Source organism: Podarcis liolepis (genome assembly GCF_965112155.1).
Source record: "Podarcis liolepis genome assembly, chromosome: 1".
Classification (NCBI taxonomy): Eukaryota; Metazoa; Chordata; class Lepidosauria; order Squamata; family Lacertidae; genus Podarcis; species Podarcis liolepis.
Window position 1 is genome coordinate 40,634,218 of NC_139554.1, and position 72,013 is coordinate 40,706,230.

Genomic DNA, 72,013 nt, shown 5'->3' on the forward strand with positions numbered 1-72,013 from the left:
CTGTTTTTAATTGAATTTATATACCGCCCTATACTCGCAGGTCTCAGAGAGGTTCGCAGAATAAAACTGAAATATAAAACCACAAAATACATAATCAAAATAAAAACAACCCAATAACACCTCCCCCCCCAAAAAAAAGCCAGCATATTTTAAAGGGCACAGGATGTCAATCAAATCAACCAAAGGCCTGGTTAAAAAGGAACATTTTTATGTCCTTGCTTTGAACTCAATGGGACCGTCTTCAGAGTAGACGTGTGTCGCATCGGGACAACAGGCAAATGAAAGGCATTGGCAGGGCCGGATTTAGGTTTGATGAGGCCCTCAGATACTGGAGGTAATGGGGCCCTTTATAGGTTCAGATGTCCTTTGTCAACAACAAATCGTCACTCTTTTTTGTGTTGAAGATATGCTATATGGTAATTTATGGACCTAATAGGTATCTAAAGTCATTTGCCACTGTTGCTGTATGTAGGTTTTATTTTATTTGTTTTCTATCTTATATTTTGAAAATGTACACCTAGTGGTTTTTTTCCCTTTAATTTTTTTGGGGGCCCCCAAGAGAGTAGGGCCCTAAGCTATAGCTTGTTTAGCTTATACGTAAATCCGGCACTGGTGGGGAAATAAAAGACTGAGGCGAGCAGGCTTTGCAGGAAAGTTTGCACGCTCTAGTTGAGAAGCTGAGCTGACTCCGCCTAATCTAAGGCGGCTCTCTGAACAGATTTCGTCCTGCTGCGGCTGCTGATTATGCGGAATATCGTGCACACCAGAATGTGCACGACTCTTCTTTCCTCCCTTTTCCAAATTCCTAGCAACGGTGCCGATTTATCGGGATTAATCTGTAAGGTCGCTTGAACTGCAAGGTGGAACCAAATGGCTGGGCAGCGGGAGGGTAGCCGGGCCCATCTGAGCGGCGGGCCGGATGGCGGGCGTTCCCGGGGGCGGGGCCGAGGCTGCTGCGGGCAATGAAGGCACCGGCGCAGGATCTGAAAATGGAGTGCGACATCCTGGACGCGCTGGAGGCTCTGGGGTGAGCGGGGCGAAGGCGACGCGGCGGAGCTCGGGGCGAGGAGCTGGGGTACCGCTGCAGAGAGGTGGTTCGGGAAGGCCGGCTGGAGAGGAGGGCCGCTCGGGGATGCGCATACAATCCGGTTCAATTCAATGCAGTAGTAGCACCCCTTTTAAATACTCGCCGCCAGTGCCTTCGCTGCCTCTGAAATCCCGGGGTTCCCCTTGGCCTCCCCTTTGAGCCACGTGTGCGTGGGAGAATTGTTCGTGGAGCCCGGGGTGGACCAAGCGCGGTATTTGCGCGCGCGTGACACGCTTCCAAAAATCTCTGCTGCTCTGATTCTGCTGATCAAAGACTGGGAGAGAAATCAAACTGTTTGTTGTGAATACAGGTTTAAAAAAGAAACAAAGACCTTCGGGTATCGGGCGGTATATAAATAATAATAATAATAATATTCAAGTATTAAGGGATAATAAGAGTAGGTAGACGTTTGTTCCTCAACTTCCTAGCGTCATCTAATAGGCACAGTCTTGATTTCTCACTGAGTACCAACTGCTGAGTCGTCTCGGTTGCAGCAATATTTATCGCTTCCAAATGTGTGCTAATTTGATTAGTTGAGTAGGAGTGCTCCCGCTTTGACCAAAGAACTTTGGTAATACATGCAAAATACATGCATTTTTTTTTAAAAAAAAGAATAGCTGGAAGTTAGGTTGGTAGAACACCATAGTAGTCTTGCAATAATTGAAAGTAAGAATTAGTGGGTACAAATGATTATATACTGATGTCCCACTGGCAGCCCAATCCTCCTAACATGATCACAAGGAAGAAAGGCCTGTGGTTTCAGTGTCACAGCTTCCAAGTAAGGTTTCTTAGTTACTGCAGCCTTAAACTTATTTATCTGCACTGGCTTGCGCTTTCTTGATGGGGAAGAAAATGTACATAATGAGATGGAAGAACCCCCAGGTTTTATAGTTTGCCATGTATGCTACCATATTCCAGGGACTTGTTATCTTCTTCATGGCCCATGTGTGTTGTCCCTGAATGAGAAATTGGCATGTGGCAAAACTAGACTCAAAACGAGATTCCATCCAACAAGCATTGGAGAAGTGTGTAAAAAAAAAAAAAAGGCACAATCCATTGAGGCTAGGATTATAGGCAGGGTGTAGTTCAAATGTTGCAACTGTAAACTCTTATGTGCTTGTATTTCACAGATGGGAGTTTTAAATGAATTTTTGTATTTCATTCTTAGTTACATAAAATGTTGTTTTCTTTTTATTGATTTCACACACAGCAGCAGCACAATACTGCATGCATGACTGTGTGTGTTGGCTTGTACAGCGGTACCTCTGGTTGCGAACTTAATTCGTTCCGGAGGTCCGTTCTTAACCTGAAACTGTTCTTAACCTGAGGTACCACTTTAGCTAATGGGGCCTCTCGCCACCGCCATGCCGCCAGCGCACGATTTCTGTTCTCATCCTGAGGTAAAGTTCTCAACCCAAGGTACTACTTCCGGGTTAGCGGAGTCTGTAACCTGAAGTGTTTGTAACCCAAGGGTGTTTGTAACCCGAGGGACCACTGTACTGTACTCGCTTGCTTCTGTATGGAGTAGCAGGTGAATCAGAAGTTCACATGTATCCAGTAATGTTATAGGTGCTTGTTACAGTTCAAGCTTTTATGAACATCCTGGAAAGTTCATATCAAAAGCCCATCTGGTCCTGCATCCTGTTTTTACAGCGGCCAACCAGATGGAAAGCCCACAGGTTCCCCAATTTTGCTCTCCAGCAACAACTAGTCAAATGCATATTGCCTTTGATATTTGAAGTACTACATAGTCTGTATGATGCATTTAGAATAACCTAGGTGTACGCCTTGGAATGCAACGTGCGAAGTTACGCTTGGCATTCGATACAGTTATTGGCAACATGTTGAAACATTGCTGACCATTCTCTAAAAATGATAGTACAAAAACTGCCATGGGATTTCCATCCATTTACAGTAACAAATTAAAAACTTGTAGTTGGCTTTTAAAAAAAACTGCCCCTGATTAATCAGGCAGAAGATTTTGATTTTTTTAATTATTTGAATACAGTGTGCATATAAATGCATGTTAAAAGAGGCATTCTCATTTCTCACACACAGGAGGAATGGTTCTTCTAAGATGAAAACATTCTTCCGAAATAGTTTTATCCCATATGTGAATTTATTTGATAGATTAAAACTCATATAATCAACATTTGGTTGCACCCATAATAAATAATAAAAATAATGGTTTAATTCATTTCTGTGGAGTCAAGAGATGGAAGGAACAAATGACATAATGGCAAGAAGTAAAGTTGTTCCCTACCCCCCAGCCAAAAAACCCCCAGCCAATTCTTTTGTTACTACAAAAAATAATGTTGAGAGGCGTAATTTTACATTAGGCACTCCTCTGCATATTGTACAGATTTGTTGTCGCTAAAACATATCCATATTGAAGTTCTGTTTGCCTTAAACATTTTAAAAATGGGTAAACAAAAAGAGCTATTTTTGATTCACAACCACTTTAATTGCACACACTGAACTATCCAACAATAATACACTCTTAATTTTCATTAAAGGAATATCTGTGAATGACTGAATAAATTCCACAGTGAAACATTTTTTCTACTTTTAAATTTTAATTCCTGTACTTAGGTCATATGTTTTGTGTTCTGTATTTTGCTCCCCAGGTACAAAGGCCCTCTTTTGGATGAAGAAGCCCTTAATAAAGCAGCTGAGAGTGGTCTGGCTTCACAAGACTTCTGCGATCTTTGTGTTTGGTTAAGTTCCCAAATACAGCCGTTGTGTGACTTGGAAGAAAGCATCTCCTCAACAGCTGGTAATTTGACATGATTTTAATCTGTTGGAATCTTGTTTGTGTGTTTGTCATAGCTTTCCATTTTGTAATTTATCTATAAACATCTCATGAATGTTTCACTTTGGAAATAAATTTGTTGTGGAGATAATTGAAGTGATTTTTGACATTCTGCTGTGATATTAACACGATTAATGAAGAAAAGTAGTGATGTTTCTACAGTCTTTCTAACCTGGGGAACTGGATGTATTATCGAAGGGGGGAAATTGTGTTTGTTTTGTCACCTGATTGAACAGATCATGCACTCAAAAAAATTAAGAGGATTCTTTTATATTGGTGAACATGACCCTAAAACCTTCACTGCTTGAACCGAAACTCAAACACAAGCACTTTAAAACAGGAAAGGTACCTGACTTCTCCCTACAAAGGCAGACAAAAAGAGACCCTAGCCTTTTTCAGGTGTAATGAATGGAATGCAGAAAAGGTATCGCATGTGAGTTGAGGCAGTGGAGAGAAACATATTAGCTACACACACACAGTGTCGATTTCAGTTGCCTTCTAGCTTGTGAAACTCTGCAGAGCTGGGAGCCTCTTGTATGCAGCTAGGAGCAGCGAGGAATGAAGCGCCTTATATTTTTCTTGTTTTCCTTTCCCCCCTCCAATTTTAAAGGTGTGGCTTATTTTCAGGTGCGGTTTATATTCAGGCCAATATGGTAATGGGTTTATACTTGTTATTCTTTGCTGCTGCAAAATACAAAATACCCTGCACAAAAATAAATTCAAGTTGTGTTTCTCTGCCATTCATTCTGTCTTTTTGTTGGACTGACTTAATTCTGGAGGATATGATATTAGTTCAGAGCATCACATTATTCTGATTTTTAAAATTAGTTTTTTTCAGCAAAATGTTACCTAAAAATCTTAAGAGCAATTTGTATGATATTTTTTCCTGAATTAGTTCACCTGGTTCCCAACTATTTTTTTAAGCACCAGAGCTGGAACCTGATACGAGGGTTTTTTAAGTGTATGACACTTTCTTCCCCTATATGTTCTGTTAAAGGTGGTGAAGACGTTGAAAGTTTACAGCTTGAGATGAGTGGCTTTTTAAAAGAGCTGGCTTGTCCATATTCAACACTTGTGTCTGGAGAAATTAAAGAGCGGTTAAAAAAGAAAGAAGATTGTCTTAAAGTCCTATGTAAGTTACCAGAGTCTTTCTGTTTGCAGTTTTACAGGTGACTGTTTTGTTTCACGCAGCGTTCTGGAGACAGAAAAGGCCCACTTTTTCTGGCCTTGTACAGCCTACATCCAGTCTTATGCATCGCAGTAGCCGCATGGCAGCCGAGAATAATATTTGAAACCCGGGTACAATAGTTTACAACTGAACAAAAAAAGGTCCACTTTATGCTGCCATATATCTGCCTGTCAGGAAGTCACAGGGCTGGTTTCCACTGCTGACCTCTACCCCGTTACATTTCTACATTTATAACTGGGCAGAGAATGGTTTGTATGACCTGGGCTCTGTTTGAAATCAGGCAAACATTATTTCTAGACCAGAATCTCCTTTCAAGAGTGCAGCCTGGTTCTTGCTAATCTTTCTCCAAGTAATTGCGACAGGATTGGTCAGTATGAACCAACCAACACATTATTTCCTCTAAGGGGGAAAAGGGGTCTCTCTCTAGATGTGGATTTCCTAACACGTCATTAAATTATTGACTGATAATCTGAACAGGAAGTTTATATCAAAATATATTTCAGATGCATTTTTCATCGTTCATTATTACTTAAAACATTATTATGTGCAACAGTTATAGCAAGGGTGTGGAACCCAGGAACCAAATTCAGTTCTTCAGCCCTCTGCTTGTTCCCTGGGACTCTTCCCAGGCCACTCCCCCTCTCCCCAAGCCCCGCCCCTCACTGTCCCTGCCCTCAAGTGCTTTTGCTGGCCTAAATGTGTCATTGGATTGAAACAATGCCTCTTGCTTGCCTGGATAGAAATGGGAGGAAGCGGAAATCTCTGACTTTTGCATGGCAGTGCAGCAAGCAGCATTCCAAAGGCCAGGCTCCACCCACATTCCAAAGGCAGGCTCCACCCATCTGTGGCTCCACCCACTTTTGCCTCTGGTCCTGCCAACCATTGGCATGTGGCCCCTGCAAGGTTGCTCACTGCCTGGTCTCTGTAGCCCTTGGGCTGAAAATGTTGTAACACTGACATGGCTTTTAAATTCTTTTCCGTTTTTTCTTTGCATCTTGTTTAATTTTCATATTTACATCCCCACCCAGTTCTGACCAGAGAGCATTAATCTTACTGGTTTGCTTGTTGAAACACATTCACGTATCCTTCTCTAGCTTTTACGTATCTCCCCCCCCCCCCACCTCCAGTATTTTTAAGCACAGAACTTCAGGCTTTGCAGATACTGAAATTGAAAGAACGTAAAAGTTCTCATTTGACGAAGAATAATGACATCCACCAAGAAATCCAAATGATCTGCGATGTCCTGGGTCTACCAAAGTCATCACCTTCATCTTCTGATATTCCGGTCTTATTAAGCAATATAGAGTCAAAGGTACAGTGTGTATTTTCTACATTGGAGTGCCATTGGTATTAGTTTTGTACACCTGCACAGCCCCAGTCCCCTGTAAACAACAACAACCAAGAAGTTGAAAGGGCATTCTCAGGGTGACAGACAGATAGGATACCTGTTTAGGAGCTTTTTTTCAGTGGGAACTCACTAGAACTCCGTTCTAACACCTCTTGAGTGAGTTCTGGCACCTCTCAGGTGGTCATTGCCATTCTAAAACATGGAGGCACTCATGATGAGTTCTGACACCCCTTTTTCTAGAAGAATGGCACAGCTAGTAGTTGCTCTGAAATGCCCTATGTTTTTGTTCAACTGGAAGGAATTATGGCATCAGGGGAAGCCTGCATAGTTGTTGCCCATAGAGCCCCACCTTGGGCGAAAGATTCCTGCATTGCAGGGACTACATGATCATCATGGTCCCTTTCAACTCTACAGTTCTGTGATTCTAGGATTCCCCACCCCACCCCCACCCTCAGGTGTGTGTGTGGTAGCAATGGAGCCTGCATTGGTAAGGACAGCCATACAACCCCTTTCCTCATTAGATGTCCCTTCATGTGTGAAGAAATCTGCACAGGAACCCAGAAAGAGGTCTAGGTGACTGTAGCAGCTCTTATGTGTGGTAGCTGTTTTGCCTGCCCTTTGACCCTCTCCACGCTGCTGTCCCCTTGCTTACTCTGGCTGCAGCACCTAGCATCTTCTCACAACAGCAGCTGAAGAAGAAAGGTAGTGTTTCACTCCTAAGTGAACCAGCCAGGGAACACGGCATTCTTCCATACTTGGGCACAGGCAGGAGGAGTCAGTCATGTGGTGAGGGGGAAGAAGCATCTGGCCTGCCTGTGTGAATCATCTCATAAGATGACATTGAGAGAAAGGATCCAATTGTCTTTGTGGAAATTTTATTGTACTTTTAGTGTCACTGTGTAGATACACAGGATTCATGTAATTTGTTTTATATAAATATATGTATCTTTTATTTTTTCAGGTTAAGGACATTTTATCAAAAATTCCAAACACTTATGTGGGCAAATCTCTGCTTAAAACTCCTTTGAATTTAGATCAAATGGTAAAAATTAAGTTTTTTTCACTTTTATATTCAATAGCATACAAAAAGTGATTGCGGCTTTTTGCTTTTCTGTCTTTATTTGGATCAAAAGTGAATGCATTCTTCTATGATTTTTGACATAAAAGAAGACATTTGTAGCATCTGCAGTTGAAAAGTGTTGTGACTATTTAAAGTATTTTCTGTATTTTAGACTGCTATTGAACTGTTTTGTGCTCCAATGCCATAGGGAAGGTTGGAAAAAATAAACGAGATTCTTCTCAGTGAATATGAATGCCGTCGTCGTATGTTAATGAAGCGCTTAGACGTAACTGTACAGTCCTTTGGTTGGTCCGATAGAGCAAAGGTAAACATGTTTTATCCTCAACTTCCTGGTAGCTGTCTCCTGTGGTTCCATAAGCATTTAATTGATGATGCACAATTTGTTAATATAACAGTTTTATATTGTAAATACTAGAGAGAATCCCAGTTACTGGTTTCTCTCTACATTCAGGGGCATAGTGGGGTGTGTTTTTTTAAAGGGATTGTATTATATATTTTCCCATCATAAATACCAGTTCAAAGGTATACATATAGCCAAGAATTATGTGTGCAACTGCAGTTTCTTTGAAATTCCTTCTGCATAAGTGCTGGCAGCTGAAGAGACAAGCTGCTGCTTAAACTGAAAACTGGCTTGCAACTTTGGCAGCGGGAGCTATGAAGCAAAAACACCACCACCTTAAAATAAAGCTCTGAATGCATGCATGATTCATTCTACCTCCTAACTGCAAGCTTCCTCATCTATAGCATTACTCAAATAGCGACAAACGTTGCTAAGGCGTTCGGCCAGCTGTTCCTCTTGTTGCAAGGACCTTATGTGATACTAGACTGCAAAAAGGAACACATGGCATATTGGACATAACTTAAAGTGCTCCCCGCTTTTGTTTTAATATATCTGCAACTCTGCAATATGTCTACATTTATTTTTAAGGTGAAAACAGATGATATTGCAAGGATTTATCAACCCAAACGTTATGGACTCTCTCCTAAATCAACTATTTCATTAGCCCATCTTCTAGCAGCTCGTGAAGACTTGTCGAAGATCATAAGAACAAGCAGCGGATCATCACGAGAAAAGACCATTTGCTCAATCAACAAGGTATGATTTCCCCCTCATGCAAGATGATGATGATGATGATGATGATGATGATGATGATGATAATAATAATAATAATAATAATAATAATAATAATAATAATAATTTATTTGTACCCCGCTCATCTGGCTGGGTTTCCCCAGCCACTCTGGGTGGCTTCCATAGAAACCAAAAATACACTAAAATATCACACATTAAAAACTTCCCTGAACAGGGCTGCTTTAAGATGTCTTCTGAATGTCAGGTAGTTATTTATCGCTTTGACATCTGATGGGAGGGCGTTCCACAGGGCGGGCGCCACTACCGAGAAGGCCCTCTGCCTGGTTCCCTGTAGCTTTGCTTCTCGCAATGAGGGAGCCGCCAGAAGGCCCTCAGTGCTGGACCTCAGCGTCCGGGCAGAATGATGGGGGTGGAGACGCTCCTTCAAGAAAGCTTTAGGAGCTTTCTTGAGCTGACCCAACCATTCATAATATGCCAGTGCTTGTAAACATGTCTAATGTGTGAAGTCCTTAATAATTGAATGTCTTCCTGGTAATCTAATGAGGTTGGTAACTGTGCACTGAGGAATCTGAATTCCTCTGGCTTTATTATTATTATTGGATTATTTATTAAATTTGTATACCCCCCCATACCTGTAGATCTCAGGGCGGTGATAGGAGGGCATCCCCTGGAAGCCCCATGTGCTCAGTGATGGGGAAAATATGGAATAGAAATGTACTAAAATAAAATTTTAAAAGTTTGCTTCCATTGCAGGTCTTGATGGGAAGAGTACCAGATCGTGGAGGCAGACCAACAGAAATTGACCCACCACCACCTGAAATGCCCCCTTGGCAGAAGAGACAAGATGGTGGTGGTAGAGGTGGAAGAGGAGGAGGTCGAGGAGGAGGGGGTGGCTGGGGAGGAGGGGGTGGTGGTAGAGGAGGAGGAGGAGGGGGTGGAGGTTGGAGAGGAGGAGGAGGGGGTTTTCAAGGGAGGGGAGGAGGCTATGGTGGGAGAGGTGGGTATGGCGAGTCATATGGTGGAAGGGGAGGGGGAGGAGGCTACAGGAGATACTGATACCACTAAATGTTAACTGACACAAACTGTTCATTGGGAGTCTGGGATAAATTGTAGCTGACTTTGCAGCATGATGTTTGAATTATGTTGGTCATGCTTTTTTGAAAATTACAATATTTGGTTCCCTATAAATCACTTTGCACATGATAGCTTTCCTCCACATGCGACTTCCTTTTATGAGCTTGCGTGTACGTGTGTGCATTTGTCAGACGTGATGATCTCTATGTGGTCTAAAACCATGGTTAGCAGGGAGTTCCTGTAAGGTGAATATGCAGCGTCTGTGAGAGACTGTGAGCCCAGAGAACATGCAAGGTTTTCTGTATAGAAGTGATATCTATGTAGAAAATGTTCCATGTGCGCAATGGCCTTAAATGTTTCAAGTGTAAAATAGCGGTTAAAGAAGCGGTTGGGGTTTTTGACTCTGAGATCTGAATTTTTATGTGATATGACAAGCTTTGGAAACATGAGCATTAACAAAATAAAACAGAATATAAAATTAAAATTGATTTTCTCAAACGTGGGAAGCATTGTATATTAGATTTGGCCTCCAATTTCTTCAAAACATTATGAAAAATGTAGAAATGTAATGTTATCTGATTCAAAATTAAAACTCCAGGAGGTTTCCATGAAAATGCTGGGGGGATGCGAGTCTGTATATTATTATTTTTTGCAGTGATGATAATTGGAGGTCTGCATTTTTTGGCTGGCCTTGCTAGCCAAGTCCAAAATTGTGATTGCCAGGCTATTTCTGCTTGCCAGCTGGCTGGCTGTCAGCAAGCAAACACCTTCTCCCAACAGCAAAAAAAGATTGCTCCTTTCCTGTAGGAAACACTGGAGGAAAGTATTCCAGCTTCACCTGATGCATGGCCAAGTCTCTCTGCTGAGTAGCTGCTGAAGGTGTCTTCAGCTCCTCACTTCTCTTGCCTGTGAGAAAGAAAGGGGGATAGTGCAAGCTTCTGCTGATGCACAGAGACCCACCACTGAGCAGCGGCTGCAGGTAGCTCTCTCCCCCCCCCGCCTTCTCTTCTGTCCAAGAGGTGGGGCCTCCTGCTCCAAACTTTCCTCCTAACCTTGTAGCCAAGGAGGAGTCGGGGGAGCACAGCAAAACTGCTGGGAGGATACCCACCAACTCTTACTGCTTCCAAGTTGAAAGGAAGGGTTTACTTGATGTGGTGAGCATAATTGTCAATACCATAAACCAATATGGAAAAGACAGGAGTTCCATAAAATTGACCTATACCGTGAACTTACAATAAAGCTAGCTGGTTCCCAGTGTCTTCTACCAGAGTTGGCTGTAGAGAAGGAAGGAAAAAATGTGTGCGCATGCGCCTGGAAATGTTATCCTCCGACCTGATATCATTCTTACACCCTCCTTGCTTCCTGATAAGTAAGCATGGGGGCTGGAAATATTTGACAAAGCTAACCACTAGAGCAAGCAGAAGAATAGGACAGCGGAACCTCGGTTTTCGAGCATCTTGGGAACCAAACGATTCGGAACCCGAACCCCAAAAACCCAGAAGTAATTGCTTCCGTTTTCAAACGCGCCTCAGAAGTCGACCGGCTTCTGAGGCGCGTTTCTCTGTTTTTTCAATGGGTTTTGCCCACCGCCCATTGATCCTTGGTTTTTGGATATTTCAGAAGTCGAACAGTCTTCTGGAATGGGTTACGTTCGAAAACTGAGGTTCCACTGTACCTCAGTTGGGGCCTCTTTCCTGCATTTCTTTCCCTGGGAGAAAAACGAGTTTTTGTCCTTCTTCCTTGTATACAGAGTTATGTACACACTCATTCTAGCTGTTAGATGGTACAGAGTTGGTGTTTTTAGTTAGCTGTATATGGAGACGAAGTTATACAACTATTCCCAGCTAGAAGGGAAAAAAGCGAAGGGTGGAATATTACAAATATTTTCTCTGCCCAAGCATGATCAGCTTGCCAGATGGAGCCAGCCTCTCTCCTCTCCTCCCCTCCATGCTGTTCTGGGGTTCTGTGAGCCAGAGGTTGGGGAAAGCCTGAAAGTCTTTGCACAGGGCTTCCCTTGACAGCGTTCATTAAGCAAATTCCACCCTAAGACATCTACCCTGTTGGTTTTTTTAAATATAAACTATTTTTTAAAAAAACATTCCTTACCCTTTGCAAATCACAATATATTTCAAAACGGTAAAATACTGGCAGTTTTGATCCCTATACAGGTGTGTCTTGTCAACCTAAAAAAAATGCAATAAATTAAACTTGCTTGATTTTTGAACGTTTCTATAAATCAGTTTTTTGTATGTTTTAAACCTGAACTGTATTTTGTGAAACACATTTTCTGTAAATAGTTTTGTGTTAAGAGCAATTCCATTTACGTTTGAACACTTTCCTTTTAAAAATGCTTGTGGACATAGTGAAAACCTTGTGCTTTTTGACAACCAACTGGAGAGTATTTTGTGTTTAAGAAATAGGTTGTTTACACCTGTGAGCACTGAGAAATAAAGTACTGTAAAGCTGTCATCAGTGTAGCTTTTTGTACATTGAATACTACTGGCTAGCTACAGTAGGCAAGAGGGGGCAGGCCTGTGATCAGGAACCAGCAGTATGGGGAGTGGCAGTGGCAATGGTGCTTGAAATTAAGTAACACAAAGTGGTAGATCAGGGCAACTTCTATTTTTCTTCAGTCTTTTTTGGAGCAAGCTTTTCTGGAACACTGCATCATAAGCAGTGTTTTCCCATGTCTCCCTTCACAGGTGGCAGTTGCGCGTGCACACACACACGCACACCCCGATCTCCAGGAAGAGACAGTCATAGCTCAGTGGTAGAACATCAGCTTTGCATGCAGAATGTGCAAATGTAGAGCAGCCATGGTCAATTTTTTCATGCAGCCCTAGAAGATGTGGCCCCTCAGGCTGAAAAAGATGCCTCATCTCTGGTAAGAATCCAAGAGCCCTTCTGGATCATGCCAAAAGCTAGAGGCCTATGAGAATCTCAGAAGCATTTGTGAGTCTCAGCAACTGATATTTGGAGGCAGAACATAGCCACTGACATCCTTATCCCCCATGAATTAGTTTATTCCTCTTTTGTTGTTGTTTAGTCATGTCCGATTCTTAGTGACCCCATGGACCAGAGCACGCCAGGCACTTCTGTCTTCCACTGCCTCCCGCAGTTTGGTCAAACTCATGCTGGTAGCTTCGAGAACATTATCCAACCATCTCGTCCTCTGTCGTCCCCTTCTCCTTGTGCCCTCCATCTTTCCCAACATCAGGGTCTTTTCCAGGGAGTCTTCTCTTCTCATGAGGTGGCCAAAGTATTGGAGCCTCAGCTTCACGATCTGTCCTTCCAGTGAGCACTCAGGGCTGATTTCCTTAAGAATGGATAGGTTTGATCTTCTTGCAGTCCATGGGACTCTCAAGAGTCTCCTCCAGCACCATAATTCAAAGGCATCAATTCTTCGGTGATCAGCCTTCTTTATGGTCCAGTTCTCACTTCCATGCACCACTATTGGGAAAACCATAGCTTTAACTATACGGACCTTTGTCAGCAAGGTGATGTCTCTGCTTTTTAAGATGCTGTCTAGGTTTGTCGTTGCTTTTCTCCCAAGAAGCAAGCGTCTTAATTTTGTGGCTGCTGTCACCATCTGCAGTGATTCCTCTTTTAAAGCTATGCAAATTGGCGGCCATCACTACAACTTGTGGCAGCAAATTCACTCATTTGCCTATGCACTGTGTGAAGGTGCTTTCTTTTGTCTGCTCTGAACCTTCCAACATTCAGCTTCATTGGATGGCTCCAGTTTCCAGCTTTATGAGAAAAGGAGAAAGAATTTTCTTTATCCATTTTGTCCACGTGATGCATAATCAGGAGTTTGAAGTAGATTGCCGGGAGAAAGCGAAAGTTAAAAAGGCAGATCAAGAGATTATCATAATTCACCTGAAGCTTGGTTCTCTTACAAATGTGATCTGCGTACGGACAGCTGTTATTTATTCTCTGGCATCATGTAAGAACTAGCATGTTTCTAATTTGATGGATGCAGTTAATTCTCAAGCCTTCATGTCTGTCTGATGGTAAATACCAGCTGTCACCACGTGGGGTGTACCTGGATTAAGAAACATTCTCTGCATGGAACTGAGAGAGGCAGGATGAAAATCTCAGCACCTTATGCCAAAAATAATTATGGGAATTGCATCTGGCTGATCAGCTAAGAACTGAAAGTCTTTGGAGGCTCTTGCCAGACCCAAGGCTACCACAGATAGTTTAAGAACAGAGCACAAAAAATTACTGTGTAACTTAATTTTAATAAATATCAAACAAAAAAATTGCACTTTAGCCAACCTTTATACATTTTATAGATCAGTTTCTTTGATTGTCATAGTTTCACATATATCACGGTCAATGAAAGCAATTTATTTAAAGAAAAATAGCACACAATTGGTGTTATAACGCATTCCTAATACTTTTTTTTATTTTACTATTTTCATCTTGTTTGGGCAACAGTAAATGAGAGGTGACTGGCATAAATATAAGACAACAGGCCTAACAAGGTGCCAAGTTTGTGTTGCTTTGGCTTGTGTATTTGGCACAAAGAATGCTGATGGAAAGACGGTGAGCTAGGTCAATACCACCCACAGACAGCTGAATGTCCAGATACTGTCTTTCAAAAAGTTCGAAATGGCTGCCATGCATGTGCTAGAGCAGTAATACATGCACTTGCTTGCACTGGAGATGACCCATACCTATGTTTCCTTGACAAAACCGTACTTGTTAACAGAACTGTGCTTGTGGCACCAAAGCCTTGCCACAAACCATGCATGCAGCTGCTTGAGAGGATAAAACTACAGCCTAAGCTTATGGGAGTTCACCCCAAGATAAATCCCAGTGAGTTCCACAAGGCTCATTGTCGTGCAACTGTCCCCAGAATTATGACCTTCATTTATTTTATGTACTCTGGTCTAGCCAAATATCCCGAGTCAATATAAAAATACTGAATGACGAAGCAGTGCAGAATCATAAAAACCAATCGTTCACAGAGGTTAAATTTCAGCCCAACTCAGAAAGGCAACTATATCAAATGCTCTTCAGAATAGTAACAGAGGTGGCTCTCTGGGAAGAGTTGCCACTGAAAAGACTGTCGTCTGAGTCACACCCTGTTTATACCTCAGATAGTTGTGGCATTCTTAGCAGAGAGAGCCTCATTGGATCATACTGGATGTGAAGGGCTTCCTTCAGATAATAATTCATTTAGGCCTTTAAAAGTCAGTACCAGTTCTCTGAAATCTGCCCAAAAATTAATTAGCAAACCAGTCCAAATGAAGCTCTTTTAGGGCCGATGTAATTTGCTGCTTCTTACTATTTCTTATTAATAGCTTGGTCTGCTGCACTCAGGACAAACTGAGCTTTCCACACAGTCCTCAGCGGCATTTCCCCATTATGCTAATCAAATCTAGGTTTTCCAATACATGCATGTTGAGGGCAAGGTCTTTGTTTCCTGGGAAAGGGTACAACTAGTGCCCCACGTGTAACTTGAAAAATGCACTCCTACTCATCACTGCTTAGGTGGGCCCAGGTAGTATTTCCAAGCAGCATCTTACCCAGGGCAGGTGCTCCTATCTACTACCATATTTACTAATAATTAACATGCTTGTCTTAAACAAACTGATTATCAACCTTCCTCAATTTCATAACTCACTCTAAGCACCCATTAAGAATTTTGACTGCCTCACTGGGATTTGAGAAGGTAAGCTATAATCAGGTACCACTTGCCTACTAATGACACTGTCATGCAAAACCTCACACCATTGCCATGCAGATGGTAAAACAATGTGTGAGACAAAATGGAATCCAAGTCCTATGGCTCAGTTAGCCACTCCATAAACATTCAAAGATTCTTACAGAAAGTTTAAGGTGAAATCCTACTGTCACATAGGGTTTAGGGGGTGTCCTCTCCATGTTTTGGGGCAGAAAACAAAGCCTGCCCCAGAGAACACTTCATTGCAACTGTGGAAACCACTGGCATCAGTGCTCAGATGACAAGGAGGAAGGGAAATGTGTGTGTTACGAGTAGACCAACTAGTCTAATACTAGTTTTGACTGGATACTTGTAGGTTTGCCCAGAAAGAAAATGGCTGCCTGTGAGAAGACTGCTGAAGGAGGGCAAATGTTTGCAAAGGAAAAAGCAAACTTGCCAGATGTGTCAGTTTAGCTTTTCATTTCTATGTTCCCTAGATTGTTCTTGTTTAGTGTATAGCTTCTAAGAATCAACACAGTTCACATAGGTTTTAGAAAATCATGCTTGGTCAATTTTAAATATTACATATATATTTACAGTCTGTAAAGTGTAGTTACTTTATCAGCTCAGCTAACAATAAGAACAGGTGCTAGTTCCTTCAACTCACAAATTTACATTACAGAAGCTGCTCACATAAATAATCTTACAAGCCTCTTACTCTAGGCTTCGTAAGTGAAAGTACAAAAAAAGTTATTTAACCATGAAATTACTCCAAAAGGAGTAAGCATACACAGTGGAACACAAAGTACAAACACCACCATTTCTGGGCACATCATAATGTCATTCTTGTAAAAAATAAATTATAGACTCAATTTGAAGCCAGAGATTTAACCAGAAGTTGTGAATAAATATTAACACAAACTACAGAAAGGGTCACAAGTGTCTGATACCATATTTTACAGTGCATCATTTATGTGTCAGTTCTAGAATCATGATAAGATGGAAATCTAAAGTGATTTTCGCAAGACAACACAAAGCAGCTTTTAGCATCTCTAATGCTATTTGTCCACAGGTCTAACGAATACATATTGATTGTGCAGGGCTACAGTTTTGAATTATTGATCTTAATTATGCCAACCCTCCAAGGGCAGCAAGGTTGGCTGTAGAGGTAGGGGGTGTATCCAGCACTGCAGTGTCATCTGCATAACAGGTGCCTGCGCAAACAATAACGCTTCCCTTCTTCCTTTCCTACTGCCTGCAGTCAGCCCCCCCACCCCACCCCCGCGGCCTCATGCCCTCAAAATCTGCTCCAAATGCTTGTGAGATATTCTGGAGCAGATTTGTTTTGGGGGAGGGTGTGCCGGTGGTCCATGAGCAGATTTCGGGACCTTTGTGTGTGTTAACCTTGTTCGCCATGCACACTGAGAGCTACACTGAATTCCACCCCTTGTTATGAAGGCAGCAAGAGTAATTCTTGCCATAATTCCAAATGCCATCATTTCCGCCAAACAAAGGGCAAACTGTTTGAAACCTGTTGACAAGGCATGCATACGCCCACAAGTGCTAATATCAGGCAGGACAGGGAAGACTGAACAGGAATACCTCTGTTTAAAAACCTGCCATTCTGCATACATTTGAATGCATCGCCCTCAAAGGTCCCATTGCCTTTACTGTCCTCCTGGCTACAAGCAGTCTCCGTGTTCCCTGCTGTCCAATATGTGGTTTCTTCGAATGCTGAGGAATTCAATTTTCTTATGTGCCTGTTTAAGCCGTAGCTTTAAAGCTTCATTCTCTGTTGTAAGGATGTTTCTCTCCTAAGCAAAAAACACAGGTTGGTGTCATCCAAGCAGAATATACTTTAAAGAACAGTTTCAGTATCTACAGTCCTCCTTAGCAGAAACACTTGCTTGACTAGCATCTTATTCTCCAGGTTCACTTAACTATTATTCAAATTATAACAGCTTGAACAGTAAATGGAGTGAAAAATAAACAGCTGTCTGCATAAGAGAGGAGCAATTACTGCTACTGCATCTCTCAAGAAAACGAGACATGCTCTCACGTGCAAAAGGCAACATTTAATCAAGACTCTAAGAGAACACATCTGTCTAATATATAGATTTTTTGCCTTATCCATTGTAGGCAATGTGAAGGGAGAAGGAAAATGTCGCTCCATCCCAACCTGGCTACAAGAAAATGGCAGAGGAATGGATTTGGTGGTAGCTCTGCCATTCTCTCCCCATCCCAGTCAATGAGATTACAAGCTGGGATTGCTTTGTTAACAGGCTTCCACCCCAATGACACTCATTAGGCAGCCGACAGCTACTTCCCTTAAAAGTATCACATCCCTTATAACTATTTGACATTTAGCAGTAGATATATCAGGGATGTTACCTGCCAACTGAACAAAATTGAGCCTGGGTCTTCCCAGTCTATTCTGACTTTCTCAAACTGGTTCCCATTTGTCATAGTGGTAATACTGCACACTGTGTTATTTATTACATGTGATTCTTAGAAACTGTTTGCGGTACCTGCTCTAATTCCTGGTATGTGGGTTTTAGAGCACAGGGCTCCTGCTTTGCTTTTTGACCGCAGTCCTTGTTTTCCCATTTCACATACGCCTTTTTACGACTAAGAACCGGGCTGGGACATGGCGACAGCGGAGTAGGCTGCAGAAGAGTGTTTTCAGGTAGCGTTCCTGGCTCTCTCTGTGATGGCCTGGGGAGCCCATCACTATGTGCCACCACTAAGTCAGTTTGCGTACTCTTGTGTACCACAGATGGCTTTAGCCTCACTGAGATCTTTTGAGCTGACACCCCCATAAGCATAATAGTTCTGTCCTTGCTCCCTTCACTGTGCTCCACAACTTCTCCGTTAGGAAATGGAAATCCTCCCTCCTCCAGACCTGTAGGGGATGGGAAAACGAGGGGATGGAAAAACACACAAATATATAAATATGGGAGATGAAAGCAGGGCAGTGGTTAAAATGAGTTGCATGCTATCCTTTAAACTTAATTATCAAAGTAGGTGAAATGCTTTGCTGATATAACTACCGTATTTTTTGCTCTATAGGACGCACTGGACCATAGGACACACCTTGTTTTAGAGGGGGAGAACAAGAAAAAAAAATGTTCCCCCTCTCTGCTCAGTGCCCCTCCAGCGAAGCGGCAGGAGAAACGGAGCCCCTTCCATTTCTCCTCCCGCTTGGCTGAAGGGGCGCTGCACAGCTCTCCCTCTCTGCTGAAGCCAGGAGAGTCTTGCTCTCCCGGTTCAGCAAAAGGAAGAGCAAGACTCTCCTGGCTTCAGCGAAAGGAACCTGAAGCCTGCGGAGTGCAGCGGGAACTCGCACTGCACTCCGAAGGCTTCAGCGAAAGCAATGCGAAGCCTCCGGAGCGTGGACGGAGCGCTCCCTCTGCGCTTTGGAGGCTTCGCGTTGCTGTTGCTGAAGCCAAGGAGCCTGCATTCGCTCCACAGGACGCACACACATTTCCCCTTAATTTTTGGAGGGGAAAAAGTGTGTCCTATAGAGCAAAAAATACGGTACATATCATTCTTCCCAGACTTCTCTTTCTATCCATTGTTGCCCACTTACTTAATTAATATCACTCCTGCCTGCATTGGTGAAGTGAAGAAACAAAACATCTACATAATCCGTAATGTGGAGATAATAATATAGGGCTTTTGTGAGGATTACTGAAAATTTATTGAAAACATGTATATCTTGCTATTCCACTTTTTAAAGAAAGGCACGCAACGTGGTTTACAACTAGGATTCTAACTTCCATAATCCCGAGTTAGCAGGACCAGTAGTCTGATATGATGAGATCTGAAGTCCAACAACACCCAGGGACCCCAGGTTTAAGAAAGGCTACTATAGGTGGAAATGATGTGGGAGTGGAATGAAGTTGGGCTAACCCAATTTCTTCATTCATGAATTCTTCATAAGAAACTTTCTCACCATGCATGTGTTCTTTGAGCCCCATGGGACAAAGACTAGATGCAAGGGCTGAAGCAGGGCTGTTGTCTACTGCTGGGACTTTGGCTCTTCTCTTGCATTCGAATACAACCAGATCTTTGCATTGCTTGTGGCAGTTCATTCCACAATCTGCAAACAAATACAAACAAGGAAAGGTCATTGGCTTGAAAGCAAAAGCTCAGCAGGGGGAGGGGTGTCTTTTCTCATACTAATATTTCATTTCCCACCCCATGAAGCCAAAGTTCTTTCCTCTGTAGAAACCCCACAAAATACTAAAAAAAAACCCCAACTTACAGCACAAGTCGATGCATGATTGACTCTACTATGCTCAATGTTGCTTACTCCCTAGTAAGTGTGATTAGGATTGCAGCCATAGTTGTGATAAGCAAGGATAGAGTACTTTCCTTTACTATGAGTTACTTCTTGTGCCACTTTCATATTTATTAATGCCATATTTAATTCAGATCACATGGCTGTGTTATATTCTGCTGCTGCTTAGTATCCAAGCAATACAATCACCTACCATTTAATGTCCAAAATGTGTGAGTGTAGGAGGGAATGATTCCTTAAATTATCTAAGTTGTTTTCTAGAAGGATGCAGGACCTGAGAGCTGGAAGTAGCCAGGGGGTGGGGAGACACTGGAGGTGACTTTGAATGTTTCTAGGTGGTTCGTGCTAGATCCTCTGAACTTCCTACATATTGAGACTTTGTCTCTCAGCTTAGTCTTAGGTCTATTTCTCAAAGGAAAGAGTTTCACAACACAAAATGGGGTCATGGATATGGTAAGGCACTCTTAGAGTAGAATCACAGCACTGCTGTCATTTATAAGCCCTTTAAAATCATTAACAAAAGCAGAATGTGTTACCTTTGCATCTATATCCTTGTTTAATAACTCCCCAGAGCTGAAAATTCAAGCAAAGACATATTATCACACTACAGTGAACTTAAGACAGTAGACTCATACCTTTCCTCAACCTCAATTCACTACTCCATTTTGCAAAGTCATCCAATCAAAATGACCCCTCCGCACATGTGTTCTGAGGCTTTCTGCTTCTCCTTTTCAAAAATCAATGCTTTGCCCCATTAAGAACAGACTAAATCTCCAAATAGAAAATCCAAGTGCTTTTTATTCTGGGGGTACTCAAAGGTATGCAGTACCCACAACTTTAAAAAAAAAAAATGTTAAAAGTGTAGCACTTACTGTGACAACTTCATGGTACCTGCACCTTCTTTTCTTAAAAAAATATTAAAATGCACTAGAAAATCCTATGCAAGAGATAAGTGTTGCTATCATCCACGGAGCTCCAAAACTATCAAAATCTAAACCACAATCACAATCTACACTCCCTTGGATTCTTAATTGTCTAAGAAAATTACCAGCATGTTTTACCCACCACTTTTGCTGAATTTATAGTATTCTGTTCCATTTGGAACTGCTTAATATGTTTTATAATTGTGATGGTTTTATTTGTTTTTATAATTGTAGATTCTATTGTTGTAACCCACCATGAGATCTTACAGTGTCGGGAGGGTAGAAAATCTTAAAATAAAAAAGAAAAAGAAAAGAAAAGCTATGGTTCCTCCTCATTCGGCAGCTAATTATACTATTAAAAGCTAAAGGGGCAAAGTTAATTTAGCCATGCTAACAGCAAACTAGAGTTGATGCTATAATAAAATATTTGTGGATAACAGTTTGCTGCACGCAGCATGTAGCATTATTTACTTTTTAAAATACCACCCAAACCCAAGCTTACAAATCCAGCGCAGTTGTCACAGAACGTAGGCTTCAGGTAAGTGGTCTCTTGGAAGTTGTGGGCGAAGCCAAGGCCTAGTTTAGAATAGATTGAGCTGGCCCTCATGAAGTAAGCTGTGATTTCATCCCTGCTAATCAGACCTTCCCTGTAAAAACATACACATACACGCAAGGAAGAGGGTCATTTGAGGTTTAATACTGCTAAAATCACAAGGAGTTAACAGTGTCTCCCGCTCTGTTTCACTACACCTACACACACTGCCAACCCTCTGGTAAATTAGAGACTAAGGTAAATGCATTAATTCATTTTCACAGCAATGAACATCTAGAAATATATTACACGCACGCACACACATACACCCCACATGATCCTGTCAAGCAGGTCATGAGTTCTGCAGCAATTCATTTAACATTCAACAAAAACTGCTTAAGGAGCAGGCTTCACAATTGATTCTGAACACGCTGCACAATTATCGAAACAAAGGAGAAGCCCAGGGAACACTTCCTAACACTGAACCTTCAAATTGCTCTTTACAATTTCTAATGCCATTTGGGACAATGAACAGTCCTGGAGGAATATGGAAATTGCACAACAGGGGACTCCTCCCCTAAACATAAAAGAAGAACATTGTTCCAACATTAACTCTTTGAAGGTAAGCAGGTTCCTGACTTGTAACTGTTGTTCTGAAAATAATCGCACAAATGGGCAATCTACCAATTGGAGAGAAGCTCAAGCTAGTGGTCTTGAGACACACACACACACACACACACCGCCCACTTCCAGAATGCAGCCCAGCTACCCACAATTCTTCAGTCCATTCATCTGAGTGGGAAGCACATGGCTGCAAGTTAACCTATCACGGCAATTAAAAAATGGAAGAGCAAAAGCATAAATGTTGTTTGGATGTACACACCTGTCCTTGTCCATTACACAAAATGAGAAAGGAAAGCTTGCTGCAATCTTCTCAAATTCTTCCTGAGAAATGTACCCATCCAGATCATGGTCGTAATTTTTGAAAACAGACTGAACAGAACAAAGGGGGGGGGAATTAAATGGAACCAACTAAAAATCACTTCAGTTTGGTTTTTTAAAGCACTTGCTACAAGTTAATATTATACGAACAAATACTACAATGTTCTATGGTAATTTAATTTCAAAATTAAATGCATTTTAGTACAGGCATTATATAATGCAATAATGGAAACAGCTTGTGGGCATATCTATGTACATGCAGTCTCAGTTCCTCTCATAGGAAAACCTGTGCAGTGTTTTATGAGGCAGATTCTTGACTAGCATTTAGGTATATTGGAGTAAGGTACTTCTGCAAGCTGCTCTGACTATGGTCTCTGCACATAAGTACATATGCTGCATACATATGGAAGCTTGTCAAGTACACACCTTACTCTAAGACTTCATTTAGCTTACACAACTTGACAAAGCACACGGTATGGCTACCTATCTGCTTTTCTCTCATTCTCCTCCTTCACTCTTTGAACATCTTGTAAATTCTCTTACATTTCCCCCACTCTCACAGTTTTCTCCCCTCCTTGGGCACAGTAAATTGCAAGTTATATGCTGCAGTGGGGGTCCTACATCTAGAGAGAAATCTAGGTTCTCTCTCTAAAGCATAAGTGACAGTACTGAGATTCTTATACCTGGGCTACACATTATGGTCACCACTGAGATCAGCAGCCCCATGTTGTGTTTCCCACCTCCAGCTGTTTACATCCACAGCACTCACAGTATGAACTGAGGACACCATCAGAAAGCATGTTTCACTCTTTTTGTTTCATGCTTTTGGAAGCTGGGAGCAGAGAAACCTACTGCATGATGGTTCCCACTTAATGCTGCAAGGAGAATGGGAAATCTGAAATGAGTGGGAAACTTGCAACAGGGATATTTACTCCCATGGTGAATGTACCATGAATGTACCATGAGCCAAATCAGGCCTGCAAGATGTTAATATAAAACAAGCATGATAAACAATTTGCATACTTACATCTACCATTCTCTGAACGTGTTTGCTAATGATCTTTGGGTCAGGTTTTGGGGCTACACCAGAGGCCCAGTCTGCTACTACTGGCGGTTTAGAAGGCGTCAAAGGCTAAAATAAGAATTATATACATCTGCATTAAAACTTCCTTTTCATGTTATTGAAAGAAAAATAAACCTATCTGTTAAGAGCAGTTATTCCTAGATGTTTTAAAATATCCTTACCAAATAAATATTAAGCATTGCATGTATATTGAAAATGTAAGTAAACCAATGAGACACAACTAACTTGGTGCATCCTAGTTGTATTTATTTATAATCCCACCTTTCGGAGTAGAGCTCACCCAAGGCAGCTCACACAATCATAAAAGCACAATGACTGATTATATAAAAATAATTGAAACCGGAAAAGGCCGTAACAGTTCTTAAGAGGTCAATTAAAACATATAACAGAGAGTAACGTGAACTATACTTGGTTATGTAACTCTCTAGAAAAAATTTTAAAGAAAAATTGCTTCAGAAACCTCCGTAGCATAGAGGCCATGTGCACTCTGAGGGGAGAGAATTCCACAGTCTATATGCTATTAACCTCACTCTGATTATATCATTCTCACAAGGATGGAAGATACCAAATTACAGTTGGCAAGTTGCACTTTCCCTACATTTGAAAGATTCACATTCAGATGCTGTCACATAGAACACAGAATTGTAGAGTTGGAAGAGACGATGGGGGTCATCTAATCCAAACCCCTGTGATGCAGGAATCTTTTGCCCAATGTGGGGCTCGAACCCACAGCCCTGAGGTTAAGAGTCTCAAGTTCCATTGCTTAGCTATATCCTGGTGTGCATTGCAATACAGCAGCGTTGGAACCTGCAGTGCACCTGCAGGTGGCAGGTTTGAAGGAAGGTGGCTGTCATCTGGAGCCTCCACTCATGGGGTGACAGCAGAGCAGAGCTGAGCCAAAAGCCCATCAGTGCCCTGAGTTTGGAAGTCCCACCCATGAAGAACTGAGATACTGGCTTGCTTCAGCAGCTACTGGACTGACTCCAAAGAGAGCAACTCAAAAGGGGATTGGAGAGTACCCAGGCCCTCTCTTCTTCTCCTCCCTCCTCTCCCCAGATGGTTTTCTGGCCTTTTGTCAAGCCTGTAGTGGGAGGCCAGATTAGGCTTGAGGTGTCCTGGGGAATGATAGTCACAATATATGCTCTTGTCACTATCCCTGGCTTTGAGAGGGCTTGTTTTGGCTCCCTTTTGACCTCCTGCCTGGCTTGTGGTGAAATACTGGTTTGAGGGTTCTACCATCCAGCTAATTTGTGGCCTTTTGGTGTTCATCTCTGTTCTAGTATACTGGTTGCTAGGTTAGATTTCCAAAGCAATAAATATTCCATAATTTTTTTTTCTTCCTAGTGCTGAACTTCTTTAAAATTTTCTGATATAATGTGCTCCAAAATGATTTTGATGCATCTGGGCAACAAATATTGTTATTTTGCTCGTTTGAATTAAGGATCTTGTGCTTACTGAAATGTATAAATGGAATATGTTACTGAGTGGTTTGCTATGGCATTATTCATGGAAATATTACAGAGCTGAAAAGCTATTCCTGCATGTTAAGTGGCTCCAAGTAATTCAAAGCACAATTTCTTCGCAGAAAAGCAGCATATAAACCCAAACTAATCTAGTAAAAATAGCACTGTTAAGTACCAACATGCAGGTTTAATGCATGGAAACTATAACTGAATTGCTAAGATTCTTACTGCAGCCCGGTGACTTTTTGGCTCTCGTGCATATGAAAGTTCATAGATTTCATCTTCCGTGTAGTAAAGATCAAGGGACAGCTGAAAACAAACACAGAAACAGTTTACACTCTAAGTTGCTGCAGCTTCTCTGGCAAGAGCTTGTCTTTTTAAAAGAAGTGTAACGGAAGCATTTTATAATGCATACTGAAATGGTATAAGCTTATGGTGTTGTGTTGTGGTTGTTGTTGTTGTTGTTGTTTTAAAAAAACTAATGTTTTGATTTTGATTTTTTTTAAACAGAAAGTATTAGAAGTACCTTTTAAAAGAAAGAGGATCAACAATGGAATTTAAAATCCCATTTCCAACAATACAGAAGTAATTTTTATACTTCAAGTTGGCAGCTTTCACTTAAGGTGCCTTTACACTTATATTGTGAAAGATCACAGATCTGTCCTTTTTGGATGTGTCAAGTTATTTTGCTAAAATGTAATGGGAAGCAAATGTTTTGTGGACCAAAGTCCATGAGAGAACAACTTGTGATAGCAGTGGCATGTGGGGTGAAGCATCTTACAGCTTCAGTTCTTAGAGCCAATTCTAATCTTAGTGTTGCAGAGTAGATACTCCCAAAAAAGGTTTCCATGAGTTTAGAGCTCCATGAGACCATGCTGATATATTCACTCCCACACAGGTGAGCTGCAGTGTGTGGTATGTACCCATGAGACACCTACCATTCACCCTCCACTCTCAGAAGTAGACAACTGGCATGGAAAGTTACATGGAATCTGGTAATCTAAGAAGGCAACTGTGCATCTATTCTAGAACTTCTTTTAGCTGTAGGACACCCTAGATAAGTGATGTAGTTTCGCATTGCAACTGAACCACAACAGTACAGTATCTGAAAGGGCCATAATGAAGCACCATAAATTAGCAGCATTATGTTAGTGAATGATCTCATGGAAGTGGACTCACCAGCCCTCAGGAAAACAAGTAGGCACACACTCAGTGGTTTTCCAAAAATCACAAGGCCTATCTCCCTATTGATATGTCACTGTACTGCTGAGTAAAGACCTACAATTCACTGTGTCAGGAAACTTTTGGGTATCACATGACAGGGCAGAGTCTCAAAGTTGTGCTCCCCCAAGCCAACATTCTCAGCACGTTCACACTCCTGTCTCAGTGATGTCTACGCTAGCTTTGTCATGTCCACAGAAGTGAAGGTGGCATAATCCCCAAGGAGCCGCCTTCAGGCACCAGACCAACTGGGCATTACAAAGATGTCTGCATCTGTGACACGAAGGCTAGCAACATTAACCTTGCCATGTAAGCAGCCCCTTGCAGATGACCGCAGTGGCTGGAGACAGACAGTCAGGTCATGTATCCAGAGAAGAAATGACCACTGGGAGAATGGCACAGGGAGAAGAAATACCATGGTGCATCTGCAGCAGCACACCTGGACGCATTTTGTTGCACCCAGCTGCAGCAAAGCATGTCTCCTGTATCTGTCTCTACAGCCACCGCAGGCACTGTAGCCTTCCAACAGTATGACTTCACTCCCAAAAGCGCATTCCGCCATTGTATCCCGAGACAGACAGATGCCAACAACATCATACTGGTCTACAACAACAACAACATGAGCAAAGACCTACAAGGAACAAATACCCTGCCTACCTTAAAATTGCTTGGCCTGGTTTAACAGTCCAAGCTTTCTGACATTTAATTCCACAGGATGGGGGGAAGTAAAATACATTTAAAATATGATCTGTAAAGACGGAGACTTACTGTGAGGAGATGAACAAGATCCTTGTTAGCTTCCAGGGGAGGGCCTATCTCTTGCAGCTGTATCAGTTCATTGACATGATTATACAAAGAATACAATTTATGTATATTAATTTTTTTGTCTTCCAAGTAATCTGGCATGGCCTCATAAAGGGAGATCAAGTCTTTTAGATGTACTCCAAGGATAGGGATCTTAAAGTTACTGCACTCGCTGTAAGCACGTCGATAATTATCATAGTTCCTACAAGATGATAGCAGTTCTGTCATTTCATTAAACACCTAAAGAAAAACAAAGAAAAGCACTAATTCACTAGGCTCACCATTAGGGCCACTTTAGAACCACATCACCAGCAGATGAATTTCGCATACTTGCCGTTAAATTCAATGTAAATATACTGGCTGAATTTCAAGCCATGGCTTAGGTCTCATGATTCTCCCCCCTCCCCTTCCCTTATCTAGTGTGGATGACAGTGGATGACATTAGAATCTTATACGTCTGTTTTAGATTAATTGCAGTTTAGCATAGCATCCTAATCCTAAATTGTGGTTAATCTTAAATACCGTGAGTTGAACTGAAACTTGCTTGTTTCAACTCACCACTGTCCATTTTCAGAAACACAGTAAACTATGCTTAATCTAAAAACAGAAGTGAAGGATTCCAAACTCCTCCTTGCAATCCCACTGGCTTGTTGAAATTGTTTCTCATGATGCTCAACTCTGGTTTAGTGTTACATCTGAATGAGGCCACCAACATGAGTGTTGTGCAGTCTTACAGAACATGATAGACAACTTCTCTTTTTATAAATCAGGCTTTAGCTCAAGTGGCAAAACCTCAACAAACTCTATTAATTGAGCAATATTTCCATTTTGGTGGCATAAATAATAAATGAGTATATTTATTGAGAGGGGGACCCATAATTGTGAGAGGGATATAGTCTGTTAGCAAATCTGATTTCATTATTGTGAATCACTTTTACAATTCTTATGGCTGAAAAGCAGTATACAAATATTGCAAAATAAAGACACAGAACAGAGGGAAGAGTTCAACAAACCTTATGAATATCATGAGGAACATGAGAACTTGTTTCTTTAAGTCTAGAGATGGAACTATGGCAAAGGCCACCTATCACAGCCATTAATGTATTAAAATTCTGCAACTGATGAAGTTTCTGTGTAAAAAAAATAGGAACAGTCAGCATTCAGTTTTTGATTTTGATACTTCTCAACTGACATGATAGAACAGAGAGAGACCTGACCTCAATGAGATTTGATTGCCCCCCACCATTTAACACAATTTAATTCAATGTCAGTATCCACAATCTGGCCCACATTTATATATTTTGCCCTTCCCAAATTATTCTAAATAGGTGCAGGGGAAAAAATGACTTCAAAAAACTCAAAAGAAATTACAGCTGACCTGGGCCACATGAATGAATTTGATGAATACTTCAGCTCGAAGCTGTGGTGTTGGCCTATTGAGTACCATTAGCTGCACCCACTGGGAGATACCGTTACAAAGAGCAATTGAGCGTTCCATGGTTGGATTGTCCTTCACACAGCCATTCATGATGTAGTTCTGATAATCTGGAAGCTTAAACGAAAAGAAGGTTGGTGGAGCAAAAGTAACATTAATTCTGCTTCTATTACTGTATTCCTTACATCTCCTGTTTTTGCAGTGAGACAGACCTCTAAAGCAGGCATGTCCAAAGTCCGTTGTGGGGGTCTGCTTCGGCCCGCCGGTCAGTTTAATCCGGCCCCTGTGGCCCTCTTTGAAAAAAGTTTGGGCACCCCTGCTCTAAAGTCTTTAAAGGCTATGTGATACCTAATGTGTAGAGGTGTCCTGCTTACTTTTGAGCATCTCCATCCCCAAACTGGACATTTTTAATAGCTGCTTAGAAAATCTCCATGTGAGCAAAGTTATCCACACGGTAAGCTGCTCCATACATTATTTCTAAGCAGTACATGGAGCAAACTGTATGCCAGAGGTGGGCAACCTTTTTTCAGTCACATTCCCTCACAGGTAAATCGGTCAGGGGCTGTGGATGGAGTCAGAACCATTGACAGACAGAACCTGACAAAAAGGTGTTATGGATTCACTAACCTGAAATAAAGACCATCCTACTTAATTTTTCACCGATCCTATATTAATCTGCTCGCATATAACCATCACTGGGTTTGGATTACAGTCAAATATGTACACAGAGGATGAGAGTTGTTCCTATTATTATTTAATTTGTTTAATTGATTAATTGATTTTAATTAATTAAAACCACACCAAGATATTGTTCTGGAAAACAAGTGAAAGTAATTCCTTTCTGTAGAAGCTTATCAATTTGTTCTCAGACTACTAAAGGGAAAACTTCTATTCTACAACCAGGAAATACATTATCCTTACGCTTCTTGTAACCAATAATCATTAACAGTTTAATGGCAAAATGTTAAGCATTATATAAGTGTGTGTGTGTCTGTGTGTCAGGGATACACAGAGACGTGACTCCAGCTTTCAAGGCTGTTAGATTTTAACTTAGCACATGAGAGGAGTCATGAACCTAGAGCTTAAAATAAAAAGTACTGACACATGACTAAGTGAGAGCTTTTACAGTTTATTCCCCTAACTGCTAAACTTACATCTGAGAATCTGAGCAATATTATTCAGGAGACAGGAGGAGTATGTTAGGGTTTTTTTTTGAGGGGGGACACATTCCACAGCTTTGGAGCAATATGGTTATGCATTTTCAAGCAAAAAGGTGAAGAGAATAAAGAACAGATATTTATAAACAACCTGTTCCTGATGCAAAACAAATCATGCACAATTTTAGCCCAACAGAATAGGACTGCCAGGTTTAATGGGTTGCATCCAGTGGTGGCTGTACACTAGTGAAAAGCACTTCCGCAAGTCGAGATTCACTGCAGCTGCTCCTACACCTGATGAACAACTGAATCTGAAGATTGGGGGGACCTTACATAACAGGATGAAATATGGTGCAAAGGCTTATAGTAGCTAAGCAGCTTGGCAAAAACTGGGTAACTTGCCTTGTATGAGCATAAACAACATCTGCTAGTGAAACGCCACCATTGGATGCAACCCATTATGACCCATTAACAGTATTTAAGATATTTGCCTTTTGTACCTTTCTATCCACTGGGAAGGAAATGTCCCCAAAGCCTACTAGACCATCCATTATCACCATTCAAGGCTGCATTTCAGTACTCAAGGAGGGCAAAGAGCACAACCAGTGACTGACAGGACCTGGGGAGAGTCCTGGGGGGATTTGTATTTGACCAGCAGGCTGAAGGTTTCCTACCCCTGAACTACACGTACACCCTGTTAAAAAAACCATTTGAGTTATCAACTTATGAAAATCCATCTGCTCACTGATATCCGTCGGAAGGATTTGAATTCAAGGTAAGTGAGGTGGTCTGACAACTCCTCTGGTTCCAAGTGATCAAAGAGTAGCGATACTTTCCGTTTCTTACTGCTGTTAGATTTTATCCGCTGTGTGATCTTTCTGGACCACTCTCGGGCATTTCTTTAAAAAGAAAGAGAAAGGAAAACCAAAAGGGGTAATTTATCTTCTGCAGCAGAATTTACTAGCATATTCCTTTCCAAACAAAATCACACATTCATTCATTCTTTCAATTTATATCCCTCTCAAAGGAGAACATGGCAAAAAACACAATAATAATCATACTGACAATATAGTTTAAAAAACATAATAATCGTGATAATAATTTTATTATTCATGCCTCATCCATCTGACTGGGTTGCCCCAGCCACTCTGGCTGGCTTCCAACAAATATAAAAACATAACAAAACATCAAACATTAAAAACTTCCCTACACAAGGCTGCCCTCAGATGTCTAAAAACTATTATAAAAATAGTTTTAAACTTTCTCTCAACCAGCAATTTCAGGGTTTCCAGAAACAGTGTACTTCAACCATCAAATTGAGTAAATAGAAATGTTCTTAAATTCCTCCTGAAAGCTAATAATGAAGGAGACAGAGCCACCTCATGAACGAGGGCACTCAATAAACAGGGTGAAACCACTGAAAAGGCCATGATGAGTCAATGCCAACCAGACAGCACCAACAAGCCCTCACCCGTCAATCATAAGGTCTGAGGTGGATGAGGTTCTTTTAGGTACTTGGGTCCTAAACCATTTAGGGCTTTATATGCTAGTACTAACACCATGAATTGGGCCTAGCAGTGTTTTCAGGACCAGTGATACATTGTTTTTTTAGAACTGGCTGCCCACAGTTGCATTCTGCTCCAATTATAACTAAAAGAACAAACTGCAATTTGTGTCCTCAGTGAAAACATGAATTCTAATGGATACGAGTACACAACAAATCTATAATTTTCACAGCCAAGAGATTAACTAATTTCAATATCCTTAATCAGGTGTCACTGCTTAACCGAATTAGCAGAAAGTAATATCACATGCAAGATGTCTTTCTTTCAAGGAGAGAACTGCAGGAAGTGAACTTCAGATAAGAGCATTTCTCTCCAGTATTTAGAGTAAACCAGATAAAATACCCAGCAGTAAATCAAGCAAAGACACAACAAGGACAGGAGCCAGACAGATATGTGTCTATTGCTTGAAGTTATCTTTCTATAAGGCGAATTCTTCTGCAAATAAAAGATACTGCTTTGGGGGGAGGCCATTTTTTAGCAGAATCCACCTCCCCCAAGAAATGTGGGGCATGCAGGGAAAAGCCTCATTTGTGCTAGCTAAACAGCACAACTGTTTAGTTGGATCTGGACCTAAACATTTTTCTAAAGGCCCAGCTTGTATGCACAATCTACAGTGTGGTCATGTTTGAATCACAACTGCAACGGGACACCATTGGTGTGAAATGAGTCCCTGTCTATGGCAATTTATACCCGGTCATTATTACTGTTGAAGTTTATTCCTAAGCTGCCTTTTGGCCAAGGTGCACACACACAAATACAAAACCCAAGTAAAAACTGCAACTTACAAAACTGTAAAACAATAAATTTTATTTAAAAAAAGAAGAGGACTAGATGCCAAGTCCTTCCTGTTCATACTAAAAGGACTCACAAAAACGCCAGAGAGAACATTAGAGATTCTCCTTCCTTGGAGGTTTTTAAGCAGAGGTTGGATGGCCATCTGTCATGGGTGCTTTAGCTGAGATCCCTGCATTACAGGGGGTTGGACTAGATGACCCTTGGGAACCCCTTCCAACTCTACAATTCTATGTATTCGTGATTCAGGCAGTAACCATGCCACATACTGTACATGGAAACTGTTCCTGAGGAGTTAAACAGAAGAAGGAAACATTCCTATTCATAACTGGATAGTACACATAATTTTTCCTGGAAGTTTAGCAGCAATAGCTTTCTTGTGTATGTGTGTCTATTTCTCCCAATATATTAAGACCTTGACACTCACATTTGAGATGTGTCAATTAGGCGACAGTGCAACTCCTCACCATTAACTCTCACCAATTCTTGAAATTCCTCCATGGCGTTTGTAAGATTGGAATCTGTTTTGAACATGACCCAGAATTCTCTTATCCAATACCTGTTGACAACAGAAACAATAAAATTATGTTGTATTTATAACTTTGTACGCCATTAGTAGACACAAACCCAATAAACCATTAGCTTTATCCACTTTATCACCTAACCAACCATCTTCCGCTTTCTGCTATATTTAAAATATATTTAATACGTTTAGCAAATTTGATCTTCAGTCTCCTTCTCGACTTCTGGCTTACATTTGGTTTGCTGGAGGCTGTACTCCTCACAATCATCCCCTCCTCTTTATTCGTTGGATAAGATTTCTACTTGATTCTAAGAAATTATGTCACTTTTGAGAAATAAACCTTTTTGAAATTAAATATATGACTGTGCAGGATTTCCTGGGCAATTTTCCACCTACATATAATGTTGAATTTGAAAGTGCTGTGGCTACTGTTTCTGCCTGGCCCACAATCACATATACTTTGTCGATCTAAGGGTTGAAGCTTCCCATTGATGTTTTATATTTTGGCGGCCATTCCCATTACTTCTTGTGCCTCATTATCAATATCCAACGTTTGGTTCAGTGCCGGAGAATGGATTGCACAGTCTTCATAGAACTCATAATCTTAAAACTTAAAGGGAGGGGTGTTAAGTTGTGGGTGAACATATCAGATGACACAGCAATTCTTCAAACAGCTCTTGTTTATTCACAGGCCAGAACAGAACTGAACTGAAGGGTTCAGCCAGCCTGCTTATATAGAGCTCCACTACAACGCAACAGTAACCACTTTCTGTAACTATCCAATCACTGAACGTTACTTTCAATCCCTTATTTGCATATGTGGACCTGAGTGAAAACTATCTACAGTATCCCCCTGCTGGCCCAGGGTGAGAACTTCAGTACATAACAGGGGGGATGACAATCTAGTTTGGGAGCTTTGGGGAGGGAGCTTTAACCCTTTGTCTTCACTATTTTCCCGACCTAGAACAGCCCCCCACCCTTAGTTTGCTAATAATATCACATCTCCTTGGGCCCTTAGAATGAGGGTTGTTAATTTTCACCCACCCTTCCTAACACAGCAATCCCCACCCCCACAATGTTATTCCCAAATGTTCCTTGGCTCTCAGGATTTTAGTTCAGTGTAGGAGACTGGCTAAGCTATATTACAAGAGTGAAAATCTGTCCATGGATATCAGGATATAAAAAAATCTGTCCATGGATATCAGGATATAAAAACAAATTATAAGTTCATAAATGCTGCATCTTTGGTGACACCTTGTCACTAAAGATGTCACCACCAACACATAAATATTTATTTTCTCTTCCCAGATCATATTTAGGACCAAAATAAGCCAAGATTCACCTGGGGCCCCAAGGCTGCAGTTTGCCTGAGTAGATGAATATCCATGCCTTGATCTTTCACAACCGATAAACAACTGCACAATAAATGTCTGCTTTTATTGCCCTAAAAATAATCATAAGGTATGACCTAACAAATACTTCCCTTCTTTAAAAAAACACTTGATTAATACCAAAAAAGGGGGAAAAATCATCACAAGTTTCATTTAATAGACCATCTGTTTTTAAAAAAGTGTTCTTACCTTACAAGGTAACATATTTTATAGCAAAGCACAGAAGAATTATTTTCCAGAGCATCCAGATATGTAATAAATAGCTAAGGAAAATATGTCAAAAGCCTATAGAAAAGAAGGAAGTTCATAAAACCCATCTGAAAATACTAATATTACAGCTAAATTGTTTAAATAATAACAGAATATTGCCATAATAAAATTTTGTTACATAAAAATGTAAACAGTTTTTTTAAAAAAAGAGCAGAGCAACCAATACTTTAGCAGAAGAATAAAAGATACTAATGGCCTCATCCACATATCACTTTAAACCAAACCTTTGTTTACAGTTTATGGTTTGTTTGGAGAGAAACAAACCATAAACCTGGCTGTGGATGTAATGTTAAGTCAGATAATAACTTAATTTGTGGCAATGCAGCGGTGACAGGAGAGGAGCAAAGCACCCATGGTTTCATCAGTATGCTGTACATTCATAGTTAAAGCACAGTTTCGTGTAACTATGGTTTAAAGTGATGCATAAACCAGGTCAATATGTAGATAAAATCAGCTAGTACCTCTACATATCCTTCAGTTAAAATGGTCTATATTTGCAAATCTTGATTTTGCTAGCTATATATTCATTTGGTTGGTTTGAAGTTAACAGGTGAGCAGTGATACCCAAGGGTTGTCAACCAAGAAGGTTCCAGTGATTATATTCTTGTAGCCATAGGAAGGTGCCTTATACTGGAACTCTGCAAATTATAGTATGAAACCAAGCTCATATGCACCTCCCAAAATAATGTGTTGATTGGAATTACTAGCTTTTGCTCTTCCCAAGTGTTCCAGTGCAGTCCTTCCAGTATTTTGAGAGAAATTACTCTTAAAAATAAACATTTTAATGCAATTTTTCAGGCTCCAGAGAGGTGGGTGGTGGGTGTGATGAATATAGTATATAGGAACTAAGACCAAGAAAATTGTAAGGACCTGATTTGTTTCATGTTCATTAAAGAATTTGCTGTTAGGAATGCCCATTCCCCAAATGATACCATAGCTTCTATATTAGGACTTAATGAAATAATTGCAAATGTTTAAAAGGATATAGATCAATAAGTTTTCGCAGCATCTCAGTGGAGGAGATAATAAGCCGGTGCATGCTCAGTGTTACCTTCAGCAGTTGGGAGTTTTTAAGCAGGTTTCCTTCTGAATCTGAAAGAGCAATTCAGTTTATTAGGAACATGGGGGGAAAGTTCTACACAGTCTGTACTAGATTTTCCAGCTTCCAGCTCGGCCTGTTCATAGACCCTTCTATGGCAGGGATAGCTTGCGTGTCGAGGACTCCCAGGACACCCCCAAATAAAGACACAGTTCACACATCATTTTTGTTTTTGGTTTTTGGCATAATTTTGGCCACAACTTTATTGAATTACAGTATGTGAGTGGTTGCTTAGGCATTGATTAGCGACTATCTGTTCCCACTTAGAGGCAGGAACAGAACTGACAACCAAAAGCCTGCGGAAGTCAGTAAGGGTAAACATTTTTGGGGAGAGAATAGAGCTGGGTGCCAGGCTCTCACCTCTCCCCAAATGCTCCCAGGGGCTCTTGTGTGGCCCTAGCTCCTTGCCAGGGGTTCGGACAAGAGCATGGTGAGCCCCTGGATTCCTTTAATGGAATACCCTTGCAGCAGCAGCATTGGAGGGGCCGGCACAGCCAACCACATCCCCTCCACCAACCAAAATTAACCAATGCCTAACTGCAACCTTACAAGTTGTGATGATTTGCTACGCAGTAGGCAAAACCCAAATGGCACCAGCCAGTCAGCCAAATGGAAAAATCCCTACCAGGCCCCTGCTCCAAAGCAGACGACCCCATGACAGGCATAGCAAGGTCAGCACGAACAACCCTAAATATAGGGAGGGTGGGCGGGTGATCCGATGCAACCTTAAATTCTCCCCAGCAACACTTGGAGGTGCCCTATCAGATTCGTGGCCATCCATACTAACCCACCCAGCAACAGGGGATGTCATGGTTGCCCCCACTGCAACACGTCCTCTCCATGAAGGAGAACCCGCTTTACTAAGCAAGGGGCTGTATGGTCATCAGAAAAAACACTGGGATGCTGGCTTCTGCACCTAACTGTGGGCTCCATTGCCTTTCCTTTTTAATTAGAAGAGCACCTTTTTACATTAATGTACTCAAGGAGGTATAAAACCCAAAGAAATGGCAAAATAAACAACAAAAAACACAGTGTCACCCTATAATGATTCAAACTATAACTAAAAAGCAAATGAACAAAATTTAAGTATCCAGTTTGTATATAGCATTACAAGATATCGGAATACAATAAAACAAAATTACCACCAACCATTACAACCAATGAATAATTACAACCAACCAAGCCAAGTCTGTGAAAATGCAATACACAATACATCATGCAATACATCATGTAGCAAGTTGACTCAGGCCCCATATTGGTCAAGGACCAGCTGACAGTGTGGTGGTGCCCCTTTCCAACTTGGTTTAGGCATTGTGAAACTTCCCAGAGATCTCTCTCTCTAGGAAATTTCACAAGATGTTTGTGACATTTCAGTTCTATGTAATGGAAAAATATTGGAGGAAAGCTGGAGTGGGTGCTCAAAAGACTGGGAAGTGAATTTAAATGGAGGACCTAAGTCTCTTGGAGCCCAGCTGGGGATTTCATGGGTGTAGGTTTGTGATTCACCAACCCCAACCCCTCCTTTCTGTGTTGAAGCTCAGATATTGGGCAGGGAGGGTATTCCAAACCAGAGAAAGGAAGGTGTTCCATCCACGTTCTTCATTTTTGGGACCTTACTGATAGTTTACTCTCTTGGTTCCCCATCCACAGTTTGATTAAAGAAATGTGGCATTGCAGGAATAGTGTTTTTTACAAGCAGGTAAGTGTCATCAGGCACATTCAAGGGCTCTGGAAGCCCTTCAAGTGAATTTGCATTCTTCCTTAAAACTACAGTGGTACCTCGGTTTACGGACTTAATCCATTCCAGAAGTCCATTCTAAACCAAAGCCGTTCTTAAACTGGTGCCCTTCCACCATTTGGCTTCTGTTTGTAGACCAAGGTAAAGTTCGCTAACTACTTCCAGTTTTGCAGAGTTCTTATACCGAATAGTTCGTAAACAGGGCTGTTCTTAAACCGAGGTACAGTACCTGAAAAGTAACAAGTGCAAGGCCTACTCTCCAACAGAGCACTTAAGATGGGTTTATCTTGGTTCCCAAAAGAGTATCTTAGATTATATACAGCCAGATCTTCAGTTAGACTAAATTGCCACTCAGGTTTACAGGGAAGTAAATCCAAGAACAGGACTGAATCAATTATCTAAACAAAGTGACAAATGACACTTTTTCATGCTAGTGAAAGTACTTGCTAAACATTAACACTCATTTTGCTGCAGGGCGTACTGGTGTGAACTATTTCCCCTAGTACTTACACTGAAGCCAAGGCTTACATTGCAAGTGTTGATAACCGCCTACGGTTCTGTGGCATTTGGCCAAATACAGTATTGCAATTTCATTCAATTCTTAAGACACTTGCTGGTTTGAGTAGAAACATAAGCTCCTTGCTTGTTTAATACACAATATATTCCCCTGAAACAAGGTAAATGCATGCTCTAACATCTTTTAAAATGTTGCTAGATGTGAATAAAAGGCAACAAAGCGGAATTATATACGTTTGAAGCAATACTTTAAATGAATATAGTAATAATATGGGATATCCTTCACTGTTACTTTAAAACTATCTCTAAGAGCTCTGGTTTTGACTGGAGCGGACCCCAATCAGCCATGAAGATCAGTGAGTCACTTTGAGTCAGTCACTCTCTCTGACCCTGACCTACCTCTCAGGATTGTGGTGAGGATAAAACAAAGGAGGGGGGGAAGGAGCAGGTTAGGAAAACTGTATGGAAGGAAGGATGACAACCCTTCTCTGCCAGCACCACTGCTCCGATAAAAATCAAAGTTCCCAGAAGCTGCTTTAAATTGTGTTTCTTTTTCTATAGCCAGGCAATCAAAACATGGTTTTCCCTTCCTTTGTTGTTTCCAGTCCATTTTAGCTTTAAAGGTATTTGGGGAATAGGAATCTTTGTATTTCCCCTGTATTTTTCTAAGGAACCCACAGGAATTCAGCATCACGTGATGCTGAATGGTCTGCCTGTGCAAGTATATCAGCTTACCAGACAAAACAATCTCCCTTCCCCCCCACCGCCACAGTTATGATGGTTCTCCTGAACCCCCCAAGCCAATTTCTGCTGACAGAGTTTGCTAGGTGACTCCATAATCTTAAATAATTTAGGAAAGGATAAGAAAAGAAATGGAAAAGCAACCCGCACATAGTTCTAGGAGGAAACAGTTGTATTAATATATATCTATGTAATGCATGTGTGCGCAGTTGTGCATGTGTTTATATATAACATTCTCTCTCTCTCTCTCTCTCTCTCTCTCTCTCTGTGTGTGTGTGTGTGTATTTAGAACGTCTGCAATCCCAAAAGTCCCATGTAGAGAATACATACATACTAAAGCAAAGCAGCACTCCAAAAAATAATATAGCACCAAAATATAATTCATTATAAAAAAAACCACAAAACCCTTAAACAGAATCAGCAAAACAATGAAGTTTACCCTCATTTTCATGTGACATGTATTACTTCAATCATAACTCTTGTGGGTAACAACATCACTTAACACAATTGCTTCAAAGCATTAAACAAATTATGAGTTTTATCAGTGTTCTAAAAAACAAAAGAAAATGATGAAAACCCAAAGAAACTAGGAAGAAGAGCGAGTGTTGAACCTTTGGGGAGAGGCCATTCCACAGAGTTAGGACAACTACAGAGAAAGCCCTGCCCCCACTTCTCTTGACAACTTTACCTCTTGGAAGGGAAGTTGGAGATCTCAAAGATTATTTTAAAAGGCAAGTGGACTCATACGAGCAGATGTTCAAAGATACACTGACCCCAGGCTTAGGAAGGGCTTGGAAAGTAAGAACCAGCTCCTTTAACTGGGTCCAGATACTAACAGCCACCAGTATAGCTGGTTCAGGATTGCTCCTATTGGTGCCCTTCAGTTATGTAGGCCACTGTGTTAAAAGTAGACCCAAGGGTTCTTCAAAGCTGAACCTCCTATTACAGTGTTCAGTGAAGCAACTGGGTGTAGCTTGCATTAAATCCACAAAGATCTGGGGAGTTAAAAACTGACTACAGGTCCCAAATGCTAGATATATGCTAGGTATACCCCAAATTGTCTAGCAGCTCATAAGTTCTTTACTCAAAAGTAGACAGAACAACATCTTGGATTTTTCATACATTCTCATGCAGGAGCTACGCACGTTGCATTAACGAAAGCATTAGAAGAGCACAACTAGCAAACTGTATTCTTTTAAGTCAACTTCCGCACAGTTTCAATATGCACTTGAAGCTTGTTCAGTTTATCTTAGCCTTAACAAGTTGAACACTTTAAGCTTTATGAGACTCACTCTCATTTCTTCACTCTAATTTCCGCTTGCATACCTGTCAGTAAAACCACACACCCTGCTGGGAAGAAACCCTCTAAGTAAATGTTAAATGCGGTAGAAGCGTGTTGTTAGAATTACCACATTTTGCATTAGGAACCTGCTTTTAAATGTGGAATAGTTTAGTTATGGCTACTTTGCAAATAAAATAATGCCGCATTATAAAAATAGAATTATCTTGGAAATGCTGCTCATTATCAATATTCAGTGCTTTCTCAGTTTCAGAAATCATTTGCTCACATGCTATAAACAATATGGCTGCATTCATGTTTTCTACATATGTGTGTGTAAGTCATACTCAGAGTAGACCCACTGAAATCAATGCACTTAAGTCCATTAATTTTAATGCGTCTACTGTGAGGATAGCTAGCAATGGTTATCACACAGGCCAAATTCTTCTTAAACTGACAGTTGAATTGGTTCACTGTATTATTTTCTCGCATTTTCTGCTTTGAACCACCCTGGGATCTTCGGATGAAGGGCTGTATACAAATTTAACAAACAATAATAATAATAATAATAAATAACTCTACGTTCTAACATTTTGTGCTAGCTTCAAATGCTTTCAGTGGGTTGGCTTACCCTGACATGCCACATAATTATGGGTCTTCTGTTTTTATTCCAGTCTCATTTCTCACTTTCCTAACAGGTCACAGATTGGGAGTCTGTGGCCCCTCAGATGTTTATTTTTGTAATAATTTATGAATCAACTTTTACAGGTGTTTCAAGGTAATTTACAAATATATTGTAAAAACAGCTAGTATGATGTTGGACTTTAAGCCCCATTAGCCCTAGTCAGAATGGTCAATTGTCAGGGATCATGGAAATTGATAGTTCAAGAGCATCTGGAAGGCCACACATTCTCCATCCCTGTTAGAACTAGTACTGAAACAAGAAACATGGGCACACTTCAGATTTCAGGGACAGCAGAAATCAATATATATGACCCAACCCATCCTAACCTTGTTCACTTAGATGCTCTGATGGTTTCCACATAACTTAATTTCAAGTTGAGCATGCTTAGGGTCTGCAGGTTTAATAAGACATAGGGTTGCCATACGTCCGGAATTTTCCAGACATACCTGGAATACTGCAGCCGAAAGCAGTGTCAGGGCAGAAACCGGCTAAATGTCCAGGAAAATCCAGGCATATGGCAACCGATGTCAGCAGTGTTGTTTTTGCAGATTTCCCTCAAAAATGTCCAATTTCCTTTCAATTTTGTTAAAAAAAGCTCAACAACTTTTCTGTCCAGATGTTCACTTTCTGAAATATGGTAACCCTATAAGACATATCTTGCTATTCAACTAAAAAGCTTTAGCAGTATGTAGAAATAAAATTAAAACAGAAACATAAAAAGACAGTGAACTGTTACATCTCCAAATAATGCTTTGCAGCAGATTTTCTCCCCCTTGAAATGCAGTTATCCTATGGCAAGATCCATAGCCCACTATGTCAGAAACTACATAGTCCACTACGTCAAAAACTGCATTTGATTAGCATTTGTACTCCCCAAGAAGTTTCTGAAATAGCATTAGTTATACATTTTAAATGGCGCTGAGTACACTTTTAGCCTGCCCTTCTATTGAAAAGTTCCAAGGATGTCTTCCATTCTGTCACTGACCAGGTCAAGACCTGCTTAGATTTAATAATGAACACCATCATGTGTTAATGTGGGCAGTTGTTTAAAGAGTGGTACAACTATAATTATAACTTTGCTTTTATTAGTCTCTTATTAGCCTTTTACCTCCACCTTCCTATGACAAGCACACTCAAGGAGGTTTACAAAACAAAGTAAATACACCATAAGACAAATAAAAATATAGTCATAACCCTAAAAACACAAACACATAGCAGAAGAAGAGGCATAATTCATGTGCAAGCAACAACAACAAAAAGTCTCCATAAAACTGGTAAGAAGGGAGCAGACAGACAAGCTTCCCTTGGAAGATTGTTCTACGGTTTAGGTGCCACAACTAAAAAGCCCCCTCCCGCCACAAACCATAATTCCATCAGCAAAGAGACAGGAAGGATAGCCTCAGATACCAAACACAAATCTTAGGCAGGTTCATACTGGAAGCCACAGTTCCTGAAGTATCTTGGTCCCAAGCATTACGGCATTAAAGGCCAAGGCCAGAGGCCCTCCTTCATGTACCCCTTCCATAAGAGGCCCAGAGAGTGGTAACACGAGAACGAGCCTTTCCTGTGGTGGCTCCCCATTTGTAGAATTCTCTCCCTAGGACGCCTTCATTACATATCTTTAGGTAGCAGGCAAAAACATTTCTCTATAACCAGGCCTTTGGCTAAATGACCATTCTATGGTCTTTTAAACGTGGGGGGGGGTTGGGGGGGTATTGGTTTGTTTTTGTTTTATTATGTATTTTGTGTTCTCATTCTGTATTTTTATGTTGTGAACTGCCCTTTGATCTTCAGAGTAGTAAACAAATTTAAAAAATAAATAAAATAAATTTGGAGCAGCATGTTTGGGGGGGGGGGGGAGAGATTGCTATTTTGTCTCCTTCCCCCTCCTTTTTGATATTTTTGGTGGGTTGCTTCATCACATTGTGTCTGCAGTATGGAAGGGCTGTTTGACTATATTTATCTGAACAATAAACTGACAAATATACTCCATACAGCAGAAAATACTTTCTATCCAAAAAATTCAAAACACTGAAAATCACAATTTTTACCCCAGCAGTTTTCATTGACTATATATTAATTCTTTGGTAAATGTTAGCAGTTACAGCTCATTGCCAACAAAGTTGTTCACCATTTTACACTGTTTTTAAAACAATTAAGGCTGAACGTTCATATTTATAGATAGCTGTTTTACATTAGTTAAACACAATCAGCTCTAGTTAGCAAATTAGCATTCTAAAGGGTTCTAAACAAGTCTTCTGTTCCTGTAATGTGATTACTTCCCTATTAACTTCATTTCAGTTGCCAAGCAACATAAAAGCTTTTATGCCACAATTACACTAGGATGAGTTAATGGCACAAAGATTAATCTCATTTTAATACAAAACAGTAAATCTTAACATGCGAACATTTGGGGGGAATAAAATCCAAGATGTACAGTTCAGGGCAAAGATGCTTTAATACACGTGCATATTTAGAAGACAGATATGATATCTATTGAAAGATAAAAGAAGCAAAAGGTAAATAATTTGTTCCTATATTAAGTCCAAAGTTATATAACACAAACTACGCTGACTTATTTTTGCAATTTGTTAAGGGTCTGTATGAATGAAATTAAATTGCAGCTGTTTATTGGGAAACTGATACATTTTCACTCTTGCAAATACATTTAATTAATTATATTATAGCAGTTTATTAGGTAATCTGAAGTACTATGACAAAAAGTATAATGGTCTTGTTTATCCTTAAAGATAAAAGACCAAAGACTGGGGTTTTTTGTTTTGTTTTGTTTTTTAAAATATATTAAATTATTTAAGATGCATTTTGAAGTGAAAAATAAACCATGCTGATACCATATTTCAAGTCTCTGAAATCACGGGGAGCAAGTATAGACCCAGCCTGACAAGAAACCCTGCAGTTCTACCCGCAAAATAAAGGCCTAGGTCAAGAATTCAAAATTACTTTTTTTTTAGCAGAGGAATGATGGTTGAAACATGCAGTACCGTTTTAAAGAGACCTGCCAGTTATGAATATATCTTGAAAATCTAAATGCAGCAAGAGACAGTGATTCTGAATTTAAGAGGGGAACCCTTGCTGATGAAGTCTCTTGACCCCAGTCACAAAGTGTCAAGGGAACAAGTGAGTCAGAGAGTTGTCAGTTTGGCAACAGGCTGAGGAGTCTAGTCTGCCCCTTCTCTCTTTGACCTAACAAATCCCAAGCATCCAAATAAAGTAACTCAAGAAACCTACAAAAAACATGCAGGTAGAGAACCAGCAGAGGTGAGGGGGGGGGGGCTTTCCAGCATTCTGTGTGCAGAATGTCACAGGTACATTTATGTGCCCTGTGCTTGGTGCAATCAGCTCTTGACCCTCAGGGAACATGTTTGGCTGGCCTGGAGAAATTCAGACCAGTTGGCAGACCAAGTGTTCAGGGGCATGGCAGAGGTGTCACCACTCCCAGGGTGACAGTTCCTGTGCTGAAATAGAAAATGAGAGTCTTTGGGGAAAGGGCATCACTCTAAGGAAGAAGGAAATGATGCCTTAGAAGGAACCTATTGGGGGGAGAGCGGAGAACAGATATCCTCCCATGCCAAGGGTACTACTCCAGAGTTTATGACAGGCCTACAAACCACAGTGACTTGCTTGGTTGGTGTAAAGGTTGCAGATGTTGCATATCATCTAGCTATCCTAGTAGATAGGACCGAGGAAGAGTCCTGTGGTCATGGTGCACATTGGCTCGAGTGACATAGGGAATGCAGTCCTGGAAGCAAAATTCAGGTAGAAAGATAGCGCTGATAAGTTCAAGATAATTTCCTTGAAATGCTAACCTTTACATGAGTGGGGCCATCTAGGCAGGCAAGGGTGAGAAGTCTCAATGCGTGGATAAGATGGTGGCATTGGGAGGTTGGGTTTGGATTTATTAGACACCAAGGAAAGCAGGGCCTGTAGAAATGGGACAGGGCCTCACTGTTGGCATTTAAAATAGGGGGTGGGGGTGGGGAGGTGTCAGGGCAAGCTTATAAATTGATTGTTAAGGAAAAGCTGACGTGAGGAGATGCAGAATATTCTGTATGGGATCAATCATCTCTCAGGGACGTAAATGAAAATGTTTATGCTTTTCCACATGGGAGAAGGGTACAACTAGGCAATGACAGTGCAGGAGGATACAAACTGCCTTAGTATTTCTTCCTGAAATGAAAGGCGGTATACAAATTATTTTAAGAAAAATAATGATAGCAATTCAAAGAGGCTAAAGTGGCATAAGGTAGAACACCCATGCCAGGGACATTTGGAAAGAGATACTATGCACAGATGCTTATATGCTGGAAGCCTCTGAGAAAAAGTGGGCAAGCTGGAGTGGTTGGTTTTAAAGCTCAGATCAAATATAGTGCGCACAATGGAAACTTTGTGGAACGGACATTAATGATAAGGTATCTCTGAATCCAACTCTACTGAAAGGTCAGGGATGGAGCACACTGGATGTGGTGTCTTTTTTTACATCAAAGAGGGCACAGAGTTCAACAATCTCAAAAAGGGAATACACCTACACAGAATCATTTGGGATGGCACTAATGGGTCCCATGAGTAATTTAGTACTGGGAATGTACTGCCAATTGCCTGGCCAAAATGCTCATCTTGAGATGTAGGATGAACTCCACAGGTACTCCACAGGGCAAAATGATGTAGTAATGAGTGACTTCAATTATCCTCATACAGACAGGGTACATGCATGGCCCAGCCACAACAAAAAAGGTTGTGCTGGGCTTAATCTTAAGTGGTGCTAAGGACCTGGTACAACATGTAAGGTTGCTGAACTGACTGCTAGCGCTATAGTCACCTCCCCAAAATTCAACATACATGCAAGCAGAGACAACTGTTAAGAAAATTCAACATGAACTCAAATTGTGGGATTGGTAAAATTCAAAATGTGGGATTGGTAAAAAGGAAGTTGAAAGGGGAAATCAAATCTCTCCAGAATGCTTGTTGGTTATTCAAAATTACAACAATAACACAGATTAGGAAAGGTGCCAACAAGACCAAGAGAATGCCAGCATGGCTAATGACTAGAGTCAAGGAAGCTATTAGGGACAAGGCAGCTAACTTCAGAAAATGTATGTCTTGTCCAAATGAGAACAAAAAGGAATGCAACCTTTGGCAAAAGCAGTGCAAGCAGACAATAAGGAATGCAAACAAAAGAATTCAAGGAGCACATTATTTAAAACACTATACCCAACAATAACAAAATATTTAAATACATTAGAAACAAGAAACTAGCTAGAGAGGCAATTGTACGGTACTTTGGACGACAAAGGCACCTGTCTGTGGTATATTCACACACAGGTATCTTTGTCGTCCATGACCCACCTTACACAAAGAGCACCCTACGCAGAGACATCCAGTCCCTTCTACCACCTGCCACATTAACTAAGGTTAACCTTGTAGGGAGCATAGCTGCTTTGCCTTCTGCCAAGTCCTTGCTCTACTTCAATTACATGGGTGTTGCTGAAAGACCCAGCAACCTTTCCCTAGCTACAAAAACTGTAGAGCAGCAATGCCAAATAGGTATTGCCATGGAGACCTGAAGGACAATGCCCTGCTAAGAGAAGCAAACCTCATTACTGAGCCATTTAAAAACATGTAACAGTAACCTCCTGTTTTTTAGTTTTCATGTTATGAGAGACAAGCAGTATCTCCATTTAAAATGAAAATCTGAGATTCCTGTGTTTTCATCATGGTCTACATGTTAGTCTCCCAGCTCAATCCCAACACAATAGTTACAATTTAATACAATTGTCTTCACAAATCACATTTGTACTATTTTCAGATTTGGGCAGCAAATGCAATACTGGGGGTAAAGTCCAATAATTCCGCCCCTCACAAAAAACAAAAACCCTAGACAGAGTTACTGTCAGGAAGCGTAAACTCAGGACTCATTTTAAGTACCAAGACAAGATTTCCACAAAGCAATATCTATCTACCTTATAGGGTTTGCATCTATAAGGCGGCCAAGTTTTGGTCTAAACGACAATGAGTTTGTATTTCAACAGGAAATCCTAAGCATTTGCCCTCCCGACCACAGTTCAAACCTTTTTATACTTCAACAAAATGAAATATTGTTATGTTTATAATTTGTGGAAAATCAACAAAGATTTCTATTAGAAAATGAAATGCAATTACAGATTTTTGAAATCAAAACCTTTGTATATTTTAAGAGTTAAGGGTCTGAACTGCAATAATTGCAAGTTACTGACACCAACAGAGCAACTACACTGACTACTGCTTTTATTAACTTAAGACGTATCACTTCTATTTGAGGCAGGAGAGCAGAATCTTTATTCCCTTCACTTCTGCTGATCTCCAACTAGGGCTGGGTGAATATGTCAATTTCAGTTTATCTTTTTTTTTCCCCAGTTCTCCACATTTCCACATAGGATTGCAACTTTTTTTTTTAAGTCCTCATGAAAATCCAACAACATTTCATTGCAAATTTATCCAAAATTTTCCTTAATAATTGCATGCAATTTTTCCAAATATGCACATTTTTGCAAAGCAATGTCCCCAAATATAATGTATTTTAATGTTGTTTTCACTAATATATGAATTCATATATGCTTTACCATATATAATTTATATAATTTAAATATGCTTTACCATATATAATTTATATACGGTAATTTATATATGCTTTACCATAGTATGTGCTTTCTTTGTACACATTACTTGACTGATGAATTGAATTGCAAAATTCAAAGAAATGTGTTTTGGTTTGCATGTTGTTTCAAAAAGTGCAGATTTAAAAAGTTCATGTTTAAATGCAAACTGGATTGAATTTCTCCCCTATCGCTATCTCCAATGCAATGTTTATACCTTCCAAAAATAAACAAGAAACTTCCTTAAAGCTGCTTATCTGGCTGTACCACCTTCAATTCATGATGTTTCAAAAGTGCTAGGAACTCCCAAGAGACTTAACACAATGCACATTCTTAAAATAGCATTAAATCAGTTTTAAATAGCATTAAATCTTTCACTATCTATGGAACAGACAGTGTTCTTAATTGTTATTTCAATTAAGAAATTTTGGTTTTCTGTGGTCCAGTCCCCAATACTCAAACTAAGTTGAACCTTGGAAAAGGTTATGTCTGCATATGACTATAATTTAGGCAAGACACCCACAGATTCCTGACAGCAAATAGAAATGAAAATGCATCAAGTTTTAATAGCCTTAGTACAAAGAATTTGTAATCCCTGTTTGCTGTTTCCCTCAGAGCATTACTAGAACATATTTAAAGCAGTTCCGTTCCACAGCCCATTTCTATTCACTTTTACTCAAACCTAAATGCACAGAAATACAACTTAGGCTGAAATTGCTAGCATATTTGCTTGGAGAAAAGTCACACTGAACTTAATATAACCTACCTACTTCCATGTTCAAATTAGCAGCTTGAAACACAAGTTTCAAGTTGCATTTGCACAGAGTTGTTCGCATCAGAGAGGGGCGGAGATGTCTTCACCTGATACACATGGCCTTCTTGTTTCCTTGCCCCTGTAATTCCCTTCATTAAGCGTTTATGTGCTCTACTGGCGCAACAACTGTTAAGGGTATGTTCACATTACCGGTTACGCAGCATCCAGTTTCCATACACACTGAAGCTGGTTTCAGAAACAGTGCACCAAGAAGCAATATTTATCAATAAGCTACAGGTTTGCTATGGGTTGTGGCTAACCTCTTGCGAATGTGGCTTCAAAAAATAGCGGATGGAAGCACACTGGATGTAGTAAGTGGTAATGTGAACACACCTTAAGGCAAAACCCTAAATGATAGTTTGCATTTGATACATTTAACACGCTTTCAAGAAAGAGGTGAACAGACTGTGTTATTGTGGACCAACAGTTTAGTTCTTCTAATTCATTTTATTTTAAAAAAAGGAATAATAGTACATTTGCTTAGGTAACTGTGAAAGCATGAGCTTTTAGTGAATAAAGCTAGGGTCCCCAACACAGAGTCCCTGAACCTTCCATTTCTTATTTTTTAAGTGTGTGTGTGTGTTTTAATCCCTTGGGTAATGCTGTGCTGCTAAGTGAGGCACCCAGCCCCCCCACCCTCATATCTCCCTTTTCCCAGACTGCCTTTGGGTCCCATGTGGGTGTTCTGTCCACTTTATTTCTTTGGCTGTTGGGGGAGGTTTTCCTGATTTTTGGTTGGAGGTGGTTCTCCCATAAGTTTTTTCTGTTATTGTTTTTTTCAGATGTGTATGGCTTGCCTTGGTTTTACTGGGGGTTTTTTTTTGAAGAAGGATAATTGCCTGTGGTTTTTTGTTTTGTTTTGGAGGTTGTGGGTGTTTTGCCTGTTGTGCGTGGAGGTGTCTAAACATCTCTGGTTTTTCTTCTGTGAAATGGGAATTTCGTGATTTTTAGATTTCCAAATGTGTCCCCAGGCCCCAAAACACTGGAACCCAGAGGAATCAAGCATATGCATTACAATGAACTACATATGATACTATGGAAACCAAGAACAGGGTGCAAAAAATGATTACAGTAGGTTCCATAGCATGAGTTCTTCACCCAATATGCATTTTGCTTTGTAAATGCTTTGTCGAAACTAAATAATGTGCATGACTTTCCTCTAGAAGCGCTGAGAGGATTAGTCATTGTTTGGAGCATGATTCAGGAAGGTAGAGTGCTAAGTGCTAAGCCTATTCAGCTTCTCTAAATCATTTACTGGAAAGAAAGCTATCAATGTGTATTATGGCACATGCATATGAACAAAAATTCAGATAGCTTGGCCAGTCATTTGCACTTGATAAGCAGTGCATCATTTATTCCTTCCCTCCTACATATAGAGACAAAATCACATTTTATTTGCCTACAGCTGGAATAATGCACACCTTCAGCTGTATGTTGATAACACTAAATCACAATCTATGCCAATTCATGCGGCATGAATGAACTGCTTGGTACAAATTCTTCAAAGCACAGCGTAAAAAAACATCAGAACTACAAATATAAACAATAGTGTTGGAAATATCCCCCACCCCCCCAAAAAAACCTTATCAGAATGCTAACATTTATCATTTAATGGCTTTTGTTCACGTGTATTTTATGAATATAAATGACAACAAAGCTAAGAAAGAAGCTGGTGAGAAATAGTAAAATTTTTAAGCATCTAAGACTGCAATCCTAGGTAGAGTTACTTGGGAGTAAGCCCCACTGAACTCAATAGGACTTACTTCTGAGTAAAAGCCATAGGATTCAGTTGCATGATGCTAAATTTGTTCAAAGGTATTCTGCCAGCAAAAGGGGGGAGTGAATAATTCATATGCTAAGTAAAAGCTATACCACTGAGCTTTTTTACTTCATATCATTCTCTTTTATAAGAAAGCTATTATTTCCCTTTGGTGCTAAACAACAGTACCCCCCCCCTGCAACCATTCATTTATCTAAGATGCAAGTTTTCCCAAAAGATAGCATGAAACAATACCCAGATTTTAACATTTCAACTGAGTTCTGCAACAGTCTACATGCATTTCCATGTGTCTAATATTTATTCAGAAGTGTGGACAGGGGGAGGGGATTTAATAATTCCACAAAGATTATAACTGCCACACTTGTTCTTTCTGCAAGGACAGCACTTAACACCGATAAACATTCTGGACACACACAGAGTGATACTCACATAACAACATATGAAGACTCAAGTGTAAGAGCAGTGATGAATGTACTTGCACCTGATTATATCTAACACACTGTAAAACGAAGGACCCAAAATGCCACAGAGCTACAGTCTGAAAATAGTTAAAGACAGATCACTCAACTCACCGAAAGAATGAATACAAGTATCAATAAGGTCATCTAGGTTGGCTCCCTTGGCTAAGTGACCCAAAGACATTGTTATGTTGAACTCAGCAGTTCTGGCAAGATCTGAATGGGAGCAACAAATCTCCTCCAGCTCAACAGCTGCCTTTGGATCAATGCTGCATCCTTGTGAAGCTTTCCTAAAGGGGAAAAAATAGAAGAATTACATGTGAGAGCACCAACACTTAAGTGAGAAATTTAACAACAGTCTCTACAGCAGGTTGGAAAAGAAGACGCTTGACTATTAAGCTCACAGGAATCGGGCTATTCAAACATTCCCCTCCCACCTAGAAAATGCATCAAATAAGGTTCCCTGTTTTGTAGAAGACATTCCCTTCTACAAATGTACTCATTGCTCCATGTATTCTAAGAGCCACATGTGGCTCTCGCAGCACACAGACCTCTTCATTATTGTGAAGACATTTTATCCATTACTTTTTTTAAAGCATACATTAGAAACAGCAAACAAACGAACAACCACACCTTGCACCGTCAATTCAATTCATCCAAATAAAACAAGGCAGCAAAAAAAATACATCCCACTATATGGAAAAAAATTCAAAAAAATGTCCAGCTTCTGTGGCACATTTTGTAAATACAAGACTGCAGAATTCTGGGAAACTGTATGCTTATTTCTATTGCAAACAAACATACATACAAACAAACAAACAAACAAACAAACAAAAAGACAGCTTGAGAACATTCATAAAGTAACAAGCTCTGGTCCTCCGTCTAAGTTCTGGACACTAGGACTTCTCTGGCCTCCCCCACAACCACTTTTTGCAAGGACTAAACAAGCAGCTCCTGAAACCCATAAGACTTCTACAGCCACTTTGGAAGCTAGTTGCTCAGCAAGAGAAAGGCATTTTGAGAGATGGGTATCTGGAAGAGTGAGGAAGTGCTTGAACCTTTTTCCTGCCAGCAGCTTCAACCCTCCAGTTTCTGTACCCACAAGATGCTTCCTCCCCTCCCCATTCTGTGGGGTTCAAAACAAGTGTTCCAGGTTATTTTGGAATACGCCCATTATTTTGATACATTTCATAGAGATTTGATCAGTTCTGTCACATGGATCGGATGCATCTCCCCATAAATTTTAGAAAGGCATTGTAAATTAACTATATCCCAAACCTTCGTGACTCAACTGATGATGCCAATTTCTGCTTTGACTCCTTAGCTATCAGTAATTTTGCATCAGCTTACACCTTATCATTTTTTAAAGAAGATTTATTTTATGTATTTTTATACCATCATACAAGTGCATTCCCAGGCTGGTTTACAAAAATTAATTCACCCTCCTGCTCCTTAGCACAAACCTTTAAATAGCCTAGTAAAACAGTGCAAAAATCCACGGCTATCTTAATAACTTGATTAAGCTAATGCCCGCACCATTTCTGGCACAATATACTTTTCCTTCATAGTTGTGTTACATTTTTTTATGTTTAGAAAGTAATGATATACAGAAAAAACAGTTTGTGGGTTCCTTCTCCTTTTTCATACTCTGAAATAGCCAGAGAACCAAGGTGAAACTATGCAAATAGACAGGGGACCTATTCTTAACAGTTCTCATTATGTTCAAAATGGAGTAGAATGTGCATGGCCATTAGGGTAGCACATGCATCCAGAGAACAGGAAGCTGCCTTTACACTGCATCAGACTGGTCCATCTAGCTCATTACTGTCCACAGTGATAGGCAGAAGCTCTCCAGGAGTTCAGATAGGGTCCTGTCCCAACCATGACCTAGCATGACCAAATTCAGCCTAGTGGTGCCTCGCAAGACGAAATTAATTCATTCTGCGAGTTTTGTCGTCTTGCGATTTTTTTCGTCTTGCGAAGCACGGTGTCGGAAAAGTTTTGGAAAAGCTTCAAAAATCACCAAAGTCTTCAAAAACCTCAAAAAAGGCTACCACACCGCGTGCTATGAGTTGCTCCTCGAAGTCAAGTCGCAACTGTATTAACGGTTTTAAGAAAAAGGAAACAAACTTGCAAGATGTTTCCGTCTTGCAAAGCAAGCCCATAGGGAAAATCGTCTTGTGAAGCAACTCAAAAAACCAAAAACCCTTTCGTCTAACGAGTTTTCTGTCTTGCGAGGCATTTGTCTTGCGAGGTACCACTGTAGTGAACTTAGATACAGTCCTTCACCTTCTCTCCAAATGAATGACTGCCATTTACTTCTGTGGAAAATATGTAAAACGCGCTACTTGGGAACACTGTTGCAGAGCGGGACAAAATCTGTTCCCTTTTTGGAAAAGCACTCTAAAGTAATAATGGATGTTTGTTTCTGAACTTTTAAAAATGTAGGGCCACCCCACATTTTGAAGAATGCTCTGCCAAGACGAACATCCATTTAGGTTTTTAAATATATACATATCTGTAGAGGCCTAAGACCGTTACAATTAGGACAGAGGGCCCATGGCACATACCCGTCAACTGTCTGGGACATTCCGTTTTGCAAGAGCACAGTGGCAAAAAATGTGCAAGATCATGGCCAGGTATGTGCCTTGCGTGAGATTGTGGAGCCCCAAAATGCAGGTTTCTGGGTGCCGTGCTCTTGCACAGGTCACGAGACTTGCATTGGAGTGTGGCCCAGAAGACACACAGCCCAGTTTTGCACTGGGACATGCTGGAGGGTACGGTGGGCACCATTCATATACCAAACACTACCACAGATATATCAACACTTTCAAAAGTAGGGAATTCATGCCTTGGCTTTTGAAAAACAGGGGGTCAGCAGTACTTAGGTGATTGGGAACCACTGCCCTAAAGAACTGTCAGATAAATATCATCTAGAACTGGTGATTTGCTACTTTTTACAGCTTGTTAGCTAGGAGTCAATCTGCATGCTCCTTTAAACACATCTTTGAATACTGTGGATTCCCATGGTGTTGTCATTTCCCCCCTTTTATTTTCAGCCAAAATCAGCTGCACAGAGTCCTAAGCAATCAGGGCCACAGTGTAGTTAAAGTGGGAATTAATCCTTTGCCTTTTACCATTTTCCCACTGAAAATCCCCACTAAATTGGTTATTTGCTGCCATGAGCAATGCTGCACATCAGCGCTGCCCACCTTCATGTTCTCATCATTTTATGACGCCCAGGCAAAGAGGGAAGGAGGAAATTACATTTCACTCATCCAAAGTTCCACTTGGCAGTCCAAAGACAATTCCAGTTTAGGTTCCCCATCCCATTTCAGCCTCAGCAGCTGGGAAAAGGCAGCAAAAACTAGGCAAAGCACTTTCTGATTCACAGGCCAATGGAGATGATCCACCTTAGAACCATCTCAGTTACTGATTTCCAGAGAAGTAGACATGTTGCAGGAAAAGCACAGTGTCTTGTGGCACCTTAAAGAGTAAAAAATGTTTTGTGGCATAAGATTTCATAGACCACTACCCACCTCATCAGATATTTACTCACATCATATAATTGCAGTCCACTTCATCAGCTATTGAGGCTTTTATAAGCTCACTTGTGGGGAGGGGGGAGTTCCGCCAACAGTCCCTTTCCAAAGGTTTATCAGTCAAGTGCTAACAGCCGAAAGAACTAACCCAGCAAGACCCAACCACTTTTTAAATGAGTTTTGCATTAATTTTAGTTTTCTTTTGATGCTGTTAGCCACTTTGAGTTACCACTAGCAGAGAAAGATGCGGTAAAAATCGAATGAATATGCTGTCCTACAAACACTGCCTCACATGGAGTTTCTGTCCTCACATCTTCAGAAATAAGATCAGTAGGAAATCTCTGCACCGACTACATCCATTATTACCTTCAGAGAAACCCTGTGGTTTCTCTGTAAGTGCTCACGTTTTGCATATATGAAAATGTCTTACAGCACTGTGATATTTGTTGCAGTACATTAATCACACTGCACAAAAAACACCAGGCGACATCTAACCGTGAACTGCTAAAACATAACATACAAACAAACAAACCCTTAATCACACAGTACAAGGACCCAAACTAACCACAAGCTCCCTCTGTCTGACAATAAGGGGGAAAGGCTGAAAGAAATTGCATTGCAGTCCGACTGTAGACCCCTAAGTCACTTCAATTGTCCCTGGACATTAATTGCGTAGGGTGAAAAAATAAAATTGATTAAGTCTGAATAAAGGGATTGTCTTCAGTAAATTATACCCGTTACATTGTACTGAATGCTATGAATCTTGGAAAGTTCCTGCCCTGGAGGAAGTGTATCATAAGTGGTTGTGAGCATGCTCCAGCTATAAAGCCACAACCAGCACAGTGGGGTAAGGGACTGTCATCTGCCCTGACTTTTTAATGTACCTGAAGAGAACAGCTGACTCAAACAGACCTGCTTAAAACATCAAGCCTGACAAGTGGTTGAGACTTCCTGCTCACTATTCTGGAGGAAGTGTGTAACTGGGGCCTTGTAAACATGCCCTAGGCTGGAGTTTATAGTCACAAACACAGGAGAGACAAGGGTCTGTCAGTTTGACTTGAGTAGTATGGACAGTCTTCCATTTTCTGCCTCTGAATTAACCTGTGATGGGAGAGTAGGTTTGACAAGAGCGGGCTCTGGGATATGGTGACTCTTTTTATCCTGTACTATTATTGTATTAATTAGTTGTGACTCATTCTTTCTCTTAGTTTCTGATGGTTCTAGGGTGGGTATATCTGAATCGTTTATTATATTGGCTGCTAGAGTGAAAAAATAAATGTGTATTTTTTGCTAAAACAAAGGTTGCTGTATTCATGAATTTTGCACTGATATTTAGTCGAACTGTTATTTTCTGAAATACTGAACTGAAGGTCTGTTTCAAGTTTCTTGTAGCATTTTATTGTTAGATGGTGTTTCATGTTTTTTGCCTGTTGTGCTAGCATCTTTGAACTTCCTTTTGGAGAAAACAGCAGGGTCAAATGTATTATCATCCTATAAAGCTCTGATTGGTGATCTATTTATTGAGGCAGATTTCTGCAATATATTGCACTGGGGCATCAGCAGCAATACTATGCACATATCTGTAACACACATTTTATAAGTGCAAGAGTTTCGTTAAACATACTTAATGTTCATTCTGCCCTTCATAATCAGCTAATGGTCAGATTTTCCATGCTGCATACAGGTGACCACAAATCTGAAACCAGGCTCCTGGCAACCATGACTATCAGTCTTCCTAAAAATACTTAGCCTCTTTTAGCATCTCACAAAAAGGTCAGATGGTGCTAGACCCAGTGCTTTTTCTTTTTTTGGAAAAAAGGTGCCAGTACTCACCATGAAGTTGTTACAGTAAGTGCCATACTTTTAACATTTGAATAAATAAGGTGTTGGTACTGTGTACCCTTGAGTACCCTCTGAAAAAAAGCACTGACCATTTCCACACAGCACAAAATCATGCCTGTCTGGTGCTATGTGTGCCGCCTGTTAAGAATATTAATAGTGAGACAGAACCACAGAAATCAAATCTATATTCTCATCAATGCAGGTCTCACATTCATATTACAGACAATTGCAGAAACACCACTAAAGCTCAATATATAATGCTAAACAGTGGACTAACATTACTAACATGAGCTACAGGGAGCCTTGGGCTCACACATCTGGAACAGCTGCAAGGAAGCAGTAGGAAGCTTTGGTTCATTCTTGTAATACCAAACTATGGTTTAATGTTATGCCTGAACACAGCCAAGGTGTGTAGATCCACCCTTAAGAGAGGGAGGGGTGAAGAACATGCAAGGATGGATGTTTGTCTCCAGTATCTTATTTCTGTTTAATTTGGAAAGGGTTTGTCTATATTTTTTTGTAATTCATTTTACTGTACTACAAATTCCCTTTGCAAAAATTATGTGGTCCTACAACAAATATGCTTCTGAATGCAGCAAGCATTTTTTAAAACAACAACAACAGGGTGGTAGAAAAATTACCGTATTTTTTGCTCTATAAGACTCACTTTTCCCCTCCTAAAAAGTAAGGGGAAATGTGTGTGTGTCTTATGGAGCGAATGCAGGCTGCGCAGCTATCCCAGAAGCCAGAACAGCAAGAGGGATTGCTGCTTTCCCTGCGCAGCGATCCCTCTTGCTGTTCTGGCTTCTGAGATTCAGAATATTTTTTTTCTTGTTTTCCTCCTCCAAAAACTAGGTGCGGCTTGTGGTCTGGTGCAAAAAATAGAGCAAAAAATACAGTAGCTCACAATATTTATTTGTAAGAAGTTTTGGGGACCCTGCACAATTTGTGTGGTGGCAGGGAGCGATTTCTCCCTGTGTTCCTTGGGGGAAGGATTCAAGCTCTGAGACAGCTTGCCAATGTTGCTCCCCCTGCCCCGCCAAATCTGACTTCACATCTATGCCCTGGGATTGCACTAGAAGACAAGGGGGAACTTCTTTCCCCCATGCTCCCCACTAAGGAAACCACTGCGGAACAGATTGGTGCCACCTTGTTCGTTCCGCTGACGTACTGAAATGTTGTTCATGACGGAAAAGCACTGTCATGCGCTGCCCATGGTCAATACCTGTTTGGGGAGGGAAGCACTTTGACTCCACCCACCCAATATTTTCCTGCAAAAGTCGGCTACTCTTTTACTAGCGGTAAAGGTCAACGCCTAAACTTTGGACCGCCAGCCCCCTGGACACCCAGTGCAGAATCATGAGCGGGATCTAATTATATTAAAGCCTTACTTGTCGGTTCCATATTTATTAGTGAAAACGAAAGTGAGCCCTTGACTTAAGCCTCCTGATGCTCTGCTCATTTGGGCACACAGAAACAGAGGGGCACATTTTTTGGCTAGGTTAAAGGAGTAACCTTATACAGAACCAGCTGGCCCTCCTTTTACTTTTCTAATTGAAGTGTGTGGTGTGTTTTTTTAATGCTTCTCTCAGCTCACTCACCACCATCCATATAGAAACGTCCAGCTGCTTTGGGAAAGGGAAGGTGATAGATAGATAGATAGATAGATAGATAGATAGATAGATAGATAGATAGACAGATAGACAGATAGATATAAACTCCATGCACTCCTCGCCCCCAAGCTGAAAAAGTTCGACGCTTCCCCGCCTTGCCAAGCGTCTTTGTTCCCCGCTGCCCACCGTGTGGATGGAAGAAGATGCCCGTCGGAAAAACAAAAGGAGGGAAGCCTGGACTCAGGCGAGACGTGCGCCAGCAGCTGAGGGGAGCGAAGGAGGGAAGCAGCTCGGGCCATCTCTACGGACACTTACAGGGTCGGGCTCCTCCTGCTCTTGGCGGTCTCCATGTCTGCGCCGACCTCAGCCCTCCCGCCGGGTCGCCTCGAGGCTCCCTCCGAGCGCCGCGCGCGCAGAGCTCAGCGCCGACTGACCGCGCGCGCATTGCTGCCCGTCTCCGCCGGCGCCCTCGTGCCGCCCAGGCTGGCGGGGAAGGTCGAACTTTTGCGCTCGCCCAGCAGCGGAGTCGAAGGCAGCCTGGAGCCCGGAGCCGGAGGGGAAGGGAGGGGCGGGGCCGGGGCTAAGCAGAACTTCTCCCCCCTCCCTTCCTCCCTCCAGCTCGAGGAAGTGGTGCTCCGAGGCCGTGGCGAGTCTCCGGAGGTGGTCATGCGCGCGCGAGGGTTGGCTAGATCAGGGCTGCTCAAAGCCCGTTCCTTCCTCGCCCGAGAGGGACCTCCTTTCTGGGGCAGCCGTCGACTTCGAGCGGGACCGGCGCCTTTTATTTTATATATATATATATTTGCTCGTTTGGGGAGACCCTCAGGCTTTCGAAAGCGGCGTCACGTGGCGGAGACCCCGGGAGGGTGCGAAGGGAGGGAGGGGAAGCTGCACTGGTTGAATTTCTGCCTGTCCTGTCCTGCTTACCCAAACCGTTTTGCTGGGAAGAAAAGGCGCCTCGCGGAGCGGTCCTGTCCTACGTTTGCACTTGTTTCAGTGGGATTTAATAGGACTGCTGTCTCAGCCTGCCGGGCCGTGCTCTTTGCTTAAGAGTAGCCTCACTGGCAGGCTCATATACAGTACGTGAGATTTCCCCCGGGCAAAGGCTTTGGAAGACTGAGATCGGACTTTCACATTTCTTTGCTCCAAAGAGCTCTTTCTGTCAATATACTTAGTTACAGGTAGGTAGCCGTGTTGGTCTGCTGTAGTCGAAACAAAAAAGAAAGAAAGAAAGAAATCCTTCCAGTAGCACCTTAGAGATCAACTAAGTTTGTTATTAGTATGAGCTTTCGTGTTCATGCTTGGTATCTGAAGAAGTGTGCATGCACACAAAAGCTCATACCAGTAACAAACTTAGTTGGTCTCTAAGGTGCTACTGGAAGGAATTTTTTTATTTAGTCTATATATTTGATATTGTCAATAATAGTGCCATTGGCGGGGGTGTGGAGATTGTCCGCATCCTTATGGGCATTGCTAGTGCCTTAAAAATCAATACAAAATGAGAGCTTTGTGGCTCCTTAACGGCTAGCCAACTTATTGCACATTTTGGGGATTATAGTTTATTTCATCAGATGCATGAAGTGTTACCCTGAGTTGACAGGTGTATGGGGTCAAAAGCAAAAAGTACAGTATGACAATTCTATGTAGTTGGAAATAAGAAAAAATCACAACAGCGATAATTGGTGATAACAGAATCATCCCAGTTTTGTCTTGTTAATTTAACTCAGTGGCTCCCAAACTTTTTAAGGCTGCTGCCCCTTTGGTTCCATAAACTCATCCCCAGGGCATCCTACCCTATAAAAAGCAATATTCAGAGTAGTGGTTTGCACAACCCACTTAGGAAGATAATAACATAATAAAATTCAGAACAGTAACAATTAATTCCCATATGGGAATCAAACCAGCAACCTTGGCACTACGAGCATCATGCTCTAACCAACAGAGCTATCCAGCTTCTGTTCCTGGTTTATTCTATTCTTATTCTTACATGAAATGTTGTGTTGCAATAAATCTTCATGGTTCCAAAAGACTCACTTGTGCTCATGGCTCTGCACTGGCTCTGTGCTCGTGCCAGTAAGAGTGAGGCCGAGAGGAAAAGCTATAGTTCAATGGCAAAGCACATGTTTGCATTCAGATCCCAGGCTCAGTCCCTGACATCTCCAGGTATAACAGGGAAGGCCAGTGTGTGAAATCCAGTCAGACAACCTGTTTATCAATTTCTTCGCACATAAAAATACTTGCTAACTGCATTACACAAGACGGCACCAGGACAATAAACTTACTATAAAAACAACTTTGCATATATACTGGTATACACACAAATAGACAGCATTGGCTTTTTAAATGAGCATTCATTAGGATTTGGTTTGTGAAGCATGGACCACTTATAAACACCATCTCCAACCCTCAAAAGATTCCATCAACGGTGTCTCCGAAAAATTATACACATTCGGGAAAATAGGCAAACTAATGGCAGTGTACTGGAAGAAGCAAAGATCACCAGTGTTAAAGCAATGATTCTTCAACATCAATTTCGTTGGACTGGTTATGTTGTTTGGATGCCCTGATTATCGTCTTCCAAAGCATCTACTCTATTCCGAACTTTAAAATGGAAAGCGCAATGCTGGTGGTCAACAAAAGAGGTTTAAAGACTCTCTCAAGGCAAATATAAAAAAATGTAGTATAAACACCGACAATTGGGAAATGCTGGCCTGCAAGTGCTTCAATTGGAGAACAGCCTTTACCAAAGGTGTCATAAAATTTAAGATGCTTGAACTCAGGATGAAAGGGAGAAATGGGCTAAGAGGAAAGCATGTTTGGCAAACTCTCACCGTGATCAACTCCCATCCGGAAACCTATGTCCCCACTGTGAAAGGATGTGTGGATCCAGAATTGGCCACCACAGTCACTTATGGACTCACTGTTAAGACCAGGTTCATAGAAGACAATCTTACTCGGCTATGAGTGATCACCAAAGAAGAAGAAGACATACTGATTAGTTTGTAGAGTGGTTAGAAGATGTTGGCTATTTAATGATTTTGTGAGGTGGTTTTCTTCTGTTATCTTCATTGCATAAAGTCCTATCTTTGAAGAGGGTTTGTTGTGAATGACCCCCACCCCATCAACCATAATTGTGCAACCTAAATTCCAATCCATGCTTCAGAGAAAGAGAGCAGCTCAAATCTGTGCTTTGTAATAGCTTTATCTTGCAATGTAAGTACTTGTAGCAGGTCTCTGAAAGGACCAATACAACCACTTTTACAAACACAGTAAGTAAACTTAATTCCTTACAATGCAAGATTAACCCGCACACACAAACACAAAACCCCCATATTGTGTCTCTGGAAAAGGGAAGAGAAGAAAAAAAGATTGACACTCTGGACTTTTCATTAAGAACTCATAACTCAGACATGGAGCTGAGCACATAGTGGTATTTATTTATCTGTCTGTAAGAGGTTTTTATCTACCACATTTCAGGGGAGATTACAAAGTGGTTAACATAATAAGATTAAAATAATGAGTATTCATAAAAATTATGCAATAAAACAAACAAAATAAAACCAGAAAAGCAAATGGGAGGAAACCCCTTATTGAAATGCTGGGTTTTTGTCATGCTTGGTTCTCACACTAGGTTCCCTCTTTTCCCTGTAGAGACAGTTGGGGGAGAAAAGGGCCACCGCAGCTGGAACACACTGGTGTTTCTGCTGCTGCTTCCATCTTCTCAGGCTCAGAACAATATGGGACTTCAGAAGCCTCCTGCAGTGGCAGTTGCAGGAGGAAAGGAACATCTCGGCTGGAGCACTGGGAGCTAAATGGTAGAAGCTCAACAAGCTGTTATAGTATATGTTTAACTGATTCATGCCCCTGGGGTGAGCAATAAATGTGATTGGCTGTTTGTAGTCCACTCAGCCCAGACGTTCCCATGGGAGGGCACAGAACTCATCATGCCATCTGATGTCACATTCTGTTAATTATTGTGATCTTTTTCACCACCAGCGTTTTCAATCGCTGAAGTGCAAAATGTGGAAGTAAAATTCCAGAGTTGTTTACCTACCAACATTTCAAAACTGCAGGGGCATATTAGTCCCACCAAACAAAAAATTCCTCACTTCCTGTCTTACTCAGCACGCCTTTTATGACCGACATGTTGAAATTCCCCTTCTTGACTCATGCTGAACAATCAGGTGTTTTAACTTGGATTACTGTGTCCATTAAGCATAAAAATATCAAGATGTTTCCTACTGTCACAGTGCTGAACAGTAGATTTGGCTTATTTTCTGCTCTATGTTTTGTCTTGCTCTGGTTGCCAGGCATTGTGGGGTGCAAAGCGGTTCATCCTGTTTCCCTCTCTGCACCACTTCGTTAGTATTATTTTTGGCAGCTTCCTCTGCTAAGTAGTTTTAACTATGGAGCCAGAAATATAGAATAGAATAAAAGCAAGAGAGACCCCATGTGACTTAACTTTCAAGGACTATGCTTTGATAGTTTATGGCATTGCAGTTAATATGTTGTGAGTTGCGCTGTTGCAACTGTGATATAAAATTGAAAATTAATAAAAACATTTTCAAAGAGACGGAGAGAGAGAGCGCCAATGTGGTGTAGGGTATCGGATTAGGAGCTGGGATTAGGAGCTGGCAGAGTTCAAATCCCCGCTCAGGCACAATCTCGCAGCCTAACCTACCTCACAGGGTTGTTGTGGATTTTAAATGAGGAGGGGCAGGACCATGTATGCCCATTTGAGCTCCTTAGAGGAATGCAAATGTAATACGAATAACTGAAAATAATTATTATAATGTCGAGAGGGATAACTGGAAGTTATTTGGTCCAACTTCCTGCTCACTGCACAATCTGCTGGATGTTCTACAGAACCCCTGACAGATGGTCAGCCAGGCTCTGCTTAAATGCCATCAGAAAAGATAGGCATCTTTATGCCTTCAGTATGCCAGTATAAAATAATTTACAATAGTACTCGATGTCTCATCACTGAACAAAATGTGCAGAACCAAGCTGCAGAAGTGTTGAAAACATAATTCAAAAAAATGACTCAAAATTGCTTAAGGCTCAGTTCCTCGTGAGGTGTCCTGGGGGCCATAGGAGTTTGTGGCCTCCCTCTCTTTGTAGAGCACCTGTTGAGGTCTCCTTTTTGCAGATGCTGAAATATACCCTCTGCCATCAAAGCTTTGGTGTTGAGAACCAAAAGAAAGTGCCCTGGGGACTCATTCTCTCAACACACACTGGAACTGGAGCGTGGAGGGGGGAGGCGGGATTACAATAATAAATAAGTAAGCAAGCCAAAGGAAGAGAGGGGAAACACACAGCTTCCACTGAGATTTTGGGGTTTGGTGGCTCCTCCACCACAACCACCCCTTTTGGTGCTCTCACCCTGTGAGGTTGCTTTTTTACTAAATATGATCTTGACCCAAGACCAGCCTGAGACCTTTTGGTTCCTGAAGCAGGTTTGCCACCAATGCTCCCGCCCCGAGCATGCTGCCTGAGGCAGGTCACTCCAGGTTACCTCTCCAGTGTGCCTGCTATGCTAGAGCAGCAAGCTAGCTTAAGGGCTATAGGGCAGACCACATGGTAAACTTTCTGGTCACTTTCCACCCCTCAAATTTGCTGTCTGAGGCAGCTGTCTCACTGTGCCTCTTGGTAGGGCAGGCCCTGTCTTGACCTAAAATGATGATGATGATGATAATTCAGATTATTATTGACTACAGTAGCTCTGAAGGATTAAGTAAAAATCACTTTCCCTTTATTGTTAAAATGTTTATTGCCTGTATTATTAGGTAGTTTGTTCCAATAAAAAAACCTCTTGACAATGGAAGTAGATCTCGCCATCTCAGTCGCTGTATTTACATTTAAAATTTCTAAATTCAGGAAACAGAAATTAGTTACCCATAGGGATATCTTTTGGCACAGCAAACAGGGATGATAAACAGAGTGTTGTTTTAACCTTTTCAAAATGCTTTCAAAGCTTGCTGTTGTGAGATGCTGATGAGGAAGTCTTTGAAGATAAAAATAGCTGAATGAAAGACAAGCCTTTAACAGCTTCTCCTCCTCCCCTCCCCCAAGCTAAATTTAGTTTTATTCAGTCTTTACAAGGCAACTCATTTCTTGTGGGCACATAGCAACATCAGTAACACCGTGGCACAGTAAACGTTGTAAGAGTGCTTCATTTTTAAAGTAGAGTTCAAAAATCTGTCTGGGATTCAGTAGTGTCAACATAATACATTAAATTCTATGCAATACTATGGAAATACACAATTGTCTTCTAAGATAAGAAATTGTTTTACTTCTTTTTGGGCATTATTGAAATACAACCAACTTTCCCCCCTTAACATCCCAAGAGAATTTCCTTATCGTAAAAAGTCTTAACTTTTGGGACAGCGGGTTTGTTGCACATGACATCCCAATCAACTAAAATTGTACACCCTGAATTTGCTGGAATACAACTGAATCCCATGCAAAGAGAGTGACAGTCTAGACTCTAGATGCACCCAACTGATTATTTATTTACTTATTATTAAATTTGTATACCGCCCTATTCTCACAGATCTCAGGGAGGTTCACAACAAACTTGCATGCAAGTGCATTTAATGCAACAATCTAGCATGCAAGCGCATTTAATGCAGCTGACAGTCAGGATCGCAATGGCTGCACCATCTTAAAGAAGAACTACACTTTTCATGGTTCATGCACAGAAATACGAGATATCCTTGCCAAAGAGGGAAACATCTGGATTTCTACAACAAATAAGGGGAGGGGGGGAAGAGAAACTGTGTTTAGATGTCTTAATCTTCTTGGGCTGTTTGATTTCCTCTCCCCATTAAAAATTAAGAAAGATGGAGAGCAAATGCAGCAGCGAGAAAAGCAGCTCACATTTAACAGCTGCTGTTGCCCCAGGTGATCTAAGGAAGAAGTCACTGTTGACTGCCCTCTGCATGGAGAGAATTACCCTGCCAGCTGGCGAGGAAACGAGAAAAGAGGCATGCTGGGACCAAGCCCATAGGTAGGAAACCAGCAGGCAGGAAGGAGGAATGCTGGTCCTCCAAAAATATATACATTATTTTAAATGGTAAAATCTTTCGAGTATGTTTTTTTATCTAAGAAGAGGAATTCATGTGGGGTTTTTTTCCCACTGAAGCAACTATAACAGTTTACTGCATTCCCCTTGGAGCAGAAAACTCAGATGCGGGTGGATTAGAACCCTGGTACAGTGGTACCTCAGGTTAAGTAATTAATTCGTTCCGGAGGTCCGTTCTTAACCTGAAACTGTTCTTAACCTGAAGCACCACTTTAGCTAATGGGGCCTCCTGCTGCCGCCGCGCCGCCGGAGCACGATTTCTGTTCTCATCCTGAAGCAAAGTTCTTAACCCGAGGTACTATTTCTGGGTTAGCGGAGTCTGTAACCTGAAGCATATGTAACCTGAAACGTATGTAACCCAAGGTACCACTGTATTTCCACTTCAACTCCAGCCCTATATCTACTAGATCACGCGTTCAAAAACACAATTTTGCATTCATCTAAGACAAATGAATGTAGCTACAGGGGGGCTAGCCAGGTTTTTTGACCCAGGTGAAACTTCCAGATGGTTGCCATTGAGGATCCCAGCCTATGTGTGAATAAATGTGCATGGTGGGTTGCCAAACTGGGTATTTGACCTGGGTGAAGCCAAGTTTATAAAACACAGAGCAGTGTCATTTTATGTCCATATCCTGGCTGCCCCCCTATGAGTTACATCATCATCAACCTTTTATTCGACTGTCAGTCAGGAAAAAGTACATTTGTCAATACACAGTTAAAAACTCCAGGAAGATTTTAGAACTTAGCCAACACTAAAATGGGCTAAACAGATAGCCCCATATCAATACAGTCAATTATAGTCTTGCGACACTTAAAAGCTAAAAAAAGAAATTTGGCCACCAAGGAAGGTATAGCTCTAGTGACATTATTCAGCAAGTGTAAAACCTGGTTTTCTCCGGGTAGGAAGCTAGATTGACATAGGAGTGGGCCTATAAAATTTTGTCTAAGCTCTGCATAAGAAGGGCAAGTCAAGAGAATGTGTTCGGTGGACTCAACCACACCCATGGCACAATGACAGGTTCTCTGGGCGTATGGTACTCCCCTGTACCTTCCCCACAATATCGCAGAGTCAAGGACATTTAATCTAGCCGCTGTAAGAAGTCTACGGTATTCCACATAGTGAATTTCTGCAAGGTAGGGGGCTGGTATGGTCCGATAAATCTGGTCCCCTAGGAACATCCCTGGTTTTACCTGGGCTATGTCCACTTGTCTGGCAATGTCACTCAGTCTCCAGGAGATCACAGCTCTAGCTTGATTGTACGTCATAGACTCAAAGTAAAGGTAAGACAATCCGCAGTATTGAACCTCGTTAGTGACCTTCCTTTCCCACGATGATTGGAAATCGTCCCCTTATGAGTTACAAGTTTGTGGAGGACAAAGGAAACACTTGCTTTCTATTACCACAAATGTGGTGTTTGCTCCCAGTTGTCAAGACTCATTCCTTAAATAAACCTTGCCTTGCTGATGTGAACTGATTTCCTGCATCCACCCTGGTTCCAAGCTGCTTCCTAGCCTGATTGGCCCAGCAAAAGAAAACAGCCCCTGAGAAAACATAGAAGAAAAATGATTCTGTCATGACGATCTGTAATTGTTTTGAAACCTCTGTATTAAAATTGTTTCCCCCCCCCCCGAGGCAATCCTATACTCCAGTTATGCTCTCTTGGGGTCCACAGAATTTGGCACAAGCCCCACTATCTTGGCAGAACACAGGGGAAAACTGACGTTGGAACACCTCAGGTGTGTCAGAGAACATCCAAAAAGGTTTAGGATTTTTGAGCAGCCCAGGGGAGCAGCAGACTCTGAACATATCCTATATTCCTCCAAACCATGGCCTAAGCCAGGCATAGGCAAACTCTGGCCCTCCAGATTTTTGGGACTATAGTTCCCATCATCCCTGACCGCTGGTCCTGTTAGCTAGGGATGATGGGAATTGTAGTCCCAAATATATGGAGGGCCGGAGTTTGCCTATGCCTGGCCTAAGCAATGGTGCAACTTTGCACCAGCCCCAGACCTAGTGCAATAATGTTCCCGTGCATTGACATAAATGAAAAGGGGGGAAGTAGACAGTGCTGCTACTAACAGGGTGGCCCAGTGGTTGGAATGTTGGAACAGAACCTGGGGGAACCAGCGTTCAAGTGGGTGACATTGCGCAGTCAAAACTGCAGCCCAAGCTAGCTCATGGGCTTGTGATACACTCTCCAACTTAAGCTCCTTGCAGGAAAGGTGGGATATAAATGCAATAATAAATAGAATAAAAGAAAGCAGCATAGGAAATGCTCAGCACGCAATCACACTCTTGTTGTTGTTTAGTCGTTTAGTCGTCTCTGACTCTTTGTGACCCCATGGACCAGAGCACGCCAGGCACTCCTGTCTTCCACTGCCTCCCACAGTTTGGTCAAACTCATGCTGATAGCTTCGAGAACACTGTCCAACCATCTCGTCCTCTGTCGTCCCCTTCTCCTTGTGCCCTCCATCTTTCCCAACATCAGGGTCTTTTCCAGGGAGTCTTCTCTTCTCTTCTCATGAGGTGGCCAAAGTATTGGAGCTTCAGGATCTGTCCTTCCAGTGAGCACTCAGGACTGATTTCCTTCAGAATGGATAGGTTTGATCTTCTTGCAGTCAATGGGACTCTCAAGAGTCTCCTCCAGCACCATAATTCAAATGCATCAATTCTTCAGCGATCAGCCTTCTTTATGTCCAGCTCTCACTTCCGTACATCACTACTGGGAAAACCATAGCTTTAACTATACTGGCCTTTGTTGGCAAGGTGATGTCTCTGTTTTTTAAGATGCTGTCTAGGTTTGTCATTGCTTTAATCGCACCCTACCATCCAGGATATTAAACCAGGGAGACCACAACTTGGATGGAAGGATGTGGTGCATGGGATTATATCTCTTGGGCCTCAGGTTGCATACAGTTAGAGCATACAAGGGGATACTCTGGTGAAGGGAAAGGGGCAGGGACCATACCACTGAATAACATTTAAAAACAACCCCTGGACCTGCAAGGTTTTGGGTCTCCTTTCCAACTCTTACGAGTAGGATGGTTGAATTTTGAAAAGAGATTCATATAAAAGCTCCCTTTGAAATTGTTGCGTCGAGATGTTAAGAACCCAGAAGTGTCACTGAACAAAAATAACCTGGTGCTCTGTTAGGTGTTCATTTGCACATGTGGTTTTCCTTTCCCTCAAACTTTCCCTATTTCTCCAATCTCTTGAAAAACTTCTAAGTGAGTGGGTGTCTGCCTACTCCTGTGGAGTGACTAATAGGTTAAAAAGTCCTCTTTTGTTTCCTTGATGAAGAAAACAAATTGAACCTAATGGAATCAAGAAACAAGGTATGTGGTTGGAGATTCAGGTGGGAAGCAGGTTGACTATTGTTTTAGAAGGTTGCAGTGGTAGCAGAAGACTGCCAATAAACAAGCCAACGTTAGTCATTTTTCCTGACTGGAAGAAATTCAAATTGCTTCTGTCAGGTTGTCTGTATTTGCAGCTGTCCCTATATAGAAGGGATTATCTCCAGAATCTGGTCTGTTGGCTGAAAATATTTGATGTGCCGTGTGTGTGTGTGTGTGTGTGCGCACACATATATTTCAGCCTTGTTTTCCAGGTCTCTAGGTGTTTAAAGATCTGACTGGAATAGGGAATGTACTCAGGCTCGGGTTGTACATATGTGTAAGTAAACCATATATCATTAAGTCTCCATGGTCCCTCATTCCCAAAAGGAAACACAAACCCTGGATAAGCACCTAAAAACCCTGGAATATCTTACTGCTGAGAGATTAGGATGGCATGTAACAATACTTTCTGAAACCACAGAACTACATTAGGGGTGTACAACAAGTGGGTCATTTAATTTTACTTAAACTTTTGCCTAAAGTTTTAACTCAATAATTTCCTATGAAGGATTGCTGTGCCATGCATTAAAATTCACAACGTCCCACTGTATTTTTAATTTTTTTTACAATGACTCATACACTTAACGTTTCAACAACACTCTGGTTGCTAGGGTACGTGTAATCAGTGTGACATCTAAAAGTTCCTGTTAAAAAGAGTTTTAGGTTTTGGAATATAAGGAACAAAGCTTCACATTTATTACCTTCATAAATACCCCCTCTTAGTATTTAATTATGTAAATCAGCTTGACATTTTAAAAGTCTTCAAAGAAAATTGATCTTTAGAGTTCACAGTCTCCATCTGATAACTATATGATATATTCTTTCCATTTTTGTGAATGATCTCCTGCCATCTTTCACTTGCAATATGGAAGTTCCCTTGCTGATTTCTTGGGACTTTCTCTCTCTTCTTCTGTTTAACTTCACCACAGGGCAAAAAAACACACACACAATAATCATGTTTCTTGCCTGCAAAAAAGACTTTTCAAGGAGTACAGGCAGCTGGGACAAAATGCAGCCCAGGTACAACACTCCTCGGTTCCAGTGATTTCAAAAGGAGGGTGCTAAACTCCACTATTAAATTAATAGGATTCTAACATTGGCTGGATTGTACCTTTGACATTCTGAGTAGTGTTTCATAGTCCAAAGGAAAGTGCAGATTATTACTTTTTAAGCCCTAAATCAATGGTCCTCAACATTTTTCATTCTGGGGGCATGTACACCCCCTCCCCACTCGGAAACATAAAATAAAACACAGACCAAAAAAGTAGGCAACACTTCCCAAATAAATAAAAGAAAAAAATGGTAGAAACCAACAGATTCCCCCCCCCCAAAGCCTGCAGAGCACCCCCACTTGGAACCCAGAAGCATTCTAAGGGAAAGTCAGGTAAGAGGGTGGGGTGGTTGCATCCCTGCATTTTGTTTCCAGCTAGTCCAGATCCAATTATGGTAACAAAACAAAAAAATAAAAATACTAGGGGCAGGGGATCTGGGTGGTCACAAAGCAGGGAGGTGTCTCCATGACACACAGTGCCCTCAGTGTCACAATGGGGACCCCAATCTCTAAAACATTAAGACCAGAATGCTTGCCTTCCACTTGAGCCTTTCCACTGTAACATGTATTTGTTGGAGGATGTGGCGTTTGCCCATTCATTTAGAAAATGTCTGTACAGGGGAGAGAGAAAGGGTTAAAATGTAGACCAATAGGAAAGCCGGAGGTGGAGCCTACCTGTTTATAAAAGGGCTTAGCCCGAGCTTTGAGTTAGTTGGTGGTGGTTAGTTGGTTGGTTGTTTGGTTGGGAAAGGCAGTTGGAAATAGAGAGACAGTTAGTGCAGTGGATTCTTGTGTGAGGGGAGGTAGAAGAGATAGAGACAGGATAAAATAAGGCTAAGAAGGTAAAGAATAACAACATTTGGAATGCAATTAAAGTTTGCTTGTGTTTGAAATAATCTTTGTTAACTTGAGAACCTGACTGGGACTAAGTGATTTACCGGGGACTGTGGGTTAAACCACAGAGCCTAGGACTTGCCGATCAGAAGGTTAGCGGTTCGAATCCCCACGGTTCGAATCCCCGGGTGAGCTCCCATTGCTTGGTCCCTGCTCCTGCCAACCTAGCAGTTTGAAAGCATGTCAAAGTGCAAGTAGATAAATAGGTACCGCTCTGGCGGGAAGGTAAACAGCATTTCCATGCGCTGCTCTGGTTCGCCAGAAGCAGCTTAGTCATGCTGGCCACATGACCTGGAAGCTGTACGCCGGCTCCCTCAGCCAATAAAGCGAGATGAGCACCGCAACCCCAGAGTCGGCCACGACTGGACCTAATGGTCAGGGGTCCCTTTACCTTTACCTGGTTGGTGGCAGCGAATTAGTAGTGTACGGGTCAATAGTCCGTGAAACGACCGGGGGCTCCGTACAAACGCCACAGAGGGTCCATACATCATTTCACCAGTCACCACCATCAAAAGAGGGCTTTCTCCAGGGTTCATTCAGTACTTTATCCCTTGGTGGGCACCATGTTCTCTGGAATTTGTCTGCAGAATGGTGAGAGCCCTGGAGACCAAGTTCTATGAGGAAAGATCAGAGGAACGAAGTATATTTTAGCCAGGAGAAGAGGTTATTAAGAGAGAATATGATACTGTCATTTTCAAAGGGATGCCACATAGAGATGATGAAGCACATTTGTTTTCAATGATTCTAGAGAGCAGGGCCCAAACCAATGGAGTCAAAATACAAGAAAGGGAGCTTCAGCTAAACATTAGGAAGAATTCCTGATAGTATGAACTGTCAAGAAGGTAGTGGGCTCTTTTTCACCAGAGGTTTTTGAGTAGAGGCTGGATGGCCACAGATCAGCATCTGCAACAGATGGGTCTAGATGTCCTTTGAGGTCTCTCCCAAATTTTATGATCCTGGGAAATCTGCTTTGCCCACTTCCGGTGAGCTTTTCATTGCCATTAAAAAAAACCCCTCATGTCGTTTCAAAAAGCTTATGGACTTAGCTGAGTTTTGTATTGGCTACGATCCCCTAACTTCGTGTTTGCTGCTGATGCTATTTATTGCTTTCATACATTAATTAATGTTGGCTGTAAGCCACTTTGGGCATTGCAATGCAACAGAAAGTGTATCTATAACTGTTTTTAATAAATAACATAATAAATAAATGTTAAAATAAAAAATTCCTTCCAGTAGCACCTTAAAGACCAACTAAGTTAGTTCTTGGTATGAGCTTTCGTGTGCATGCACACTTCTTCAGATACCTTCTTCAGTATCTGAAGAAGTGTGCATGCACACGAAAGCTCATACCAAGAACTAACTTAGTTGGTCTTTAAGGTGCTACTGGAAGGAATTTTTTATTTTGACTATGGCAGACCAACACGGCTACCTATCTACTAAATAAATGTTGTTTTCTTGAGGAAATGCATGCGGAGTTGCACAGTATTGAATGTACTTCGGGAAATTGCATCCCTTAATTAAAATAATATGTGTTACAAAGTCTGTCCTACCCAAGCATTTTAAAGTAGTTATTATTTAAAGTATTAGATTTTAATGGTTTGTCATTGATTGGTTGGCTATGAGTTTTGACATATACATAGAAAAAATGGGCAGCTTCAGAGAGAATTTCAAAGAGAAATTACAGGGCATTTCTCAGGTCTCTAATGTAAGATCAGCAAGAAAGTCAGAACTGATTTAATCAGTATAAAGACAAAAGGGGTTTGATGCACTGGAACCATTTCAAAATTACTAAGACAAAAAATGCCAGCTCCCTAAGAGTGCTATAGAGATCTGTGCTTTTAATAGACAAGTAAAATCAGGAGGCTATACAATACCATCTAAGCGTCACATCCAGAGCCACTCTTGGCTTTCTCACTCATTCTTCATCCACATAAATATAGGAGTAACTTGAGATGTGTCCAGCAGAAGAAGGACTTGCATTTAGCTGAGCAAACACAATTGAACTGTCTAATTAGATTATATTGCTATTAAAGTAATATCTCTGAAGCAAGACATTACAGTGGTACCTCAGGTTACAGACACTTCAGGTTACATACGCTTCAGGTTACAGACTCCGCTAACCCAGAAATAGTACCTCAGGTTAAGAACTTTGCTTCAGGAGAAGAACAGAAATCGTGCTCCAGCGGTGCGGCGGCAGCAGGAGGCCCCATTAGCTAAAGTGGTGCTTCAGGTTAAGAACAGTTTCAGGTTAAGAATGGACCTCTGGAACAAATTAAGTACTTAACCCAAGGTACCACTGTACTCATTGTATTAAAATCATTATTTGCAGGTGTACCCCATTTTAACTCCAGGCAAGTAGATGGGAGCAAATGCATATCACAACAAATGATTTTGGAATAATGGCAGCTGCATGCATATTCACAGGGAAACAGGCTGTGGAAAAGGCTACTGTCCACAGATACGTAAGTTGTTTCAGGTTGCCTTGGGCAAGTTAAAGCGACTAACAAATTTAATTAATTAGTTAATTAATAATATGCTTCAGAAGAATAGTTGTGTTTTTGTTTTGTTTTTTGTTTTGGGTGGTTCTTGCAAAAAATCTTATGGCATCTTTTAAAAGCTAACTAGTATAATTGCAGAATGACATTTCAAAGGCACGTGACCACTTTGAGGCCCAAAATGCTGAAATGTGAAGAATAACAGGGCTGTTCATTTAATAACTTGTATCATAGTTCCTTCGGTGCCCTCAAAAGAGACACCCATGCTGATGTTTTCAGTATGCAGATTATTTACATTTAACTGATTAATTGACCAAATGGCACCAACTCCTACATGTCTACTCAGAAATCAGTCCTGTTGCATTCAGTAGCAGGTTTCCTTCCAGGTAAGTGTGTACAGTATAGGAGTACAGCCTAAAAAGTATCATTGTTTGATGGAGGAATATAGCTTTTGTACCATATCTTTGTACCATGGTTTTTGTTTCCTCCTCTCACATTGTAATAATGTGAGTTGTAATTAGTATGTGAAAATTAATTTTTAAAAGATGCATATGAAAAAAACCATTAACTATTCAC

The 72,013-nt window shown here is 41.2% G+C and overlaps 2 protein-coding genes and 1 long non-coding RNA gene across 5 annotated transcripts; 1 reads left to right on the top strand and 2 right to left on the bottom strand.

The window, feature by feature from the left end:
• Positions 1 to 895: 895 nt before the first annotated feature.
• On the top strand, positions 896 to 12,153 carry FAM98B (family with sequence similarity 98 member B). 2 transcript variants are annotated; one of them, XR_014527584.1, is made up of 9 exons: positions 896 to 1,027; positions 3,715 to 3,863; positions 4,897 to 5,031; positions 6,216 to 6,400; positions 7,398 to 7,478; positions 7,705 to 7,821; positions 8,446 to 8,613; positions 9,364 to 10,694; positions 10,755 to 12,153. XR_014527584.1 is itself a non-coding variant. In XM_083509407.1 (8 exons), exons 1-8 carry the CDS (start codon positions 963 to 965, stop codon positions 9,664 to 9,666), a joined length of 1,203 nt encoding a protein of 400 aa, XP_083365533.1. In that variant the 5' UTR covers positions 896 to 962; the 3' UTR covers positions 9,667 to 12,153. The 2 variants fall into 2 exon arrangements, 1 of the variants encoding a protein (XP_083365533.1); XM_083509407.1 differs by having other exon boundaries at positions 9,364 to 12,153.
• Positions 12,154 to 13,908: 1,755 nt separating this feature from the next.
• Positions 13,909 to 57,310, bottom strand: RASGRP1 (RAS guanyl releasing protein 1). Of its 2 annotated transcripts, none has more exons than XM_083500102.1 (17): positions 56,836 to 57,310; positions 49,638 to 49,813; positions 34,750 to 34,855; positions 33,683 to 33,745; positions 32,007 to 32,138; positions 29,968 to 30,121; positions 28,009 to 28,182; positions 27,644 to 27,760; positions 26,595 to 26,870; positions 24,834 to 24,914; positions 23,086 to 23,190; positions 22,000 to 22,109; positions 21,087 to 21,231; positions 20,198 to 20,234; positions 19,314 to 19,460; positions 17,887 to 18,260; positions 13,909 to 17,172 (listed from the first exon to the last, which is right to left on the bottom strand). In XM_083500102.1, exons 1-17 carry the CDS (start codon positions 56,868 to 56,870, stop codon positions 17,041 to 17,043), a joined length of 2,364 nt encoding a protein of 787 aa, XP_083356228.1. In that variant the 5' UTR covers positions 56,871 to 57,310; the 3' UTR covers positions 13,909 to 17,040. The 2 variants fall into 2 exon arrangements, with proteins under 2 accessions (XP_083356228.1, XP_083356227.1); XM_083500101.1 differs by having other exon boundaries at positions 33,683 to 33,740; positions 34,745 to 34,855; positions 56,836 to 57,075.
• A 5,699-nt stretch (positions 57,311 to 63,009) lies between these two features.
• Positions 63,010 to 69,170, bottom strand: LOC310710530. The gene is made up of 3 exons (XR_014528115.1): positions 68,724 to 69,170; positions 65,059 to 65,143; positions 63,010 to 63,260 (listed from the first exon to the last, which is right to left on the bottom strand). It is a non-coding gene; the product is annotated as an uncharacterized lncRNA (long non-coding RNA).
• Positions 69,171 to 72,013: the final 2,843 nt, after the last annotated feature.

Bases quoted from the DNA above. Each gene is read 5' to 3' on its own strand.
- FAM98B (XM_083509407.1), top strand. From the start codon at position 963: ATGAAGGCACCGGCGCAGGATCTGAAAATGGAGTGCGACATCCTGGAC. The intron at 5,032-6,215 runs GTAAGTTACCAG...CCCCACCTCCAG, and splicing joins AGATTGTCTTAAAGTCCTAT to TATTTTTAAGCACAGAACTT. The intron at 7,479-7,704 runs GTAAAAATTAAG...CCAATGCCATAG, and splicing joins CTTTGAATTTAGATCAAATG to GGAAGGTTGGAAAAAATAAA.
- RASGRP1 (XM_083500102.1), bottom strand. From the start codon at position 56,870: ATGGAGACCGCCAAGAGCAGGAGGAGCCCGACCCT. The intron at 26,871-27,643 runs GTTTGTTGAACT...GTTTTTCTTTAG, and splicing joins TTCCTCATGATATTCATAAG to GTGTTTAATGAAATGACAGA. The intron at 21,232-21,999 runs GTGTGTACATCC...ATGTTTTTACAG, and splicing joins TGTGTAATGGACAAGGACAG to GGAAGGTCTGATTAGCAGGG.